Consider the following 72,089-nt stretch of genomic DNA (forward strand, 5'->3'; position numbering starts at 1 on the left):
TTGTTTAAATTTGAACCATCTTAAATTATTAATCATTTGTTTAATCATTGAATGCAATGCAATATAGGTAAAGGAATGTGGAGGATTCGTGATGAAACTATTGAAATATTTTCAAGAGACAGACATTGTAGTAGAGTGTAGAGGCAAAGCTTGAGGTCAGTTTTCTTTCGATGCGAAATCCATGTATGATTTGTTATGTAATCTATTATATTGCAAATACTCTAGATCTCCTCCCTCCTTACTTATTTTATGCTTATGGTTTTTGTTGTTTGCATAAGATGTATTTTGTAGTGAATGTGATTACTCAAGATTTTTTGTCTCCATTAAGATTTCTCATAAGATATTTTGATCTTTGTTTAATATTTCTCACAATATTTGATATGTATTTAATATTTCTCAGAATATTTTCTAATCTCTATTAATATTTGTTTATTTATTCATGTACAGGGTGCCCTCGGTTGGCCATGGACATTTTTCGCAGTTCGCAGTTATAGTGTAGAGTTTATTTCTTATTTGTCTTTTTATTTTAGTTTTTGTTATTTTGTAGTTTATTTCTTATTTACCTTTTTATTTTATTTTTTGTTATTTTATATGGTTGGTTATATATATTTTGTTTCTATTCTTGTTCTATTTTGTTTTTTTTTTTCACGCTGTGACTTTATATCTTTGTATGTGTGAGCATGGCCATGCTAATTTATGGTTTGACATTTTTATCTTGTGTGTGTTTTATATCATTCATTTTGGTTCAATAGTGTGGGTTTAGGGATGATCCAAACTCCGCAAGTGTAATGGGCAAAGGCGAAGGAGGTATCTATGGGGGAATTTGCTTGTTTATGCATAAAGGCAAGCAAGTTATGTATGGATGGGCTTACTTGTTTGTTACTACATAATTATCCACAAGTGTAATGGGAAAAGGCGAAGGAGGTATTTATGGGGGAATTTGCTTGTTAATGCACAAAGGCAAACAAGGTATGTATGGATGGGCTTACTTGTTTGTTACTACATAATTATCCACAAGTGTAATGGGCAAAGGCGAAGGAGGTATCTATAGGGGAATTTTCTTGTTTATGCATAAAGGAAAACAAGATATGTATGGATGGGCTTACTGTTATATCTTTGTATGTGTGAGCATGGGCATGCTAATTTATGGTTTGACATTTTTATCTTGTGTGTGTTTATATCATTCATTTTGGTTCACTTTTTCTTTTTGGCTCAATAGTGTGGGTTTAGGGATGATCCAGAGTCCACAAGTGTAATGGGCAAAGGCAAAGGAGGTATCTATTGGGGAATTTGTTTGTTTATGCATAAAGGAAAACAAGGTATGTATGGATGGGCTTACTTGTTTATTACTACATAATTATCCACAAGTGTAATGGGCAAAAGTGAATGAGGTATCTATGGGGGAATTTTCTTGTTTATGCATAAAGCAAACAAGGTATGTATGGATGGGCTTACTTATTTGTTACTACATAATTATCCACAAGTGTAATGGGCAAAGGTGAAGGAGGTATCTATGGGGAATTTGATTGTTTATGCATAAGGGCAAACAAGGTATGTATGGATGGGCTTACTTGTTTGTTACTAAATTATATGGTTCTATGTCCAATTTTATTTGATTCATTTGTTTCTTTATCATTATATCATGCGTGTTTTTTGAAATGTAGATGAAATGTAGGTTAAGTCGAAACAGTGGTGAAATTACTATTTTCTTTGCTTGAGAGAGATGTGAGAACCATATCAAAGGTATCCTTGCACTATATGTTTTTGCAAGACTCATGTTAAAATAGATGCATATTATATTATTTGAGATCTATTTAGATAATGTGTGGTATGCAAATGTGGGTAAAGGAAGGTGGTGGAGTATCAATAAAAGTTCCGAAATGTTTTTGTATTGGAGAGACTTGTTAATGTGTAGGAGAACAAGGGGAAAAATGTGTTCTCTTTTGGTTTCAACTTGGATATCTTCTCATTTCGATACAATGGTTCTCCTTCCCTATTCCTTGTTGAGAAATTATGTTTTTTAGTCATTACATAAGATGTACTTTGGCATAATATTTTTCAAGGCATGATATTTTTCATAAGACATTTTGTTTTGGCTTATGATTTCTCATAATATATGTAAGTGTTTGTTTGGTACATTTTGTGAGAAATTAAGGTAGTTTTTAACAACCCATGTTTATACAAGCACAGAGGGTGAAGGCGAAGATTGAGGTGATATGTCTAGTTCCATCTATGTATATTTAAATTCTACGCATCTTACATTATTTATCATTAATCCAATCACTGGCCATATTGTAATGCAGGTAATGTAACGTGGAGAATCACCAACTAAATTGTTGTAACGTGGAGAATCACCAACTAAACTGTTAAAATGTATTTGCGAGGAGGAGACTGCAGTAGAGAGCAAAGGAATAGGCAAATGCACATTTGAGTTTTCTTTTGGTGCAAATACCCATATATGATCTACTGTTTACCTATTTATCTCTATATGATCATCCCTCATCTATTTAGGATTTATGATTTTTAGTTTTTGCAAAAGATGTACTTTCTAGTGCATACGATTATTCATAATATATCACAACATTTTGTGTGTATATAATATTTTTGGTAATGTCTTACTCATTGCAATGCAATGCAATGCAGACAATGGAATTTGAAGAATCACCGATGAAACTATGGAAATATCTTTATGGGAGAGATATTGTAGTAGAGTGTAAAGGTAAAGAGGTAGAGGTGAGTTCTTTTTTGGTGCAAAATATGTGTATGATTTGTTATGAAAATTTTTCATTTCAAATATAACAATTCTCCTCCCTTTGAATGATTTAGGTTTGATTTTTAGTGCATAAGGTTACTCATAATATTCTTGTTTTCAAATTAATATTTCTCGTAAAATATTTTGATATTTTTTTCTAGGTTACTTAGAGCATTTTGTGTGTATTTAATATTACTCATATTTCTGGTGTGCAGGGTGTCTTTGGTTGGGCATCGAAACATTTTGGGGTTGTGGATAGGTGCCTTCATTTGTTGTTTCTCTTTTTTTTAGTTTTATTTTTTTTCTACTGTGATTTGTTTTACCCTTATGTTTTTTTTTGTTAAATCCTTCATGTGTCTGAGCATAGCCATGCTAATTTGTGGTTTCATATTTTTTTTGTTTGTTATATGTCCTCTCTTTTATTTTTCTTACTTTTGTCCTCTTTTTTTGGGTTTGGGGTGGGGGGGAGCAATTAAACAAGTCATTACAACCTATGTTGTGGGTTTAGATCCAAAAGTGTAGTGGAAAAAGGCAATGGAGGTATGTACTAAAGTATTTTCTTATTTACTAGTATATAATTTTATCCTTGTTTTAATTTAACTTATTTGTCGCTTCATAATTATCTCATGTGTTTAAATTTAAATGCAATGTAGGTTAAGGAAAGTGGAGGAGCATTGATGAAACGAATTAATTTCTCCGCTTCAGAGAGATGTGGGGCACTATAGCAAATGTAGAATGACATCAAGCGTGATAAAGGGTGAGTTTGTTTTTTCGTTTTTGTATTTCCACTACTATAGATCTCATGTGTTTAAATTTAAATGCAATGTAGGTTAAGTAAAGTGGAGGAGCATTGAAAAAACGACTGAATTTCTCTGTGTTAGAGAGATGTCAGGCTCTATAGCAAATGTAGAGGCAATGACATCGAGGGTGATAAAGGGTGAGTTTGTTCTTTTGTTTTAGTATTTCCACTACTATTGATCTTTGTTTTTCTTTTGTGAGCATGGATTCCTCGGTTTAATGGTAAACCACGTCAAATATCTCAAATAGTAGTAACAACTTCATCCTCAAATGTGCCCCTCTACCCCTCTAGAAGAGTTATTCAGTCAAAATAGACAAGATATGTGGAAAATTTCTCCCCACAAGAAGATGTAAAAGTCCACCCTCCTTCCCATGCATGTATATGTAAGTCACTCAAACCCCCAAATGGACAATCTTCAAGTCAATGTATGGGATCATGTGCAAATAATCCTTTTCTAGTGAACAATATACAATATATGATGGACCATATCATGTTGTAACTACATATAATGTGCCATATGAAAATGCCAAAATAGATGCCCTTAATCAACATAAAGAATGTGCATAAGCTTTGTACCATGAATCCATCTGCCCCATAATAGCTGTTGGTTTTCAAATCGCATGGGTAAGGTATGCGAACTTGTATGCTAGTTTGTCTATTAAACACCTTTATTCTCCTCAAATTTGTGCCAAAACTAGCCGCTGGTTTTCAAATCTGTGTGTAAGGTACGCCAGATGTTTGTATTTCAAACACCTTTAATCTCCTCAAATAGGTTGATATTCTTTCTATGAACAAATCTGTGTGTAAGTTAGGCTAGATTTTTGTATTTTAAACACCTTTAATCTCCTCAAATAGGTTGATCTTGTTTCTATGAAGAGGCACTGCCTAGGCTATCACTTATTATGTTGGTTGCTATTGGAAGATTAAACTAATGCTACAGGTGCTTAATGTAGATCATATTTATTGGTGTAGCATGAAGTCTATCACTTATTATGTTGGTTGCTATTGGAAGATTAAACTAATGCTATAGGTGCTTAACGCAGATCATATTTATTGGTGTAGCATGATAAGAAACATTTTTACATCCTCATGTACAAGATTTGTAACCTTCATTTCAAGTGCTAATGCATATAGGGTTGGCTTCGAACAAGCAGATTTCAAAATGGAATCATAAGCATACCAATTCAAGGGCTAACTATAGCATAAATAAAACTGTTGTAGGGTGTTACATCTATGGATTCCTCTATAGAGTGTTGCATCCTCTAGCAGCCTTAGATGTTTGATATCAAGATGAATGCCATTTTGAAATAAATCTCTTGCCCTATGTCTATAATAGCTCATGGGCACTTCCACTATCCAAAATCCCTCAACATATGTTTACCACAAATAAGCCCATCTTAACCTTTCATTTATTCTTAAAGCTCAAAATAGCTTAGGGTTGACCTTTGAAAGTTATGATTACAAGTAGGGCCAACATAAATTCATGGATGTTTTTTGCTGGGAATATCTTGCTTTTCAGTGCCTTATTGAAATTTTCTTTTGTTTTGCAATGTGTTTGTTCTTGCCTTGAATTTTTTGCATTTGAGATGATTTGGGGTAACACCTTTAGAATTTTTGAAAGTTCCTTGCAACATTGCTCTTTGACTCTCAAATGTGACATATCTCATTTACTATAAGCATCTCATGGTTTATTTTTAATGTTATTTTTGTAGATTTCAATTCCATAACGACCCAAAACTTGCACTAAGTTGATGCATGAACAAAACGTTTCTTTATTTTATCTTCCTCGAAAACAAGCTTGAATTGTAGGCTTAGAGAAATATTCAAAATCCACAATGGTAGGTCTACAACCCTAAAATAATGGGAGATTGGTGTTGAGAAGAATTCCAAATTATTGCCTTGCCTACTAAAACTAACTCCCTTGAACTTTGTGTGTTATTAGGGGCATGCTTCATCCTTTCCATTTGTTGTTAAAGGTGAGACAAGTTGCAAGTTTGTGCATAGTAAGTATGACACTCAAAACAACACAAATAACTAGGAACCATAGAAAATGACGCTATCAAGAAGAATAATAATGCCATTTGGTTGTCATGTATAAATGAACCCTACATGAATGCATTTATAAATGAACCCTTCCTCCATTTTATACTATTTTTTGCTAACATCATTTTACGGCCAACCACCTAAAATAACAATGTAAACTTTGAAATGGGAACTATAAACTCAGAATGGCAACTCTGGCAAAAAAAACCCAAAAAAACATCAAAAACAACGCTAAAAACGAAAAGTGTGTATACTGGAACGATGTTTTTATTTTTTAGGCGTTAATTTTGAACATGTTTTAAAAATGGCAGTGACTACAAAATTTACTATGAAATTTTCATGCAAAATATAGCTTCAAAATGAAAGTGATGATACTGGAATAATGATTTTTTTTTAGGGTCAATTTTCAATTTTTTTTTTAAATGTTAATAAAACCAAATTTTTATGTGTCAAACAAAGTTGTTTATGAGGGAAAAACACATTAATGTTTTTGGTAGAATATCATTTTTCTTTCCTAAGTATAAATTGAACATTTTCTCAACCATAACATGCTAGATACAAAATAAATTGAAATTTTTTCAACTATAAAATTAAAAAACCATGACATTATGAACAAATTATATCACTAAATGAATTCAAAAGTCATTATTTGTATATTGAATAAAACATACATTATATCTCTAATTTAATGTTGCATTGTATATATTTTAAAAAATAAAATTTATCATAATTAAGACATATAATCCAACAACATAAAAATGCCTCAAAACTTCTCATTTAACACCATATGGAAAAAGATATGATGCATACATCAGTGATATAAACGGTCTTAAACAATTATTCAAAATCACTCATATTTTCTTTCACACCATTAGAATTCACATCTTCAGATGACTGATTGGATGTTGACAAAGATGTTCCATGTTCTTCTCTTTCATCAAATAGTGCCCCATCTGAGTCCACATGCATGCCCAACATTTCAGGTTTCAAAATTCTTCTAGATCTACGACTGGTTTTAGCAGACTCCCATGTCAACACTGTTCCTTCTGGTAACAACCTTTTTAGAATCTCTATCGTCTTGAAGTGAAGAGTTCCTCTCTTTGTTAAATTGAAGTCATAAACAAGTATGTCAACATCCTCCAATTTTAATATGTTTGTGCGGCGACGATCTATATTTGTACCCTTTATTTTTCTTTTTCCGTCATTTTTTATGTCAACTACCATCTCTAGCTTATACACACCATTGAATGGGTGTGTATTTGTGGCATACTAATGTACTCCAACACTTGTAACATCCTCATTTTCTGTAAAGACCTTTATAACTTTAGCAACCCAAAATGGATAGCCATTGGGATCTCCATCTGCTAGCATTGCAATCATGCAACCCTCCTTAATATCCTGTACTGAACCCCTATAAAGGTCTTCCATGGCTTCATGTTGTGCACGAGATCTTCTGGAACCAATATACATCTCTCTTTCCGCTACCTGTGAAGAATTAATAATACCTTGAGATTGTTGTTGTTCAACAATGTTTACTTCTTCATGTTCATTCGACACATTTTGTGGCCAAATAAATGGATTTTTCAAAGGTATATCTTCATTTGTTGTTGCTGAAATGATATCACTTTGATTATTGAAAAATGACTCCCACCAAACTGAATCAGCAATGTCAAAGTACTCATATGTATATCTAATACATTTTTTAATTTCTCCCAGGCAATCATTATAATTTATATCTCTGTTCTGTCTGCGTGCATTCTGAACTTCACCAACTGATTGTAATAACAATATTTTTGATGCAAATATTGGATGATCTAGAATGAACTTCAAAAATTGCAAACCTGATGACGGTGCCCATTCTGCAGTAGTTGAATACTTCTTGCCCCATATTAGTGTTTTCCCATCAATTTTTTTGATACAAAATTGATGTTGGAAGCTAATGTCATTAAGTTGTTCAATGCATTTCCCCTCACCATATGATCCCAGAATAAACCTTCGCATGTCAACAATTTCTTCCAACACATCAAAAGTAGGCTCTGGTATGTATGATTTCTTAATACATTCAATTAGTGATGGCAAGCTCCCAACTTCCTTCCTGCTCAATGTGACTGGAAAACGACTGAACATCTGATCGATATGGTCATGAGTGTGCCCAACAAGAAGGAAACCAACCTTTACCTTTTGAAAAATTCTCAATTCAACAAGCATGTATAGATATCCAAAAACAACCTGATTTTTGTTTTCACGGCAAGTGTTTTTCAATTGTAGATACAAAACTTCATGAAGATTACCAGACCAATGCGAAATCACATCATGAATTATGGTTATGGTCAGATTTGCATCATTATGAATATTTGGAGCTGTGAAGTACACCCTTGGCAACATTTTCCCATTGAAGGCCATACAACCAACCAAGTGAAATTGAATAAAATTTTCTTCCTGTAAATTTTTGGGTGTGCGAACAAAATGTGGTAAAAGTGTTTTCTTCTGGTCCATACCATCAATTATCAAACCCAAATATTTATTCGGATTATCATAACACTTCTTTCGATGCTTGTACAACTTCTTCCTTTCGTTTGTTTGTTGTTCGCGATGCTCCTGGAGTTCTTGGACAATTAAATCTACACAACATAAAAGAAATTCATTAAGAAATATGTTTTCATAGTTGATGACTATACAATTTTAAAAGTTAAAGTTATGAATGCTTACCTCTTTCTGAGCCTTCACATTTGTCCCTTTTTGATTTAAGAGAAGCACATGTACTGCAAATCCCCATCCTTGTCTTCTTAGGAATACAGACATTGTTGAATTCTTTCTTCCATACCTTCACAAAATATTGATATGTAATGAACTGGCCATGTCCCTCGACATCTTCTGCATATTCTTTGTATAAGTTGTAGATTTCTCGTCTTGAAAAAATATCTGGAATATGTATTGTCTCTCTATTTGGCATATACTTTCCATGCTTTGAAAAGAAATCTTTCATCCATGACATTGCAATATTTGATAATGGCCCAAACTGTCTTTTATGACATACTTCTGAATAAAATGTGGGATCCCTTTCCAAATTTTCTTGAATTCTCGAGAGACGAAAATTCCCAATGGAATGAAACATTTTGAAACCTTTTCTACAGATAAATAAAGTCCCAATATGATAATCATAACTTGACAATGTAGATTGCATGCACCCAACTAAATATGAATTTTGCATGCTTTTATTCATTGACAAATATCTCTTCCTTCTTTCTAATGCAAATTTGAAATCCATATGTTTCAAGCAATTTTTTGGCAATATTCACTTGAAATGAGAGCATTGATAGAACTTCTTCTCATCAGATATTCTGCTCTACCCCTTGTATAACTAGAACAACTTACATTAATACGAGAAGGTCTGCTCCTACTCCTCGATACAATATTTCTTGGCAACATCTCCATCATTGGATCATCATTTGTATAAGGCTTTTCACCATCATTACGAGGAATGTTATCCACACTATGATCAGCTCTGCTTTACAAATATTGACTTTGAGGATATTCTTCATCTTTTGCTTCTTCAGTGCTACTATCATAGTCCTTAGAATTTGAACTGAATGGAAAATCTGACTCAATGTTTGATGGATATTCTTCCTCATGTGCATTATCAGTGCTACTCTCATAGTCCATAGAATTAGGACTACGTTGAAAATGTGACTGTTTACTTATTGAAGATGCTACATCCTATCCTTTCTTACTGCTACCTTTATACTCATTACAATTAGGACTAAGTGCATCATCCTGTCCTTCATCACTGTTGCTCTCATAGTCCTTAGAATTAGGACTAAGAGGACACAGTGACACTCCATTATTTTGAAATTCATCATCACGCTCTTCATAACTATCGCTCTCATAGTCCAGAGAATTAGGACTAAGTGGACACTGTGACACTCCAATCTTTTGAAATTCATCATCCCACTCTTCATCACTGCTGCTCTCATAGTCCTTAGAATTAGGACTAACTGGACACCATGACACTCCATACTTTTGAAATTCAACATCATGCTTTTCATCACTACTGCTCTCATAGTCCTTAGAATTAGGACTAAGTGGACACTTTAACACTCGATTCTTTTGAAAATCATTATCACAGCTTCATCACTACTGCTCTCATAGTCCTTAGAATTAGGACTAAGTGGACACTGTGACACTTCATTCTTTTGAAATTTTCCATCATGCTCTTCATAACTGCTGCTCTCATAGTCCTCAGAATTAGGACTAAGTGGACACCGTGACACTCCGTTCTTTTGAGCCTCACCATCATGCTCTTCAAAACTGCTGGTTTCATAGTCCTCAGAAAGTTAAAAAATAATGGAGAAATGGTTATATGGTTGTAACGTATCTCCTTAGCTTAGGATTAGTTCCTAGAGTTTAGGAGGTTGTTTAGAACTACCTATTTTTCAGTGATGTATTTAATATTGTAATATTCATTTGATGTAATGCAGAGTGAACGAGAGTGAGACTCTCCTCTTTGTTTGAGTGTAGTCTCCTAGGGTCAGTACACACCTGTGAGCTGCAACTCCTTCTTTTTAATTCAAAGTGTGATTTTTATCTTGGTATCAGAGCTTAGGGTAGAGATAGCCTCATTTTTTTTAGGGATGTATCATTAGTTACATTTCTGTAGTGGTAGGAGTACATGTAAATGTGTCTGTGTGATTACGTGGAACTGCAGTAACACCTGGAGCGAAGGGTCTCAGATGACTGATCATCTTTGAGCCAGAGAAAAGGTTGAGCAATTGGCAAGGATTTTTTGAAGACAGTTGTGCCAATCCAGAACACAACAGATTGGCGCTATTTTTTAAAGAACAGACGCGCCAATTGGCGTTGGTTTGGGGCTGATAAGTGCGCCAGCAAAATTATAACTAAATTGGCGTTGGTTTGGGGCTGATAAGCACGACAGCAAAATTATAACTAAATTGGCGCGGATCTGTGGCTGTTAAGCGCACCAATTTCTGTGGATACCGTGAATTTTTCTTTTCAGCAATTGGCGCCAGCTGATTCATGGAATTGCCTTGCCACCCGCCTGACACATTTACTGCGGCTTTCATAGTCCTTAGAAGTAGGACTAAGTGGAATCTGTGACTCTTTATTTATTTGAAATTCTTCATCCCCTCTTTCATCAGTGATGCTCTCAGTCCTTAGAATCAGGACTAAGTGGAAGAATTGACTTTCTATTCATAGTGGAAGAATTCCCGTTATATTCATCGATATGAATAGAGTTGTTACACGATGAAGATGTTGATGGTGTATAAATCGAAACTTCACTATCACAACAATCCATCCCCTTCAAATAGAAGATGTTGAATGATACAAATGGAGAGTCCCCTAAAGGTATTATATAGCTTAAAGAATGAAATTTTCCCTCCAAAAATTTTCCCTCCAAAAAGTTTCACGAAAATATTTCTCCAAAAATTTTCGCCAAAATTTTTCCCTCCAAAAAGTCTGTTATATTTATATACCTTCATTATTTTGTTCTACAATTTACTGAAAAATGTAAACTAATTTTTTTTATAAAATAAATCATTAAAATTAAAATTGTAAACTACAACTTCTACATTAATTGTTTTAATAGTTAAAGTATATAATATTTACCAAACAATTGAATTTTAATTTTTTAGATTTTTATAATATATTCTAAAACAAATTATCTCACATTCAACCCGTTGTAAAACAATTTTATAATATTCGCTTTATAATATTTTAAGACAAATTATCCCACATTAACCATACGATAAAACATCTCTGTAACTTCACTTATATATTAAAATTTCATTATCACTATTACTCAAATCACATCCAAGCTTTCTGAAAAACGTTGAAAGACTCGTGAATTTGTGGAGCAGCTACATCACTATCAACAACATATTCAACGAAGAATTCTTGCAATTGAAAGGTAAGTTAAATTTTTTGCCTCAAAGATACATATATATATTTTAAATTAATAATTTTTCTGAGCCAAAATAACAATTACGTCCGTCGTAAGCATGGTGGGCCCGATCAAACTCAATCGCCCAATACCCGTGGGTGGACAGCCGTGGTGTCATAGGGGTGGGGAGGTCGGGCGAGCGGGCGGCGTGTGAGGGCATTGGGCGGGGGGGATAGGCGGTGTGGGGGCGGCTCAGCAGCTCGCCCACCTGTCGTGGGGCTGAGAATCGCCCAATCCCCACGGTGGGCGGGTGAGCTGCTAGGGTGGGCGCGACAACCCGACTCATCCCCTCCCTCCAACCCCCCTCCCGACACCCTCACTACCTTCACCCACACCCCGCGCCCCTGCCCCTTTAATCCCTACCAACCCAACCCAATGCCCGCTCGAGCACGCTCACCCTTCCCCCTGCCCACCCCGGGTGCCCTCACAACCCCCCACGCCCCAAGCCTCCCAACCCCCTTGCCGGCCCAAGCGCCCTGCTAACCCCCCCCCCCCCCCCCCCCCCCCGCATGGGCGCCCACACAACCCCCCACACCCCAACTCTCTCAACCACCCCCCCGGCCAGGGCACCCTCACCCGCCCCTCCACTCGGCCCCGACGCCCTCACCCTGCCCCCAGACTAGGGGCCCTCACCCATCCTCACCCGCCACCCCACCCAGCCCGGGCGCCCTCACTCGCCCCCCTGCCCGAGCACCCTCACCCACCCTCAACCGCGCCCCGATCCGGCCCGGGCGCCCTTGCCCGCCGGCTCGACCGGCGCCCTCACCTGCCCGCCGGGCGCCCTCGCCCGCCCACCCGGGTGCCCTCGCCGCCCGCCCGCCTGGGTGCCCTCGCCGGCACGCTCGGGTGCCCTCGCCTGCCCGCCTATGTGCCCTCGCCAGCCCTCCTGCCCGGCGCCCTCACCCGCCCGGCACCCTCGCCCGACCGCCTGCCCAACGCCCTCACTCGCCCGCCCGCCCGACGCCCTCGCCCGCCCGCCCCCCTTCACCTGCCTCACCTGCTCGGCGCCCTCGCCCGCCCGCCCACTCGGCGCCCTCACCCACCTGCCTGCCCGCTTGGGTGCCCTCGCCGGCCCGCTCGGGTGCCCTCGCCTGCCCGCCTGTGTGCCCTCGCCAGCCCTCCTGCCCGGCGCCCTCACCCGCCCGGCACCCTCGCCCGACCGCCTGCCCAACGCCCTCGCTCGCCCGCCCGCCCGACGCCCTCGCCCGCCCGCCCGCCCTCACCTGCCTCACCTGCTCGGCGCCCTCGCCCGCCCGCCCACTCGGCGCCCTCACCCACCTGCCTGCCCGACGCCCTCGCCCGCCTCACCTGCCCGGGCGCCCTCACTCGCTCGGCGCCCTCGCCCGCCCACCTGCCCGACGCCCTCGCCCGCCTCACCTGCTCGCCCTCGCCCGCTCGTTGTCCCGGCGCCCTCGCTCGCCCACCCGCCCGCCCGGCCGCCCGGCACCTTCGCGTAGCTCGCCTGCCCGGCCTCCCGACACCTTCGCCCGCCTCAACCCCCCGTGCCCTCGCCTGCCTCACCTGCCTGGGTGCCCTCACTCGCTCGCTTGCCCGACGCCCTCGCCCGCCCGGCCGCCCAGCGCCCTCTCCCGCCTCGCCTGCCCGGTCCCTCGGCGCCATCGCCCGCCCGCCCGCTCGACGCCCTCGCCCGTTCACCTGTCAAGCGCCCTGACCCGCCTGCCTGCCAGGCGCCCTCGCCTGCCTCACCCGCCCGACGCGCTCACCCGCCCGCTTGCCCATTGCCCTCGCCCACCTCACCCGCCCACCCGCCTGGGTTCCCTCACCCGCTCGCCTGCCTGACGCCCACGCCCGCCCGGCCGCCCAGTGCCCTCGCCCGCCTCGCCTGCCCGGTCGCTCGGTGCCCTCGCCCGCCCGACCCCCTCGCCCGCTCACCCGTCAAGCCCCTTGACCTGCCCGCCCGCCAGGCGCCCTTGCCTGCCTCACCCGCCCGACGCCCTCACCCGCCCGCCTGCCCGTTGCCCTCGCCCGCCTCACCCGCCGGCGCCCTCGCCCGCCTGCCCGACGCCCTCGCCCGCCCTCGTGCCTTCACCTGCCCACCCGCCCAACACCCTCACCTGCCTCACCCGCCCGACGCCCTCACCCGCCTCACCCGCCCGAAGCCCTCACCCGCCCGCTCGCTCGATGCCGTCACCCACCTACCCCCCCGCCCGGGCACCCTGACCCGCTCGCCCTCCTTGGGCGCCCTCACCCACCCTCCCTCGGCCGTGCCACCCAGACAGCCCGCGCTCTCACCCAACAGGCGGCATGGCGATTCCGGGAATAGCCCTGCTGCCTACCGAGCGGGGGTGAGGGCCACCCGGCAGGTGGCAGGGCAATTCCGGGAATCACCCTGCCGCTTGCCGGGCGGTGGTGCGGGCCGCCCGGGTTGCGCGGCCGAGCGCAGGCGCCACCCGGGTGGCCTGCGCCCTCGCCAGGGAGGCGGGTGGGCGATTCCGGGAATCGGCCGGCGCCACACAGGCTGCCCGCGGAATCGCCCTGCCGGCGGCGGGCCCCACCCGGGCGGCCTGCGCCCGCGCCCGACAGGTGGCAGGGCGATTCCGGGAATCGGCCGGCGGGGTGGCGCCGATCGATTCCCAGAATTGCCCTGCCGCCTGATGGGCGCGGGCCCGCCGGCCGATTCCCAGAATCGCCCTACTGCCTGCGGGGCGCGGGCCGCCCGGGTGGCGCCGCCGAGTGCAGGTGCCACCCAGGCGGCAGGGAGTTTCCTGGAATGGAATCGCCCGGGCGCTGGTCGTGTCCCTGCACTCGGCGACAAGGCGATTCCGCGGGCCGCCCACGTGGCGCCGGCCAATTCCTGGAACGGAATCGCCTGGGCGCTGGTCGCGTCCCTGCACTCGGCGACAGGGCGATTCCGCGGGCCGCCCAGGTGGCGCCGGCCAATTCCTGCAATGGCCCTACCACCTGCCAGGCGGGGGCGCGGGCCGCCCGGGTGGCGCCACCCGGGCGGCAGGGCGATTCCCGGAATGGAATCGAACGGCCGCCTGCCGGGCGCAGGCTGCATCCATATGCTTGGCGGCGCCATCCGGGCGGCCCGCGCCCTCGCCCGACAGGCGCCAGGGCGATTCCCGGAATGGCCCTGCCGCCTGCCGGGAGGGGGCGAGGGCCGCCCGGGTGGGGGTGAGGGCCGCTCGGGTGGCCGAGGCCAGCGCCACTCGGGCGGCCCTCGCTGGAATCGCCCTGCCGCTTGCCGGGCGGGGGCGAGGGTTGCCTGGGTGGCTGAGGCCGGCGCCACCTGGGCGACCCTCGCCCCCGCCCAGCAGGCGGCAGGGCGATTCCCAGAATCGCCTTGTCGCTTGCCGGGCGGGCGGGAGGGTTAGGTCACCCGGGAGGGGGAGGCAGGCGAGGGCGCGGGGTGGGCAAGCGGGCGAGGGCGCCGGGCAAGTGAGGCGGACGAGTGAGGGTGCTGGGCGGGTGGGCGGGCGAGGGCGTCCGGTGGGTTAGGCGGGTGAGGGCGCCGGGTGGGCGGGCGGGTTAGGGCGCCTAGGTCGAGGGTTGGGGGCGTTGGAGGGGAGTGTTGGGTTGGGGCGGGGCGGGTGGGTGTGGTGCGCCCGGACCGCTGGGGGGGGGGGGGGGTGGGGGCGTTGGGCAGGCGGGTGGGGGTGCCCCCGCCAGCAGGGGGGTTGCGAGGGTGCCAGGGCGGGGTGGCGGGCGAGGGCACTCAGGCCGGGTAGTGCGGGGTTTGGGAGGGTTGGGGCATGTAGGGTTGCGAGGGCGCCCATACAGGGGGGTGGGTGAGGGCGGCCGAGGGTGTGGTGGGAGGGTTGGGTCGCAGGGGCATCGACGCGCGGGGGGGTGGGGAGCTGCGTGGGTGCCCGCAGGGGGGCCTGGGTGGTGGGAGGGTTGGGTCGCAGGGGCACCGGCGAGGGGGGGGCTGCGTGGGTGCCCGTAGGGGGGCCTGGGTGGGCGCGCCTGGGGCGGTGAGGGGTTGGGATGATGCGCCATTACATGTTTTTTTGTACTTATTAAAAAAAATAGACATTTCATATATATATATATATATATATATATATATATATATATATATATATATATATATAGTTAATTTTGGAATGTTTTATTCGTGATTTACTTTTTTTACACTAGAATGTTAGTGCATGCCCTTTTGGAATGTGAGGGGCGGTGGGTGGGGTGATTGTTGATCATACAAATAAAAAATTTATGATATATTTTCATTGTTAATTTAAGTTAATATGTTTTTATTATTCACTGATTTATGTGTTTCTATTTTTCAGGAAAATGGCATCAAATAGAATTTCAATGAATCTTTCTGGACCGAAGACTCTTAAAGGTGCATCTTCAAGAAACATTGGTGAACGAACTCCACCTGAGCTCATAACTACAAATCTTTCAAGTGATAAGAAGATGATTTCAAACTGGAAGAATTCGAAAGAAGTGAAATTTCCATCAAGAATCTGGTATGTGAAAGAAAAAGAAAGGACAAATGTGAATATATATCTATATATTGATATACCGAATAATAATGGAATTTTTGAGGTGATGGGAAGAGTCATAGATATGTGTTCGATATTGGACACTGAAGTTGTTTACATACTTACAAAGGCTCCTAAGTCATATAAAAGGATTAAATACCGACTATCATATTCATTGTATGACACGCGAGAGGTATCTACAAAGTTGTGTAAACAAATCGTAAATGAGATGACACAAAACATTGTAAGTATTTTTATTTATATTTGTATTTTGCGTTCTTGAAAGTGTCGCTATATTTTTTAGCTTTGTTTTTTATTGACATATGATATTTTGTTTGGCAGAATTTTGTTGAAAGTTGTTAAATTAGGTTGGGAGGCATTCATTTCATAGAGCATGATATCATGAAAGTTGTCAGCAGTTTTTACTCAGTGTCAAAAGAAGATATGGAAAATAGGTAAAATGTAGTAATTGATGATGCTACAAAACTACATCCAAAGAATCAGAAAAAAAGGCCTCTGGTGGATAAATCTAGCAAGAGTAAACAAATTACTTTTGAGAACGATGAAGTTGAAATTGACAGTGAAACATATGTTGTCATTACTGAAGATGACATTGGAACTGAGAAGAGCCATAAAAAACCAAAAGTAACAATGCCCAAGAATAAATCTGTTGGGAATGTTATGGCCAAGAAAAGTAACGCTGAAAATTTTGAAGTAGTCATTACCAACAGTCAAGAACCTAGTGAAACTTCAAAAGAAGGCAGAGAAATCATTACACTAGGAGCTGATTTAGAGGATGGCATTATCAAAACAAGACAAAATGTCATTCGAGAGAATTTTACAAAGAGAAATTTAATTGATGGTGGTTGCACATTTCAGCTTAATGTTAGGCAAACCTATAAACCAAGTGAAGGACAATGTCAATATCAAGTTACAAAGCCACATCATCTGCATGTTCACAACTTGAAGACATTGATGAGGTACAATCCATATGCTCATGTGGTTATTTATGTGCTTCTTGTTGATCCACTTCAAGTTACCAACAAATAAGCATTTGATAAGTCAAAATGTTTTGAATACAATTATTATGTGCTTGGGGGGAACTATTCTGTAGAAGCTCAAAGACAATTGATGGATGAATATCCTAATAACCCACGTTTTGAAACAATGAAATGTATCATTTATGCTGGTTTATCAGATACAGACGCAAAGTTAGTGGTATGAGATTATAATTCAGATAATGAATATAGGATGTCTATGACTTTCATCCAAAGGGTTAGATTTATTCATAGTTAATTTGAAGAAAAATGTGGTGGGGATAGGATAAATGTCACTACAGATTTCCGAAAGGAATGTTGTATGGAAATAGGATATCAAATTGAAGAGAAAACAAATTCAAAAGGTGGAAAAAGAAACAAAAATAGTGATTTATTCAGAGGTGTTGATAACATTTTCCAATTGGCATTTAGAACTGGAGATGTTTGGAAGTTGATTGATGAGATTTTTAGCATGTGGGAATACATTGCCATTAAAAACCAGAAGGTCAAAAAGTCTAAGCCATTGATATGTGGCAATAGTAAATTAGCTCCTGAAATGAAGCAGCTTCCAGACGATATGACTATCACACCTTGGAGGGTGATGCAAGGAGTGAAAGATGATAAAATTGTCAAAACAATATTATCTCGTGTGAGGTCAAGGGAATTATTATTGGAGGAAATGTATGAAGAATTTCAAAAGTAAGTTTGTTGAATTATTTTTATCTATTTCTAGATTATAATTATATTTTAAATAAAACATGTTGTTCTTGGTAGTATTTGTTATACATATCATTATATTAACTTTTTGTTACTTTATCTATGTAGTCACAAAGTTTATATGAAAATTCAAGATCAAATGGTTAGATTGTTGAATGAAGATAGTTGGGATGATGTTGTACGCAACTATCCAGATTCAAGTTCTACATCAACATTAAAAGCTTTTTATCTTGCATTTAAAAAGGTATCTTGATTTATACATTCATCTTTATTCACTTGTATACTATTTTTAATTTATAACTTACACATATATTTGTTTATTTTATAAAAGATGAGGAAGGATGATAATGGAGCGCCAGATAGTTTCAAAACATTTATTGAAAAAATAAAAATTGAAAGAATAAAAAAGCAACGTATTAAGAATGTTCAACTTGATCCAAGTCTTAATCATTTCATTTGGAATGGGCTAGACACTATTCAATGTCAAGTAATATAAGGCGACTGTGAAGACATTGCTAAACTCATACCTAAATGGGATTATGCCCTAGTCATTGCAGATATTCCCCATGGTTTCAATATTCCAAACATTGACTATGATAGTGACCCTTATATTTATCAAGCTCTTAGTAAAGTGGTTGCAGGATTTGTAGAAGTCACGTCATCACCATTATGGAGATTTGTGACATTTCATTCAAACACACAATTGGCAATGATATTGTCAAGCTTCAAGGGGAAAACAAATTCAAGGATGCAGCTTACATGGTAAGACGTTTAAAATGTATATTTGATTAATGTTGAAAAATTTATTTATGTACAAGTTAATTAAACTTTTACTATTTCATATTACAGGAAAAAGCCAAATCTTCTTAACAATGAAGATCAACAATTTATAAATGATTGTGAGTTCATTCATATTGATAGTTGGGCAAAAGATGATAGCCATATGTCTATGATTTTTAATCGGTTAGAGTCATAGCCAAATACTGACTTTGACAAAGAAGCAAAAGGAGAGATAGTTAACATTTATAAAAAACCACAATTATTGATTAACTATCTTATAGACATTTTTTCGGATGAAGGAGATTGGGTTCTCCATTTATTTTCTGGCTCAGGTAAGTTTTATGATATGGAATTGAATTTCAATATGTTATTTTTTAATTAATATGTCTTTGTACTAATTTAGTTCATTATTTCTTTTGTGCTTGATAATTAGGTACAACACTAGCATGTTGCCTTCAAAAAGGAAGAAATTGCATTGCAATTGAAAAACATCCAGTACAGTGCAATTTCATTTAGCAAAGAATTAATGCTCTTCAATTTCTTCGAGATGCAATGCAAGAAATTGGGTTGAATAAAGGGGACTTTAGTGAATCACGTGTGGCAAAAAAGGCAAAGGAACCTCAACCACCATTACATGGAATGTTTGGAAAGACATACATTGGGAGATTCGCAGACATCAAAGACCCATTAGAAGAGGAATATGAGCAAAATGAAATAGAAAATATTGTGGAAGAAGACAATGATGAAACTCTAGAGGACGAAGAGTTTGGATTATGTGACAGTGTTGATTAAATTTAAGTTATGCTTGTAAATCAAGCTTTGCAATGTTTTGACTTTGACATTTTATGAAAAGAATAAACACTCAATTAGGGTTGTTATACGTTCAATATTTGTAATATGTGATTTTCGCATTGATTTTTAAATTAATCATTATTTTTTGAAAAAAAAAGTGATTATTATTATTTTGATGTGAAATTCATAAAAAAAATGATTATTTAACCATTTTTAGTTAAAATTATCATATAAAAATTGTGATTTTGATATGTCAATTCTAGCAAAAAATTGTCAAAACGCGTAGTTTTTTAGTTATATTTATGTTAAAAATGGTTATTTTTATGTCCATTGTTAAAAAATATTGTTTTTTAGAAACAATTATTTCATGTGGATTGAAAAATTAATTAAGGATGTATAAATATGTAGAATATCGAAAATTCTAAATATCGACCTCCTAATTTAAAAATGCAAAACAATAAAAACCTCACTAAAAAAAAAGTTAAAATTAAAATAAAAAACAAGAAAATGTGAAGAAAACGACCAGTTCAAAAATGATCAAATTTACAAAATAATTATTTACATTTTATACATCAGAAAATTTAAAGCCAAAAAATAGGTCTTTTAAAAAAGGGGGTGATGTAGAATAATTACTTTTTAAAATCAGCATGAAAATCACTACCATTTTAAAACGATTCTAAAACGTAATGTACATAAAAAAATTAAAGTGCCAAAAACTATGCTCTAAAAAAACATGTTCGTTGTGCATCACCCCTTTTCAAAATCAAACCACTTTTTTGCTATCTCTACGAAACGGGTAACAGTATCAGTTCCCGTTTCAAAGTTTACATTGTTAAATTATGACTATAAATATGGTCAATCTACTCGCACAAGTATTTCTTCTACATAGGTTGGCTTTCTTGAGCTTTTTTTTCTTTCTTTAGTCTTGTTTTTAATCGGAGTTCAATTTTGAATTAACCTTTCAAATAAGTTGCCATGCTTGTTTTCCCATTCATAACTGTCATCCCATTCATAACTACTGTTGGTATCAAATTTTGCTTGGAAATGTCCTCATAATATTGTTGATCTTTAAGTAAGATTTTTCATAAAATGTTTTGATATTTGTTTCATGTTTCTTAAAACATTTTGTGTATATTTAATATTACTAATATTATTTTTTTTGGCGTGTATGGTGCCTTGGTTGGTTTAACACATTTTGGGGTTTACTTGTTTTCTTTTTGTTAGTTTTGTTGTTTTTCTGCTATTGTTGGTTCCTATTTGGCTATTTGGTGTAAACCCATGCATGCTTTGGTATGGAAACCTATGTTGCAACAATATATATGTATGGTCCCATATGTGTTCTTGTTGGGTTGAATAGTGTGGGTTTAGGGATGATCCATAGTCCACAAGTGTAATGAGAAAAGGTGAATGAGGTATGCATGTGGGGATTTGCTTCTTTATGTTTAAAGATGAACAAGGTATGTATGGGGAACTTACTTGTTTGTTACTAAATAATTATATAGTTTTATGTCCATTTTTATTTAACTCATATGTTGCTTCATCATTGTATCATGTGTGTTTGTTGAAATGTAGATGCGATACAAATTAAGAAATGTGAAGGAACACTCATGAAATTACTATAAAAACTCCACATGAGAGATGTGAGTCACCATAGCAAAGGTAGACCTTTGAAGCAAAGATAGAGGGTGAGTTATATTTTGTTACAAAACTCATTTTTAAATTAGATGCATATTATATTATTTGAGATTTATTTATATAATGAGTGTTATGCAAATGTGGGTAAAAGAAGGTGTTGGGGTATCGAGTAAACTATGGAAATTTTTTTGTATGAGAGAGACTTGCAAATGTGTAGGAGAACAAAGGAAAAAAGTGTGTTCTCTTTTGGTTAGACATGGATATCTTCTCGTTTCATTACAATGGTTCTCCTTCCCCCTTCCTTGTTGAGAAATTATGATTTTTGGTCATTACATAAGATGTACTTTTGCATAATATTACTCATAAGACATTTTGTTTTGGTTTATGATTTCTCATAATCTATGTAAAGTGTCTAACATTGTGCGAGAACTTAAAGTAGGTCCAAACAACCCATGATTACAAAAGCATAGTGGGTGAAGGCGAGGATTGAGGTGATATGTATGGTTCCATTTGTGTGTATTTAAATTCACAGTATCTTACATTATTTGTCATCTATCTAATTATTGACCACATTGTAATGCAGCTAATGTAATGTGAAAATCACTAATTAAAGTGTTGAAATCTATTTGTCAGTAAGAGACTATGATAGAATGCAAAGGCAGAGGCAAAGATACATGTGAGTTTTCTTTTGGTTCAAATGTTCATATATGATCCACTATTTACCTATTTACCTATATATGGTCATCCCTACTTATCTATTTAGGGTTTATGATCATCCCTACTTATCTATTTAGGGTTTATGTTTTTAGTCGTTACATAAGATGTAATTTCTAGTGCATAAAATATTCATAATATCTCACAACATTTTGTGTGTATTTAGTATTTTATTGATTATCTCTCATTGAGTGCAATGCAATGCAGATAATGGAATGTGAAAAAACAATTTTGAAACTACTAAAATATCCCTATGGGAGAGATTATAGTAGAGTGTAAAGGTAAAGACAAAGGTAGAGGTCAGTGTTTTTTTGGTGCAAAATTTGTGTATGATTTGTTATTAAGTCCTTCTCATTTCAAATACAATAGTTCTTTTCCCTCTTAATGATTTAGGTTTGATTTCAAGTGCATAAGGTTACTTATAATATTGTTGGTCTCTAATTAAGATTTCTCATAAGATATTTCGATATTTTTTTCATGCTACTCACAACATTTTGTGTGCATTTAATATTATTCATATTTTTCGTGTGCAGGGTGTCATTTGTTGGCCATCGATGCATTTTGGGGTTCCAGAATGGTGTCTCCATCTATTTGTTTCTCTTTTCTTGTTTTATTTTTATTAGTTTTGTTGGTTTTTTTGCTATTTTTGTGATTTTTTTTATACTCTTTACTTTCTTTCTTTCTTCTCTTTTTTTTTTTTTTTTTTACACATTTTTTAGCATGGCCATGCTAATTTGTAGTTTGAGATACTTTTTTCCTTATATGCTCTCTTCTATTGTTTTTTTACTTAATTTTTTTTTTTAGGGTGAGGATGGAACAATTAAACAAGTCCTTACAACCTATGTCGTAGGTTTAGTTCTAAAAGTGTAGTGGGAAAAGGCAATGAAGGTATGTATTAAGGAATTTACTTGTTTGCTAGTATATAATCTTATCCTTGTTTTAATTTTACTCATTTGTTGCTTCATAATTATCTCATTTGTTTAAATTTAAGTGCAATGTAGGTTAATGAAGGTGGAGAAGCATTGAGGAAACGATTGAATATCTCTGTGTGAGAGAGATGTGGGGCACTATAAGGAAGGTAGAGGCAATGACGTCGAGGGTGAGTTAACTTTTGTGATAGGGGGTCAGTTTCTTATTTTGTTTTTCCAATACTGTGGATCTTTTTTTTTGCATTTGTGAGTATGGACTCCTTTGTTTGATGGTAAACCAAGTCAAATATACCAATAGTCCCAAATAGTAGTAACAATTGCATCCTCAAATGTGCCCCTCTAGAAAAGTTATTCACTCAAATTAGACAAAGATATGTGGACAACTCCCCATGAGAAGATGTGCAAGTCAACCCTCCTTCAGATGCATGGATATATAAGTCACTCAAACCCCCAAATGGACAATCTTTAGGTGAATATGGGATCATTCGCAAATAATCCTTTTCTATTGAACAATGCATAGTAAATGGTGGGCCATATCAAGTTGTAACTAAATACATCGTGCCAAGTGCAAATGCCAAAATAAGTGCCCTTAATAATCATAAACAATGTGCATAAACTTTGCACTGCGAACCCATCTTCCCATGATGGTGTAAGAAATTGGGGTACACCAATTTCGCCTCCAGTTACCATAATTCGATCCTGGGACCTATGGGTTTGAGCCCATTTCATTATCGGAAGCATTAACTAATGTGTTTACCTTAAAAACCGGGGACTTCAGCACTATCGAAATGCACTGGAAATACATGGAAAACCCACAGTCAAAAGCATGGCCGGACTTCAAAAAGATTTCACCCGCATCTATAACCGTCGGGTTGATTCATTAAAGCCACTTCTGCGGCGTCCTCCGATCTCTGTTTGACTCATCAAAGATCAATGTATCGCCCATCAACAATTGGCATTCCCACTATCCGCTGTGCTTGCCTCTCCGATTTGCGATTAGTGATTAGATCACTACCGTTGATCCTAACTCTCGATTTGACGAACCATGATCTATCGCATCATTGCAATCGTCGTGCCTCTCCGATTTGCGATCAGCGATTATATTGCAATCGTTGATGCTGACTCTCGATCTGATGGTTGATGATTAATCGCAAGATTGCAATCGCACTATTTCAAGGGCCAGTTCCGATAACTCCAGAAGGTTTCCACTGATGCAATAAAGTGCGATCACTCATTGAGATTGGATCTGGACCGTTGATCTTCCAGATCCAACGAATCCTGTGCATTATCATCTAACCCCTCTTAACCTGATCTCGCTCGCCTTCGATGGACTTCTGTGTTAAAACACGGTTCTCTGCCATACTCTGTTTAACACACGACATAACTCCATAATGGTTAACTCATTTATCAATGGATCGCCATCGATCCTCGTAGTGATCGATGGTCGATCAGAAATCTGACAATACTGAAACATTCAATTATCTATAAAATACACACACAGGCGTACAATATCAACACTGAAACACACTTTATATTATACACAGTATGATTACAAGCTAAGGCGTTTTAGCCTTAGAAACAAGCTCTCCTTTCGGTTACATTTTCACCACTCTGGCTTATACAAATTCTGTTGTCACCCTCTATCTTCCTCTGTCTATGCAGGTTCATATATATATAAGAAATATTGGATCGGATCATTGGAAGGATCCGATCAAATCCACTCCTTGATTTCCTCTCACAAATATCTCAACAAGCGTTAAATCTCTCTACAGCTTGATATATGGATATATATGAATACATGGCAGATTACATTAATATTTAATTAAGTCCATCAAATTACTTTGTTTTAATGGATTTGTCCCTTTTGTTGCTCCGATGGTCCATTTCCTCCTCTTATGCGCTCAAAATTTGCAATTTGGATTAAGGGGGGTCAGGTGCCCCTGCATCAGACTCCCAAGGCACAAAATTTATGATCTTCTGGTCATAGGCTTCTCCTTATCCCTTAGCAATTCTACCCACTTCTTAGTGGAACTGCCTTCATGATCTTCTGTGAGCTACATCCAACCTCTACAGTAACAGTCTTCTCTGCTACACGATACCTCACCAAGCTTTCTCCTAGGAGCTTAGTCTTTCAGCATCCTATTGAGCATTCCTCGCTCTAGGTTTGTTGCAATCTTCTCACCTTTAGTTGTTGTTATCTGCATGACAGTAAGACCATAACTCTCCAAATTTATCAACTGTACCTCTTTTCCTTCTTCCTTCTCGCAGGAAAACTTTTCCTGCTCTGATACCAAATGATGGGGTGCGAAATTGGGGTACACCAATTTTGCCTCCAGTTACAATAATTCGATCCTGGGACCTATGGGTTATGGGCCCACTTCATTATCAGAAGCGTTAACTGATGCGTTTACCTTAAAAACCCGGGACTTCAACACTATCGGAATGCACTGGAAATACATGGAAAACCCATAGTCGAAAGCATGGCTGGACTTCAAAAAGATTTCACCCGCATCTATAATCGTTGGGTCCGTTCATTAAAGCCACTTCCGTTGTCCCTCCAATCTCCGATTGACTCATCGGCTATCAGTGTATCACCCATCGGCAATTGGCATTCCCACTATCCGCTGTGCTTGCCTCTATGATTTGCAATTAGTGATTAGATCGCGACCATCGATCCTGACTCTCGATCCGACGGTCCATGATCTATCGCATCATTGCAATCACCGTGCCTCTCCGATTTGTGATTAGCGATTAGATCGCGATCGTCGATCTTCACTCTCGATTCGACAGTTGACAATTAATCACAAGATCGAAATCGCACTGTTTCAAGGGCTGGTTCCGATAACTCCAGAAGGATTTCGCCGATGCGATAAAGTGCGATTGCTCATCGAGATTGGATCTGGACCGTTGATCTTCCAAATCCAACGGATCCTGTGCATTATCATCTAATTCCTCTTAACCTAATCTCGCACGCCTTCGATGGACTTCTGTGTTAAAACATGGTTCTCTGCCATACTCCGTTTAACACACGACATAGCTCCATAATGGTTAACTCATTTATCAGTGGATCGCTATCGATCCTTGTAGTGATCGATGGTCGATCAGAAATCCGAAAATACTGAAACATTCAGTTATCTATAAAATACACACACAGGCGTACAATATCAACACTGAAACACACTTTATATTATACACAGTATGATTACAATCTAAGGCGTTTCAGCCTTAGAAACAAGCTCTCCTTTCGGTTACATTTTTACCACTCAGGTTTACACAAATTCTATTGTCACCCTCTATCTTCCTCTATCTACGCAGGTTCAAATATATATAAGAAATATTGGATCGGATCACTGGAAGGATCTAATCAAATCCACTCCTTTATTTCCTCTCACAAATATCTCAACAAGCCTTAAATCTCTCTATAGCTCGCTATATGGATATATATGAATACATGGTATATTACATTAATATTTAATTAAGTCCATCAAATTACTTTATTTTAACATATTTGTCCCTTGTGTTGCTCCGATGGTCCACGTCCTCCTCTTCTTCACTCAAAATTTTCAATTTTGATTTAGGGGGTCAGATGCCCCTGCATCAGTATAGTAAATGGTGGCCCATATCAAGTTGTAACTAAATACGTCGTGCCAAGTGCAAATGCCAAAATAAGTGCCCTTCATAATCATAAACAACGTGCATAAACTTTGCACTGTGAACCCATCTTCCCCAAACTAGCTATTGGCTTTCAAATATGTGGGTAAGGTATGCTAAAATTTTATCTTTTAGGCACCTTTAATCACCTCAAATAGGTTGATCTTCTTCTTCTATGAAGAAGTATTGCCTAGGCTATCACTTATTATGCTGGTTACTATTGGAAGATTAAACTAATGCTACAGGCGCCTAATGTAGATCAAATTTATTACTGTAGCATGATAAGAAACATTTTTACGTTCTCCATACAAGATCTCTAACCTCACTAGTTCAAGGGCTAGCTATAGCATAAATAATATTGTTGTATGGTGCTACAATGGTGGATTAGTGTTGCATCCTTTAGCAGAGTTATATGTTTGATATTAAGAGGAATGTCATTTTGAAATAATCTCTTGTGCTATGACTATAATAGGCTCATGGGCACGTCCACTATCAAAGCTCTCAACATAAGCTTATGACAAATAAACCCCTCTTAGCCTTTCATTTATTCTTTAGAACTCAAAATATATTAGGGCTGACCTTTCAAAGTTATAAATTCAAGCAGGGCCAAATTAAATTCATGGACATATTTTTGCTACGAATGAATTGCTTTTTTGGCAATGCCTTATTGAATTTTGCTTTTGTTTTGCTATAGTTCTTTGTTCTTGCCTTGAATATTTTGCATTTGAGATGATGTAGGACTTGTAGGTAATACCTTTAGAACTTTTGAAAGTTCCTTACAACACGGCTCCTTGACCATCAACTCTGACATATCTCAAAATATGTACGTTTGGGGTATTGTAACCCTCTTATGGTTTCCTTTTTATGTTATTTTTGTAGATTCCAATTCCATAATGACCCAAAACTTCTCATTGAGGTGATGCATGAAAAAAATATCTCTTTTCTAATCTTTCTAGAAAACAAGGTTGAATTGCAGACCTAGAGAAATATTCTAGACCCACAATGATAGGCCTACAACCCTAAAATAGTGGCAGATTGGTGTTACCTTGGATACTAAAACCAACTACCTTGAGCTCCGTGTGTAATTAGGGACATGTTTTCATCTTTTCCATTTGTTGTTTGAAGGTGAAACAACTTGCAAGTTTGTGAATAGTATGACACCCAAAAAAACACTAAAATTTGAACTAGGAACCACTTAAAAGGCCTCTATCAAGAAGAGTAATGAGTAATGATGCTATTAGGTTGTCCTATATAAATGATTTACCAATCTAGTGCCCCTTTCAAACTCAGAGACAGGCGAACCTACATGAATGCATTTATAAATGAACCCTTCCCCCTTTTGATACTTTTTTTGCTAGCATCACTTTAGGGCCAAACCCCTGAAGTTATAAATATATAAATAGGGTTGTTCTCCTTAGACAAGGATTTCTCCTACATAAGTTAGCTTTCTTGAACTTGTTTTGTTTTTTTTCCTTTAGTCTTGTTTTTAATCAAACTTCTATTTTGAATTAACCTTTCAAATAAGCTACCATGCTTGTTGTCCCATTCATAATTGTTGATATCAAAATTCTACTTGAAAATATTCTTATGGAAAAGGATTTACTCACTTTTAATAAAAAAGAAAGAAAGGCCAAAGTTGATTCATATATATTGTGTTAAGGAAACTTCCCTTATAGAGTTTGATATGGGACTATCCCAAAATGTTGATGTGACTTCTTGTTCAAGAACAATGCCCTGGATAAAGTCAATATGAGGAAACAAAGGTGGAGCATCTTCTTCATGATTGCACCGAGACCTCTAACATAGAGTGATCTCCTCCTTGTTGATGTTTGTAGCTTGGGCAAGTATTTCTGCATAGGCCTAAGTGTTTGGGCATGCAGAAGCGACCTAATACACCCTTAGAGCTTAGCAATTACTTTAGTAATTAAAGTCATTTTTTCCATAAGATAAAAGTGATTTTAATCTAATGAAATGCAAAGGTTCTTTTCAAATAGTGGAATTAGATGAATGTCAACTGTTGATATTAGGTGAGACGAGATCAAATTTCAACTGTCAATCACTTTGGAGAATAGGGTTGTGGATTTAGTGGACAGCTCAAGCTTATAAAAGAAGAGCTAAGGAGAGGACAAGACACAACAATGGCGAACACAAGGCTTGAAAGGAGATTTCAGTAATTGAGTGGAGAAGGACTACCATTCAAGTGTGCTAGGTTCGAGGAACTTAGCAAGGGAGATCCAAATCAGCGAAGACAGGTCGGGGATAGTTCTAGGGCTTGATCAGGTGGATTAGATTTAGGTTATTGTTATATTTATAGTTTTCTCAGTGCGTCATTTTCCTAGTAAGAGAGCTTTTGTAGGTTTTGAATCATTAATGAAGAACCGATTTGATTGGGAAAAAAACTTTTGTAATGTGTGATTAAGATTGGTTGTGATTCTAGTGAATATTTTTTCGTTTACGCTAAGACCTTAGTTGTGCTTTTATTCTGTAGACCTGTGATCAATTTACTAGGAATTAATTTTCAGGTTGCTGGGTTCTGAAATTAACAAGGTATCATAGCTGAAACTCTGAGAAGTCAATCTCCAAATCAGCAGGCACTAGTTTCGTTTAGTGATTGCAGGGGTCTACGTTTGGCCAATGACTGTACAAGGAAGAATTATTAGTTTGCATGTTGAGAATTCAACGCATAAGAGAGATTAATTTCTGCAATGTGTGGGCTAGTGGTTGGACAATTGAGTGAATTATTTAAAAAAAAGTGGTTGACAAGCTAGCCACGACCTAGTTGTTGACAAATCTATCAGGGATCAAGCACCACGAGGAATGGTGTGAATCGAGATGACATGGGCCGTGGTAATCACAGAGGTCGAATTAGCAATAGAAGAGGTAGAGGTCGACCGGGACACAAGTCTAGCTTACAGTCGCTAGTCAAGATGACAACCAAAATAGTAGGTGACAGTAGTAGGGCAAGCCAACGTTGATAGGCCGTGTAAGTGAGGAAGTGGAGGGTTGTCGAAGAAGCCTATAGCCGTCTCTAAGACGGTGACAGTGATGTGTGGGGCAAGTAAAACTAGTTGTCAGAGACAATAGTCATCACGCCGAGAGGAAAAGGCCAGTTGGCAAGAGAGATATAATTGTCATTAGATCCAGTAAGGTCAGGATATAATTGTTAGCTTACAAGATAGATATGATTGTATAGTCCATATGGTGCAACAGAGTGGTCAAAACATAGTCGTTCCAACAAGGAGAGCTACGATGTAGAGGAATCTAGTAGTCAACCATAGATTGACATAATTCATAGAGGTGTCGTGAATAGTGTAAAGATTATACAAGGGCCATACAAGGGTGGGGAGTTGTATAAGCATGATTAGTTTGTTCACAGACAAAAGATGTGAATAGTGGAACTGGCAAAGACACTATTTCAAAGAATCTAGGGGGATGGGATGGGGCCTGGAATTTTTTGACAAAAAGCCTTCATAATTCAAAGTCAGTACATTCACATAATCAAGATGACTCTTGCAAGTCAGGATGTAGCAATAATTCCGCAATAAGCCCTATCGCAAGGTCAATAGGATGTGCTTTTGATGACTAGTCTCCAAGTCAAGGACTTGGAAGCTGTCATGTAAATTGTAAAAGGCAATGTAAGACAAGTATAATAGCTCTAATGCCAAAAGACATACATGATATGCCCAAAATTAAATCAAGTGGACCATCATATCTGATTGAAAGGTGGAGACTTGATGGTAGGTGTGATCGCGGTCGATGGGATATGCACTTACCTTACTTCATAGTCAGAAACAAAAAATGAATAATGACTTAATTGAGACCAATTCAAAGGTAGAGGATTGTAATTCATTATGTGTGCTTTCGTAGGTATTATATATGGGTCCTGGGAACCAACCATTTTAATTTCAATTTATGTAGAGTGTCACGGTGTTATATTATGATTCTTCAACATCCATATCCTTTTTTCCTGTGTTTTTCCCTCTGAACATGCCGGGAATTTTGTCATTCTGTAACTCTTATTTGAAATTTTTGTTCATGTCAGACTAAAGACTAAAGAAGTCTATCTATTGTTTCTCTTTACTTGTTTTCTTTTTGATAGTTTTGTTATGTTTTTACTATTGTTGGTTCCTATTTGGTGTAAAATCCAAGCATGCTTTGGTATGGAAACCTATGTTGCAACAATATATATGTATGGTCACTTATGTGTTTTTGTTTAAATTTGAGCCATCATACATTATTAATCATTTGTTTAATTGTTGATTGCGATGCAATGTAGGTAAAGGAACATGGAGAATTCATGATGAAACTATTGAAATATTTTCATGAGAGAGACATTGTAGTAGTGTGCAAATCCAAAGGTTGAAGTTAGTTTTTTTTTTATGCAAAATCCATGTATGATCTGCTATGTAATAATTCATATTGCAAATACTCTAGATCTCCTCCCTCCTTAATTGTTTAGTGTTTGAAATTTCGAATACGATTTATTTTCTGCTAAATAATATTAATTATGAGATTTTCGGTCTCCGTTAAGATTTCTCATAAGATATTTTGATCTCTGTATCATATTTCTCACGATATTTGATATATGTGTAATATTTCTTAGAATATTTTCTAGTCTCTATCTAATACTTGTTTATGTTTTGATGTGTAGGGTGCCCTTGGTTGGCCATGGATGCTTTTTGTAGCTATAGTGCAAAGTATTTTTCTTATTTGTCTTTTTTATTTTCTGTTATTTTTGTTTTGTTGGTTATATTTTTTTTTCTTTCTATTTTTGTTGTTTTATTTTGTTTTTTTTTTCATGTGGTTGTTATATTTTTGTATTTGTGAGCATGGCCATGCTAATTTGTGGATTGATATTTTTTGTGTGTTTTTTTATCTAATTTTTTTTGTTCAGATTTTATTTTGGATTGAATAGTGTGGTTTTAGAGATGAGGTAATGGGCAAAGGCGAAGGAGGTATGTATGGGGGGATTTTCTTGTTTATGTATAGAGGTGAACAAAGTGGAGGTATGTATGGGGGGATTTTCTTGTTTATGTATAGAGGTGAACAAAGGATGTAATGGGAACTTGTTTGTTACTACATAATTATATGGTTTTATTTGCATCTCTATTTAACTCATATGTTGCTTCATCATTGTATCACGTGTATTTGTTGAAATGTAGATGCAACACAAATTAAGAAAGGTGAAGGAACACTCCTGAAATTAACTATTAAAAACTCTTTGCGTGAGAGAAATGTGAGTCACCATAGCAAAGGTAGAAACAAATATAGAGGGTGAGTTTTATTTCTATTTAACTCATATGTTGCTTCATCATTGTATCATGTGTATTTGTTGAAATAGAGAGGGCGAGTTTTGTTTTGTTGCAAAACTCATGTTGAAATTAGATGCATATTATATTATTTGATATTTTTATTTATGTAATAAGTGTTATGCAAATGTGGGTAAAGGAAGATGGTGGAGTATCAAGGAAACTATAATTTTTTTTTGTATGAGAGACATTTAAAAATGTGCTTGAGAACGAAGGCAACAAGTGTGTTCTTTTTTGGTTCGACATGGATATCTTCTCGTTTCAATACAATGGTTCTCCTTCCCCCTTCCTTGTTGAAGAATTATGATTTTTGGTCATTACAGAAGATTTACTTTTGCATACTATTACTCATAAGAAATTTTTTTGTTTGTTTATGATTTCTCATAATATATATAAGTGTCTATTTGGTACATCGTGTGATAACTTAAGGTAGGTCCTAACAACCCATGATTACACAAGCATACTGGGTGAACCCATGGTTACACAAGCATAGTGGGTGAAGGTGAAGATTGAGGTGATATGTATGGTTCCATTTGTGTGTATTTAAATTCAAGGCATCTTAAATTAGATGAAATTATTGACCACATTGTAATGCAGGTAATGTAATGTGGAAAATCACAAACTAAAGTGTTGAAATCTATTTGTGAGGGAGAGACTGCAGTAGAGTGCAAAGGTAGAGGCAAAGGTATGTGTGAGTTTTCTTTTGGTGCAAATATTCATATATCATCCACTATTTACCTATATATGATCATCCCTCATTATCTATTTAGGGTTTATGATTTTATTCTTTACATAAGTTGTACTTTCTAGTGCATAAAATTATTCATAATATCTCACAACATTTTGTGTGTATTTAGTATTTTTCATGATGTCTTATTGAGTGCAATGCAATGCAGATAATAGAATGTGAAGAATCAATAATGAAATTACTGAAATACCTTTATGAGAGAGAGATTGTAGTAGTGTAAAGGTAAAGACAAAGGTAGAAGTGAGTTCTCTTTTGACGCAAAATTTGTATATGATTTGTTATGAAATCCTTCTCATTTCAAATACAATAGTTCTCTTCCCTCTTAACGATTTAGGTTTGATTTCTAGTGCATAAGATTACTCATAATATTATTGGTCTCTAATTAAGATTTTTCGTAAGATATTTTGATATTTTTATAATATTACTCGTATTTTTGTTGTGTAGATTGTCCTTTGTTGGCCATCGATGCATTTTGGGGTTGCAAATTGGTGTCTCCATCACATGTTTTTCCTTTCTTGTTTCCTTTTTATTAGTTTTATTGTTTTATGTTGTGATTCTTTTCTACTATTACATTTTTTCTTTCACATTTGTGAGCATGGCCATGCTAATTTGTGGTTTGATAATTTATGGTCTTCTTTCTATTTTTCTTACTTCTCTTTTTGTTTGTTTGTTTTTTGCTTTTGTTTTCTTTTTTTAATGTGGGTTTGGGGGTGAGGGTGGAGCAAATAAACTAGTCATTTCAACCTATGTTGTTGGTTTAGCTCCAAAAGTGTGGGCTAAGGCAATGGAGGTATGTATTAAGGAATTTACTTGTTTACTAGTATACAGATTTTCCTTATTAATTTAACTCATTTATTGCTTCATAATTATCTCATTTGTTTAAATTTAAATGTAATGAAGGTTAAGGAAGGTGGAGGAACACCGATGAAACGACTGAATATCTCTATGTGAGAGTTGTGGGGCACTATATCAAAGGTAGAGCAAAGACATGGAGGCTGAGTTATCTTTTGCGGTAGAGGGTAAGTTTCTTCCTTTGTTTTTTTTTCCACTTCTATGGATCTTTGTTTTTGCATTTGTGAGCATGGCCTCCTTGGTTTGATGGTAAACCATGTCAAATATCCCAAATAGTAGTAACAATTGCATCCTCGAATGTGCCCATCTAGAAAAGTTAGTCAATCAAATTAGACAAGAGATATGTGGACTACTCAACCCCATGAGAAGATGTGCAAGTCAACCCTCCTTCAGGTGCATAGATATGTAAGTTACTCAAGCCCCCAAATGGGAAATCTTCAGGTGAATGCATGGGATCATTTGCGAATAATCATTTTCTAGAGAATAATATACAATAAATGGTGGATCATATCAAGTTGTAACTAAATACAACATGCCAAGTGCAAATCCCAAAATAGGCGCCCTTAATCTTCATAAACAATGTGCATAAACTTTGAGCCATGAACCCATCTTCCTCAAACTAGCTGTTGGTTTTCAAATATGTGGGTAAGGTATGCTAGACGTTTATCTTTTAAACACCTTTAATAACCTCAAATAGGTTTATCTTCTTCTTCTATGAAGAAGTATTGTCTAGGCTATCACTTATTATGATGGTTGCTACTGGAAGATTAAACTAATGCTATAGGAACCTACTGTAGATCATATTTAGTACTATAGCATGATAAGAAACAATTTTTCATTTTCCATACAATATCTCTAACCTCCCTTTCAAGTAGGACTGGCTTGGAACAAACAAATTTGACACTGGAATCATTAGCAGACCAATTCAAGGGCTAGCTATAACATAAATAATATTGTTGTAGGGTGCTACAATTGTGGATTAGTGTTTCATCCTCTAGCGGCCTTAGATGTTTTTTATCAAGAGGAAGACCATTTTGAAATAATCTCTTGCGCTATGACTATAATAAGCTCATGGGCACGTCCACGGTCTAAAACCTGTCAACATAAGCTTACGACAAATAAGCCCCTGTTAACCTTTTATTTATTCGTAGTCCTCAAAATAGATTAGTGTTCACCTTTCAAAGTTTTGAATACAAGCAAGGCCAAAATAAATTCGTGGACATCTTTTCACTATGAATGGCTTGCTTTTTGGCAATGTTTTATTGAATTTTGCTTTTGTTTTGCAAGAGTTCTTTGTTCTTGCCTTGATTTTTTTGCATTTGAGATGTAGGACTTGGGGTTAACACTTTTAGAATTTTTGAAAGTTCCTTACAACAATACTCCTCGACTATCAACTATGACATATCTTAAGATCTTGATGTTTGTGGTACTGTAACGCTCTTATGGTTTCCTTTTTATGTTATTTGATTCCAATTCCATAACGACCCAAAACTTCTCACTGAGGTGATGCATGAACACGATTGAATTGCAGGCCTAGAGAAATATTCCAGACCCACAATGATAGCTCTACAACCATAAAATAGTCGCAGATTGGTGTTACCCTAGCTACAAAAACCAACTGCTTTGAGCTCTATGTGTAATTAGGGACATACTTTCATCTTTTCCATTTGCTGTTTGAAGGTGAAAGAACTTGCAAGTTTGTTAACAGTAAGTATGACACCCAAGGCAACACTAAACACCCAAAGCAACAACACTAAAATTTGAACTAGGAACCACAAAAAAGGCCTTTATCAAGAAGAATAATGATGCCATTAGGTTGTCCTATATAAATGATTTACCAATCCAATGCCCCTTTCAAACTCAAACACATTCAAACTCAGACACAGACAAATCTACTTGAATAAATGAACCCTTCATCCTTTTGATAATATTTTTGCTAGCATCACTTTAGGGTCAAACCCCTAAGGTTATTACTTTATAAATATGTTTGTTCTGCTTAGACAGGTATTTCTCCTACATAGGTTGGCTTTCTTGAACTTGTTTTGCTTTTTTTTTTCTTTAGTCTTGTTTTTAATCTAAGTTTAATTTTGAATTAGCCTTTCAAATAAGTTGTCATGCTTGTTTTCCCATTCATAATTGTCGGTTTCAAATTCTGCCAGGAAATGTTCTTATGGAAAAGGATTTCCTCCATGCTTTTAAAAAATAAAGCAAGGCCAAAGTTGATTCATATCTATTGTGTTAAGGAAACTTCTCTTACAGAGTTTGGCATGGGACTATCCCAAAATGTTGATGTAACTTCTTGTTCAAGAACAATGCCTTGGATAAAGTCAGTATGAGGAAACAAAGGCAGAGCATCTCCTTCATGAGTGCACCAAGACCTCTAACATAGAGTGATCTCAGTTATGTTGATATTTGTAGCTTGGGTAGGTACTTTTGCATAGGCCTAAGTGTTTGGGTGTACAGAAGCCACATAATACACCCTTGGACCTTAACAATTACTTTAATATTTAAAGTAATTATTTTTCATAAGATAAAAGTGATTTTAATCTAATGAAATGCAAAGGTTCTTTGCAAATAGTAGGCGAGATCAAAATCTCAATCCTCAATTTCAAGTGAGGTGAGTTCAAATTTCAACTATCAATCACTTTGGAGATTAGGGTTGCAGATTCAGTCAACAACTCAAGCTTATAAAAGAAGATCTAAGGAGAGGAGATGACACAACAATAGTGAACATAAGATTGAAAGGAGATTTCAGTAATTGAGTGGAAAATGACTTCCATTTAGGTATGCCAAGTTTGAGGAATGTGCAAAGGTGTAGCAAGGAAGATCCAAATCAGCCAAGGCAGATTGAGGACAAATCTAGGGCTTGATCAGGTGGATCAGATTTAGGTTATTGTTGTATTTGTAGTTTTCTCAGTGCGTCATTATCCTAGTAAGAAAGCCTCAGTAGGTTTTGAATTATTGATTAAGAACTAATTTGATTGGGAAAAAAACTTGTGTAATGTGTGATTGAGATTGGTTGTGCTTTTGCTGAATATTTTTTTGTCTACGCTAAGACCTTAGTTGTGCTTTTATTCAATAGATGTGTGATAAATTTGCTAGGAATTATTTTTCAGGGTGCTTGGTTCTGAAATTAACAAAGTGTCATAGTTTAAAGTCTGAGAAATCGATCTCAGAATCACCAGGGGCTAGGTTCATTTAGTGATTGGAAGGGTTAAGGTTCAACCAACGAGCATACAAGGCATAATTCTTAGTTTGCATGTTGAGAATTCAACGCATAAGAGAAATTAATTTCTACAATGTGTGAGGCTAATGGTTGGATGATTGAGTAATTTTTTGTTTAAAAGGTGCTTTCTAGGGCAGTGACGACCAATTTGTTGATAGATCTATCAGGCACCACAGAGAATGGTGTGAGTCAAGACCACGAGGGATGTGGTAATCACATAGGTCGAATTGGCAGTGGTAGAGGTAGAGGTCGAGGTCGATTGGGACACAAGTGTAGCATACAGTCGCTAGTCGAGCTAACAACCAAAATAGTAACCTAAAGTTGTAGGCAAGCCAACTTTGATGGGTTGTGTAAGTGAGGAAGCGCAAGGGTGTCAAAGAAGTCTGTAGTTGTTGCTAAATTAGTGTCAAGGGTGTATGGGGCAAGGAAAACAAATCGTTGAAGACAACAGTCATCGGGTCGAGAGGAAAAGGCCAACAATTTTCGTTAGATCCAACAAGGTCGACGATAGAACTGATAGTTGACAAGAGAGTTGCGATCGTACATTCCATATGGTGCTGTAGACTGGTCAAAAGATAGTCGTTCCAACAAGGAGAGTTGTGTTGCATGGGAATGTAGCAATCAACCATAGATTGACAGAAGTCCCAGAGGTGTCGCTGTTAAGAATGCAAAGTTTATAAAAGTGTGATACAAGGGCGGAGAGTTGCATAAGCATGGTGCCAGATTGCAATACAACGAGCAGTGATGGGTGGTCACCTCTTAGAGGGAGATCATACCAGTCGGTGGGTTGGAGCAATAGTGATAAAAATGCAGGAAGTCGATAGAGTAGTTGTACTCATACAATACATATGGGAGCCACATATCAACCTAATGTACAAAGTTTGGAGAGTGAATCTAATTTCACCCCTGGGAAGGTGAAGGTTTCATTGATTATCTTGGAGAATGGCATATGGGAGTTTGCTAACACCAAACTCACCCTGCCGACATATGTTGCAAAAGTGGCCACCTATAAACAAAAGGGTGTGAAATCTAGGAGAATTATCTTGGATGTGGTGAAAGATCATGTGATTCCTCACCCCTATTTGATAAGAAGACAAGGGAGATGTGGGAGGCTCTGATGAAGCTTTATTAGAGTTATAACACAAACGGAAAAATGGTGCTGAGAGAGAAACTCAAGAACAACAAGATGACCAGATTAGATACTGTGACCAATTATCTGACCAAGATCACATAGGTATGTGATGAATTGGCAACAATTGGCGTGGTCGTGATAGAGGATGAAATGATAAGGATGACCTTGAATGACCTCACCAATGGAATCCTTTCATGAAAGGCATCTTTGCACAAGAGCATCATCTTTGACCTCAATGTTCTTAGGACATTGTGTTCTGATTGTGTAGATTAATGCAAAGCTCGTGTTATGGTTGTAACTGTCTGTGCTTTGAATGTTTGGCTCCCCTGGTTGTCGGTTGTTGTCCTCATGCAAATTTACTCCATACTTATTAAGTCATCTGTCAAAGTATTATAGTTCACTGGTCGATAAAAATGTTGTTATGATGGCGCTACCAAGAATGGTTGAATTGTCTTTCAACTTATTCCTTACAGTTCAGTCTTTCCACTACTCGTAAACATGGATATTTTCAATTTTGAGGGTTTATATGTTGCTTCGTTGTGAATGAAAATGTGTTTTTTTAATGCTCCAGATATAATTAACAAACGGGTTTATGTTGTGTAGTTCAGGCATTGTGCTATTGAACAAAATCCATCGGGCATAGTATACCCAAAATCTATGACCATTCCTATCATATAACATGGATTGCAAAAAAGTAGAGCTATTGTTTTCCTCGTTATACTTATACAATGGAGATTAGGATCTGTTTTTAAGTGGAGATTAAGGGATGAAATGCAAGTTGCAAGTGGAGCAGACAAGAGGTAAGTGAACCGCTGAGTGCATGTGTTACCTCTTTAGTGCTCTTAGGACATTGTGTTCTCATTGTGCAGATTCATGCAAATCTCATGTCATGGTTGTAACTGTCTGTGCTCTGAATGTTTGGCTCCCTTGCTTTTCAATTGTTGTCCTCATGAAAATTTACTCCATACTTATTAAGTCATCTATCACAGTATTATAGTTCATTGGTCGATAAAAATTCTATTATGATGGCCCTTCCAAGAATGATTGGACTGTCTTTCAATTTATTCCTTACAGTTCTATCTTTCCACTACTTGTAAACATGGATATTTTCAATTTTAAGGGTTTATATGTCTTTCAACTTATTCCTTGCAGTGCAGTCTTTCCACTACTAGTAAACATGGATATTTTCAATTTTGAGGGTTGATATGTTCCTTCATTTGAAGGATATATTCAATTTTAGGGTTTGTATGTGCCTTCATTGTGAAGGAAAATGTGTTTTTTAATGCTCCATATATTATTAACAAACGGGGTTTATGTTGTGCAGGTCAAGCATTGTGTTATTGAACAAAATCCATTATGTGGGCATAGTATACCCAAAATCTATGACCATTTTGACGACTTATGATGCGACTTGTCACAACAAATAGTCCATGCCCAATGGTATCAAAATCTTTTATTTCATGATATCAAAATCTTCTATTCATGAAAAAGAAAAAGGAGGGTTTCATATATAGATGGAAGCCACTCAAATTAGTCTTCCTGAGAAAAAGGTGAAAGCTATTGTTGAGAAACTGGTAAGGGATAGGTCACTGAAAGAACCACCAGTTTGTATCTTTTTCAGGGCATAATATGGGTATCTCTCATCTCAAGCAAGGAGGGTTTCATATAAAGATGGAAGCCACTCAAATTAGTCTTCCTGAGAAAAAGGTGAAAGCTATTTTGAGAAAATGGCTAGGGATAGGTCACTAAAAGAACCACCAGTTTGTATCTTTTCAGGGCATAATCTGGGTATCTCTCATCTCAAGCGTTCTTGTGATAATATGCCAATGAAGATAATGGGTCCTAACATTTCTACCAGAAAGTGCATGGTGAAGATGTTTCGGAAGTGATAAAGGTTTCTACTCATCAATGTATGTCAAAAGAGCTTCAAGACAAAATGATATGAAGGAGCTGGAACAATGTTAAAGAGGAAAAGCCTACAAGGATATGGAAGCAACAAAATGTGAAGTGAAACGTGTAGTGCATGTCAAACTAATGGAAGCAACAAAATATGAAGTGAAACCTGTAGTGCATGTCAAACTAAACCTGCCAAAAGTGGCTGAGAATATTATGGGCGAAGAATCTTCTGAAAATTGTCAAAGTAGCACAACAACGGAGAAGGGACAAGAGTTAGAAGACACTACAGAATTAGATTCAAAGTCATATCATTCTCCTAAAGGCACAGAAACAGGAGAGAGAAGGGACAAGAGTTAGAAGACACTACAGAATTAGATTCAAAGTCATATCATTCTCCTAAAAGCACGGAAACAGGAGAGATATATCAGGAAAATGATCTGCATTTGTGAGAAGAGGGTTGGTCTAATTTGCCTATGTGGTGTAGCAGTGAAGGAGATGCAGAAGGTGATGTGACCTTTCACTCACTCTGGAAGTGAGACATCCTCATCCTTGTCAAATTTGGAATTGCCAAATTTCTCCTGTAGGAGTGAAGCTAGCTCTTTTTCTGGGAGGGAGAAAGAGCCATCATATTCCATTTAATCTTCTCTGGGTTCAATAGATGCTTCCATTTTCAGTTCCAACCATATATGCAAGTCATCTTTTCCAGCCACGCATTTACAAAAACAGGCTATATCTATAGATATCTCAAGTCATGATGACAAAGAAATATTTCCAGCACATCCTCAAATTAGGTCATATAACCAGTCAGATCTACCAAGTGCCAAGAGGGATCTGAGAGGGGTCTGATGGAGTTCACGCGTTGCGATCGCAAAGGTTTAGGTTAATCTAGCTGCAGGAGCTGCAGGAAAACGGGAGCTCGCCGGAACGGACAGCGCAGATCTGGGAACAGGGTTTTGGTTTTCGTCTTCAGACAGCGACTGCGGTATCTACGGTTGACCGGTATGGAGGGCCTCGAAGCTACGGAGCTTGTGGACTACTCCGCGGACCCACTAGAAGGGATCGCCATCTTCGGAAACCCTAACGAATCTCCCGCACCAGTTGTTGAAAACCCCGCCGCCCAGGACACCCTTCCTGTGGTTTCTCTGCCGTCTCCTCCCACATCCCCTGCTCTGGATGCCCCGCCCCTTTCACCAGGTACTGCCCTCCTCCTATCACAATTATCACCCGACGCTCTAACCTTCGATTTGCCATCTCCGCCAAGAAGCGTACTTCCCTCCGCCCCTGTTGAGATTAGGGTAGCAGCTGAAATCCCCATCGCACTTACCGAACACCAGGCAGCACCGGAAAACACCATCACCCCTGTTGAGTCTAGGGCTGCAGCGGAAAAACCCTTGAGCGATGAAGGGATTAGACCCTCGGGCAGCTTCAGCACGCCGGCCCTCAATGCACAGCCCGCAAAACCCCCCCTGGGGTCGAGGTCACCAACCCACTCATAGATCATCCGACTGCTCCACGCTCGAAGAAGCGATCGAAGTGCATCAGAGCAACTGTCAAAGACATTACAGTATCATTCGGTGATCCCACAAACTTCGAGGAGACCATGGCACTGGCTCGAACGATTTTGGTTGGACATGTGCGGGGGCGTACCTTCACGGCGGAGAGATTGAAACTATGGGTGAAAGAAATTTGGGGCGCGCTATTCACTGAATTGCCGGAAGTACAAGAACTCCCAAGGGGATGGTTCTCACTCCACTTCACAAAAGAGGAACACACGAATTCTGTACTAGCACAGTACTGGCACATAGAAATGGCACCGGTGCTATTGAAAAGGTGGAGCCCTCTATTTGATCTGGAACGCGAACAGATTGGAGCAGGCCCTCTTTGGGTGAGATTGTCAGGGTTGCCTCTACAATACTGGTCTGAGGAAGCATTCGTCAAGATTGGGAATGCCTTGGGAACGTATTTGGACCACGATCGATCCTACAAGGAGAACAACAAAAGAATACTAGCTAGAATCCTGGTCCATCTGGATACCAAGGAGGGATTACTAGAAAAGATGACACTGAGATGGGGAAATTTCAGCAGAGCGCAGATATTGGATTATGAGGGCGTTCCATTCAGATGCAACCGATGCCACCAAGTCGGTCACTTGTTCAAGGACTGCCCATTGAACAACAATCAGGAAGGATCTCCAAAACCGGCACCTGCGGTCACCAGCGGAACCCCCCCATCTATATCTCGTTCGCCACAAAGCAGCGCGGGACCCCAAGGCGAACCTGCAAAATTGGACAAGCGAAAGATAGCCCCGCCTTCGCCCCCGCTGACCAGGGCTCGGGCAGCAGCAGCGGCCGCGCAAGTGTCGGGTATCTCTCCTATCCCTCTCTCTAAATCATCTGATATCTCATTTGCACTTGAAAATTCAACTGCATGCACTATGGTTCAATGTGATATCCCCCCTCCCCCTCCGTCGTCATCCACTGCTCCGACCACTCTGCCCTTTTCATCTCCGCCCCCGTCTCCTTCATCATCCCGCCCGACTCCATCCCACCCATACTCCCTTCGCCCTCGCTCTTCACATCTGGAGGTCTCTGAAACCCTGTCTGGGCTGGGTATTGTCCCTCTAGGCCCTGGGTTCCTTACTACCCAGGGTCGCAAATCATATCTCAATAAAGCCATTAGGCACGCGAGTGCGGAAGTAGCAGCTCGGCGTCAAGCCACCATCGACGGGGTTCTTAGAGCAACAAAACCCCCAAAGATCGGTCCCCCATGAAGTGCATCTCCTTCAACTGTAGGGTCCTGGCTAGCTCCCCAAAAACGCTAGCCCTAAAACGACTTTTTGAGGTCGATCTCCCTGATATCATTCTCCTACAAGAAACCCTTGGTCCTGCAGAGTCTATTACACGAGCCCTTGCCACAGTAGGAGCCCGATGGAAATTCATAGCTTCGGATGCCATGGGCAGATCGGGTGGTCTGGCGTTCGGATACAATCCCAGTTCTATCAGACTTGACTCCTCTTGGGGAGGTCATGGATTCCTAGGAGCTGATATATTCTCTATTGAACTCGGCCTCTCCCTTCGCATTGTCAACATATATGGGCCTTGCCAACAGAGGGAAAATTATTGGAGTCAACTCCTCAGCTGTAATCTATTATCACTTGATCACATCATCATAGGAGGAGACCTGAACTTCTCCCTGGGATTCAGTGAGTCATGGGGATCATCGGCCCAGATAGATCCCCTCACAGAATTCATGAGACGGTTATTGGAGCAGCATGACCTCATTGATATCCCACTGCAGAAGCCTCATCCTACATGGAGAAATAGAAGGATAAGATCGGCTACCCTAGCCCGAAGATTGGATAGATTCCTGATGAAAGGCCCTCTGATTCAGCGTCTGCACACATACAAATAGTGGGTAAGCAATGGAGGTATCTCAGACCACTCCCCAATTGCTATGGAAATCTAGGGACCGCATCTGAAACCAAAAGCACCTTACAAGTTCAATCATCTGTGGCTACAAGACCCTAGCTTCTCTAATCTGATTACAGCATACTGGAGAGCACACCCCATTGATCGAGAATCCTCGATGGCAAGGGGATTTGTTAAAAACCTGACTGAGCTCAAGCATATAGTGATCAATTGGGCCAGGGAGAAGAAGAATCGAGAAGATGAGCAGCTCATCAAGGTAGAAGAAGACCTGAATGCTCTTCTGGATGAGAGAAACATGGGGTTCATAACTCAGGATGACAAGGCCCGCCTCGTGGAGCTGGAAAATCAGAAGAATAAAATACTAAAGGGTAGGGAGGAATCTATCAGGCTTCGTAGTAGAGCTACTTGGCTTAAAGCCGGAGATGAGAATACCAGATTCTTCCACAACTTTGCCAAAGGAAGGAAAGTGGAAAATACCATATGGAACCTCCCTCTCCCCGAGGGGGGACTGGCAGACTCCTTTAACAAGCTCTCAAATCTGGGTACCTCACACTTCAGAGACCTATACAAGAACCCTGCAGGTACAAATCTGGCAGAAATCATCAATGTGGCCACACACTTCCCCAGATTTGTAGAAGAGGAGGAATCTGAAGACCTTGAAGCCCCCGTCACTATGGCAGAACTGGAAAGTACTATCAAATGGTTTCAAAAGGAAAAGAGCCCTGGGCCGGATGGCTGGACTATAGAGTTCTACATTGCCTTCTTTGATCTGCTGGGAGGAGATATCTTAAAGGTTGTTGAGGAAAGCAGGACCTCGGGTAGTCTCTACAATGCTATTAATTCCACTTTCATTGCCCTCATCCCTAAATCAGACAACCCATCCTCATTTGATGACTTTCGCCCCATATCCCTCTGCAATGTCCTCTATAAGATCATCTCTAAGATCATTGCCAATAGGATCAAGCCCATTCTTTCCAGACACATCTCCCCTCAACAATTTGCATTTCTGGAAAACAGGCAGATCCATGAAGCCATTGGCTCGGCACAAGAGGCGATACACTCTATCTGGACTAAACATCTCAAGTGTATCCTGCTGAAGATAGATCTATCCAAGGCATTTGACCGAGTAAGCTGGCTATATATAAAAATGATCCTTATTCACATCGGTTTCCCCCCCACCTTAATCAACTGGATCATGGCGTGCATCACCTCCCCCACCTTCAGTATCTTGATCAATGGATCAGCCTCACATTTCTTTCACTCCGAAAGAGGGCTGAGACAGGGCTGCCCCCTCTCGCCACTACTCTTTCTTTTGGTCATAGAAGCTCTAAGCAGGCTTATCATCTCTGCAAAAAGGGAGGGGACTATCAGAGGCCTCAAAATCACGGAAGTATGTTTCCTCACTCACCTTCTATTTGTAGATGATGTCTTAATTCTATTGGATGGCAGCGTACAGGACTCAACATCTTTCACTCGTATCCTAGATCTCTTCTCAAAAGCTACGGGCATGGAAGTGAACAGAGCAAAGTCCACTATCACCGCGGTGGTTACCACAACAAACGAAATGCTCGTGGCCAAACAGGCGTTCCCTTATACCACCCAGCCACTGGACAGAGGCCTCAAATATCTGGGATATTGGCTAAAGCCGACATGTCAAAAGATAGCTGATTGGGTATGGCTAGTATCAAAGATAGAAAAAAGGTTAACATGCTGGAGTCAGAGATATCTCTCCAGGGCTGGGAGACTAACAGTGATATAAAAAAACTTGAAGCTACCCCAGTTTTCTGGATGGCATTATCTTGGATACCCCAGAACATATTGGCTAAACTACAGCAGCTATGCAATAGATACTTATGGGCTGGACACCAAGACAAGCGCATCTTTGCCTAGATTGGCTGGAACAAGATTGCCATTCCCAAGAAATGGGGAGGTTGGGGATTGAAGGAGCTCCCTCTCTTCGCAAAAGCACTAGCAGGAAAAATGGGTTGGGCTCTACTGACGACCCAAAGTTTATGGACCAGTATTACATTCCACAAATACATATAGCCACTCAGCATCAATGACTGGGCAAGGCTCCCTGAGTGGAACAAAACTGGCATATCTTCGATATGGAAGGCCCTCTTACATTCACTGCCTCTCATTAGAGACAACCTGGTTTGGCATATCAGAGATGGGAACAGTGCAAGGATAGGCCTTGACCCCTGGACGGGGAGTGGGGGAAGGCACTCACTACCACAAGATCTGGTTGCACACCTCACAGCACAGAACATAAAGGTAATATCACAGATAGCGGACCTTGACCATACGGATATCTTCCACCAAGCTTGGAAGTCTGCGCACCAACTAATCCTCCCTGAAAGATGGCATACAGCATGGGAAGAATACAGAGATGCCTTAACAGAATCACACATTAGAATCACAGAGGGCCCGGACGAACTTGTATGGATCCAGGCAGAACACGGGGTATACACACCCAAGGATGGTTACACACAGCTCATTGCACATAAAAAACCTGAGGTAAACGCTAGTTGGTGGCAGAGTATATGGAAACAATCTGCTTCCCCTCGATCAAAGCTCTTCAATTGGTGCATTCTGCGGAACAAAATTCCCACCGGAGACCAGCTTATGAAAAGAGCCCAGCATGGCCCCACGTGGTGCGTGCTATGTAAAGCGGACTCGGAAACTGCAGACCACTTATTCCTAAATTGTCGTTCGACATTGAACCTGTGGAAAAACCTCAAGTCTTTCATAAACTTCATGGGCGAATGGGCTGGTACTGATATCATTAGAGCATGGATTGATTGGGAAAAGAATAACAGAGGTTCAAAAGCTACCAATCTCCCCATCATTGTAAATTGGGCCGTTTGGAAAACAAGAAACAGCGTGATTTTCGAAAACAAGCAAATTCACTGGCCACTGCTAGAGGCTAGTATTGTAGCTGCCCTGAGGGAACTACCCGACCCACCCCCTCCCTCATCTCGACAACCTGCCCCGCCCCCTCCCATCGACCCAAGCACGCCTTGGGCATATTTCGATGGGGCGGCAAACCTGCAAAGATGTGGTGGAGGCATCATCCTACATATATCAGAGAATCATCACTACAGAATTAAGGCTGGACTGGGAGCTGGAACCAATAACTATGCAGAACTCATCACTCTCCGCCACTTACTTCACTTTGCCTTGAGGCACCATTGCACTAGCATCAATATATTTGGGGATTCACAGATCATCATTAACTGGATAAATGGCACAGCTACTTGTCACATGCACTCACTCAGCATTATATTACATGAAGCACTGACATTCAAATCAGCTTTTAACAATATTACTATCTCTCACATCTACAGGGAACACAACAAGGGTGCCGACAAATTATCCAAGGAGGCAGCGCTGATGGACAGAGGCATCTGGGAGATTACAGAGGTTAAAGATCAGCAGGAACAAAATTTTTTCCACCGACCGTATATAGACCCGGGATATCCAACCTTGGGTCAGCAAGTAGCACAATAGGAACCGCTTTTTTAACAACAGTATTTACATAGACCCATACTGAGTTTTTTGATATTTTGAAAATGATGAACAGGCTACTGTAATAGAACTGTCTGCATACCCTGCGTGGTAATGCTACTTAACAACTCAACTGTTAATACTTGTAAAAACAGACACTCTCATGTAAATTTTTGCTAATTAATGCAATATTTATGGATTTTTCCAGAGGAAAAAAAGGTCATACAACCAGTCTCAACTTTATCAGTACTTAAATGTTCCAGAGGGAATGATGGTAATGACAGAATGCTCAAAAATAGGCAAAATATCCCTTTTAAAATACAAAGAAATTTCACCCACAAGTCGTACAAATCCTGAATCTTGCCATTTTCAAGGGATAGGTGTTACTGTTCAGAAAGACAATTCCATACTACCTAATGAGCTAGATGTTAGTCCAACTTTTTTACGTTCTACAGAAGAATGTCCTGTAGGTCTTGCTGCAAATGAAGTGTTATTAGCTAAAAATTCCACTCTAGAGATAAATTCAGATGTTGCACAAGATGGAAATGGTGCAGCCTCCCAGCTCATATTGAAAATAGAAGATGCAATGAACATAGGATCTCGTCTAACAGAGGCTTTTGAAGAGAATGGAAACATCCAAATTGATGATGGTTGTAATGATTTTTCTGTTACAAATATGGATAGTTACTATATTAATGTGGGTGATCGTGCCTCCAGAGTCCATAGTTGAGAGTACTTCTGTTCTTGATTTGCCTATACAAAGAGAAAGTTCATATCTTTGTGTGTCAGTGGGTACCTGCCTATCACTTGTAGACATAGATCATAATAAGTGTATTCATGAAACTTCATCTGTGCCTTCCATGGATATTCAAAATACCATGTCTCCAAAGAGTCTTCAATTCAAGCTTCAGAGCATTATTTCAAATGATCAATGGCAACAGTTTTCTTCAACTGAGGAAACATTTCTTGAATGAAACTCAGCCTCATGGATTGATCCTCAATGTAGTAAAAGGCATGTTAATGTACCAGTTAAATCAGTGGCATTTATTGTCAAGCTGCAATATGAAAAATCAAACATAAAGGGAAGTTCAATGCATGCACCAGGAAATTATGTGAATAGAAAAACTAAGAGTCTCAGTTTGAATAGCTGCCCGTACCATCTATTACAAACTAGAGAATCTTCCTTTGCTTATTATGTTTGCAAAGTTTGTGGGAACATGAGAGTTAGCCTCTGTAGGGTGGTTACCCTACAGTTAAACATCCTGAAACATATCTAGCGGGAAGTTGCTACTATGGATCTTTGGAAGTGTCTGCATTTCATTCTTTAGATGAAAATACTAGTGTTTGGAGCCCAAAAAGAGCCAACATGAAATTAGCTAAAAAAATCATCATCTATGGTCATCTAGGGGGCGGGCGTGAAATTTCTTGACAAAAGCCTTCATAATTCAAAGTCAAGTCAAAGCCTTCATAATTCAAAGTCAATACATTCACGGGATCAAGATGACTCTTGCAAGTCAGAATGCAGCGATAATTCCGCTATGAGCCCTACCCCATGATCAGCAGGATGTGCTTTTGATGACCAGTCTCCAGGTCAAGGACATGGAAGCTGTCACTTAAATTTTAAAAGGCAATGTAAGACAAGGATAAGAGCTCTAGTGCCAGCAGACATACATGGTTTGCCCAAAATTAAATCAAGTGGACCTTCACCTCCGATTGAATGGTGGAGATTCGGTGGCAGGTGTGATTGTGGTGGATGGGATCTGGGTTGTGCACTCACCTTACTCCACAATCGGAAACAAAGAAGGAAAAGCGACTTAATTGAGACCAATTCAAAGGCAGAGGATTGTTATTCATTATATGTGCTTTCTAAGGTATTGTATCTGGGACCAACCATTTTTATTTTAATTTATCTAGAGTGCCACAGTGTTATGTTATGGTTCATCCATATCATTTTCTCCTCCTTTTTCCCCTCTGAAAATACCGGAAAGTTTGTCATTCTGTCACTGCTATATGAAATTTTTGTTCATGTCAGACATTATGTTATGGTTCATCCATATCATTTTCTCCTCCTTTTTTCCCTCTGAAAATACCGGAAAGTTTGTCATTCTGTCACTGCTATATGAAATTTTTGTTCATGTCAGACATTATGTGAACTGCAGGGAGAAAGGGAAGACAGACCCGCATTAACAATGGCAACAGTTGCCGACGATCTGTATTATGTTAGTTTTCAATCACAATTCTTTATAGTTTTATCCATGCTGCACAGCAGAGAAGAGATCATCATTCCTCCTGTCATGCATAATAAAAACAATAATAGAGTAACTGATTGCAGTTGGTACCAAAAGCAAAAGAAAAGAGCCCTGGGCACCTTGGTGAAGAGCAAAAATATGTAAATTATATTGTTTTTTATCAAATAATTTTTTTCAATTCCTTGCACATCCTTCTGGTCTGGATCAAGGTTCAATATCTTTACACCTAACATAACATAAGTAGAAGTAGGACACCAAGCACTTTTTGGGATTGTTTCTACTGTAGAAACTGCTTTCTATCATATTTCCCTTGTATATGCAAAGAACAATACAATTTTGTTACTGTACATTACACATTTCAGCGTCCTTGTGGCCCTTTTATTTGTACTTTGTAGCTTCCTTTTAACTTTTGTGATTGTAAACCCGGATTTGTTCATTGTGTTAAGGCAAATTGGATAAGAGCTAGAGTTCATTGTACTATTACAACAGTTTCTTAGTTATTATCTATACAACCACCAATCCTTTGTGTGTTGCTATTTGCAAACTGTTACTTCAGTTTGCTTGCTTATCTGGCGTATCGTTGATACTTGTAATTAGGAACTTACGTGCAGTTCTAATTAAATTAGCCAGAACTGCTTCATTTTTATTATATAATAGCGCAGCTATGTTACAGTTGATATTTAGAAGTTCTGTGCAAAATATTTTATATCTAGCATTAGTTATATTGAGAAAGGAGTATGCCATATTAGTTCCTTCGGATTTCTCTTCTTGGCAAAACTGTGCTTAGTCAACACAATTGTCAATTTCTGGTTTTCCTCACCCTTGTTTCTTTTCTCAAGATTCATGAGTTTTTATATAAAATATTCTTCTAGCGCATGAGGGAGGGAGTAAAGGATAATCCAAAATGTTTTTCATATTTGTAAATCTCTGGACAAGTTAATTGAGATACAAAGTTTGTTCACTTCAGGTTTTTAAATGATTTACCACGCAAATAACATCCAAAACATATCTCCATCTAAAACACCATCGAATTTCCATCAGTAATATTTATGTATGCGGTGAATGCTATATAGTCATTGTAAACCTCCTTAAAAAGTGTCTAATTTATTTCAATAAAAATATCTATGGAGATGTCATAGAAAAGATAATTATTATTTCAATAAAAATATCTATGGAGATGTCATGGAAAAGATAATTATTATTTGAATAAAAATATCTATGGAGATGTCATGAAAAAGATAATTATCATCGTCAATAAAAATATCTATGGAGATGTCATGAAAAAGATAATTATCATCGTCAATAAAAATATCTATGGAAATGTCATGAAAAAGATAATTATCATCGTCAATAAAAATATCTATGGAGATGTCATGAAAACGATAATTATCATCGTTTAACTTCTGCTACAGGACTATGGGTCATGTACCCATTTTGGACACTTTTGATCGACCACGTCCTGTACCCATTCTGAACACTTTTGATCGACCACACAGCCTGAGGGACCCAAAGAAATTGAAATTTTCATGCTGGGAGCATGTGTGGTGTGAGCGAACCGAGTGAATAGAGAGGAAAGAGAGGAAGAGCGAACCGAGTGAACAGAGAGGAAGAGCAAAGGTGCGAACGGAGTGAATATAGCAAAAAAAATTTGAATCACATGCAGGGCTGAAAGTGTGAAGTGATAGAGAACCAGCAAACCTGTGTGGCTTGTGTGGGGGTTGTGGACTACTTGATTGGTGATGCAAGTATGTTGAAGCCATTAGCCTTCTCATGCTAGATGATAATTATAATATTGAGATTTTTTTTAATATACTTACAAAAGAAGGCTAGATGATAATGATAATGATAATACTGAGAAATTTTGTTGAATACATGCACAAAAAATGGCTAGATGATAATCATAATATTGAGAAATTTTGTTGAATATATGCACAAAAGTAGTAGAGATGATGATTTTTGTGAACTAATTTCATGCTGACTTTTCCGGGCTGCATTTTCATCTAAAGTGCAATGCAATTTTGTTGAATATATGCACAAAAGTAGTAGAGATGATGATTTTTGTGAACTAATTTCATGCTGACTTTTTCCCAGCTGCATTTTCATCTAAGTGCAATGCAGGCACCTCAAAAAATAATTCATGAGAGCAGCTTCCCCCTAGATATGTTTCAGGATGTTTTACTTTAGGGTTTAACTTGTAGTAGATATCAAGTCATGGTCCCAACATAAATTACTTCAGAAATATAATTCACAATAGAATAAATATAATTCACGAGAGCAATCTTTTAGGATGTTTTACTTGAGGGTTTAACTTGTAGTAGTAGATATCAATTCATGATCCTCACATAAATTACTAACATTTATTAATGAGGTAATTAGCAAAATTCTGAAATGATATTGAAACAGAAACAAAACCAAGTAAACATACATTACTAACATTTATTAATGAGGTAATTAGCAAAATTCTGAAATGATATTGAAACGGAAACAAAACCAAGTAAACATACATTGCTAACATTTATTAATGAGGTAATTAGCAAAATTTTGAAATGATATTGAAACGGAAACAAAACCAAGCAAAACAATGAGAGTATGGGTTGGATTGCCCAATGTCACAATGTGGTCACAATGTGGACCTGTTGAATTTTCAACCAGAGGCATCAACTTCGAGATAATGGATCAATAAACAAAATAAGTCAGAAACTTATATTCAAACTCACCCTTCTCTACCTTCCAAGGTGAAAGGCCCTCTCTGTTAAACATAACTAACTGCAATTCTAATGCTAAGTGAAGCTAACAACTTCTTAACTTTACTAAGCTAACAACCTCTTAACTTTACTAGTAATTTGGGAAAAAATGAAGCTAACAACCTCTTAACTTTACTAACTTTACTAGTACTTTGGGAAAAAAATGAAAATTACTAGTAGTTTGGGAAAAAAATGAAAATGAAAATGAAAATAGAAAATTGAAAGTGGAAGTAGAACTTCACTTCTAAGGTGAAAGTAAAGTAAAGTGAAAGGCACTTTCTGTTAAACACAACCTCTTAACTTTACTAAGCTAACAACCTCTTAACTTTACTAGTACTTTGGAAAAAAATGAAAATTACTAGTACTTTGGGAAAAAAATGAAAATGAAAATGAAAGTAGAAAATTGAAAGTGGAAGTAGAAATTCACTTCTAAGGTGAAAGTAAAGTAAGTGAGACACTTTCTGTTCAACCCAACCAACTGCAATTTTAATGCTAAGTGAAGCTACCAACCTTTTAACTTTACTAAGTTAACAACGTCTTAACTTTACTTGGGAAAAAAATGAAAGCTATCAACCTATTAACTTGACTTTACTAGTACTTTGGGAAAAAAATGAAAATGAAAGTAGAAAATTGAAATTTTGGGAAAAAATGAAAGTAGAAAATTGAAAATTTGGGAAAAAAATGAAAATGAAAGTAGAAAATTGAAAGTGGAAGTAGAGCTTCACTTTTATGGTAAAAGTAAAGGGAAAGTTAGCTATAGTAAAATAACACTCATAAAAGTGTGAATAATGGTGGGTATTTTAGGGCCTCATCAATTCTATGCAAGGACACATTACTTGTAAAAGTAAAGTGAAAGTTAGCTATAGTAAAATACCATTCATAAAGGTGTGAATAATGGTGGGTATTTTAGGTCCTCATTAATTCTATGCAAGGACGTATTACCTTTAATAAAATAACATTCATAAAGGTGTGAATAATGGTGGGTCTTTTACGTCCTCATCAATTCTATGCAAGGATAGTGTCATGACACAATTTAAACTTTAATCTGCATCAAAATTGTTTCATTATATAACATGTCTACCGTTGTCATCTCTTACCTTTATCATAAAGGCTTACACTTCGATCCTGAATTGTCTACTATGTCTATTGTTGATGTCTAATGGGTTTATCATAGAGGTTTACAATTCCTAAATTGTCTACCTATAGAGTTCTTTAGGTAATATGTTTGTTGTTGATGTCTAATTGGTCTATCATAGAAGCTTACACTTCCTGAATCATCGATTCAAATAGAGTTATTTAGGTTCTTCTGCTCTTTAGGTTCTCTGAAGTTTTGGCTTGACAACATATTTTTGTATCAAGAAGCTTGTGAAGCTTGTTTGACATTTTCTATGATCAATAAATATTTTAGCTCTGGAATGCATTTATATTTTCTATGATCAATACAGATCTTAGCTCTGGAATGCATTTATATTATTTTTTAGGATCAATACAGATTTTCACTGTGGAATGCATTTATATTTTTTATGATCAATACAGATTTTAGCTTTGGAATGCATTTATAGTCTATGAGACAGAAATCGCTTCTTGTGAAAGCAATCCATTATGATTGCAACTCTTGGGCATGTAAATTATTCAACAATGAACAAAAAGAATAGCAATGAAAACCATTTAAACAATGAATAAAAAAAATAACATAATGCGTCTCAGTCAAAATTATGTATATTACATTGTAATTTACTAGTATACTTCAATAACCAAAAACAAAAATCAACGAGAAAAAATATGGTATATGATTTAACAAATAAAAATGTGTGAAAGTCATCTTCATTACCAAAAGAATGTTGACATAGATAGAGTGAAGCTTAATATACAGTAATACAATGTAATTTAATTGCATACCTCAACAAGACAAAATATAATATATATTTAACAAATAAAAATCAAAATCCAATGAAAGCAAGCGATAAAAAAATATGTGAAACTCATCTTCATTGGCACAAATGTGTAGTATTCAAACAACTCACACTGATCGAAATTGATAACCATACAAAGAAAAAGAAATCCATATGACCATTGATCAAAAAAACTACCACCATTAATCAAAATACATGGCCCCAAAGGCAAATATTAAACAACACTGCCCAGTTATACTAATGGAAAAAAAAATATATATATATATATATATTATATAAATTTTAACTATTTAATATTAAATGGATTAGTTAATAGAATCTTGCTTGTTGTAATAATCTTTCTTTGATAATAATATATTTTTTAAAAACTTGCTTAACATGAATATATTTTATTTTATAATTTTATCTTTAGTTTATCTTAGTGTATTTATATTTACCCGTTTTAACCCTCAATAGCAATTATGTTGAATATTTTTAAAATAAAATGATTTGGTAGTTTTTTTTGAAATTTTAATATAATATATTATGATTGAAACAAACCATTTATATATTTATATTTTAATTTTTGGTTTTTAGTTTATCAAGTTTCATTATAAGAGAAAGATATTTTAATTAAAAAAATATTATATGAATTTATCTAAACTCTAAATTTGATAAGTATAAGAGATTAGTTAAAAACCAATATTATTTTTAAATAAAAAAATCACTTCAATCTATTTTTAAAATAAAATATTTTTATAATTTGATAAAATTTTAATTTAGAAAAATAAATTTAAATCATATTTTGATTTTTTGCTTTATAAAATTATATTATTTCTTTAATATATACTATATAAAATTGTATTATATTGTTTTATAAAATTATATTATTACTGGTGTATTATATTGTTTTATAAAATTATATTATGACTTTAATATATATGGTGTGAAATTGTATTATATTATTTAAAATATTTTAAAATTAATATAATTATATAGATTAAATGGTTAGTAAATGTCTATAAAAATTTAAAAAAACTAATCTCATAATATATTTTATATTTTGAAAAATAAAAATAAAAAAATCATAAAAATTAACTGAATTATAACTATATTTTAGATTATGGTTATTATATTAATAGGCTTGTCTATTTTGGAATAAGACTAATAGAATTTTAATTTAATTATCAATAATTATCAAGTAGTTGGTAGGGATTTAACCTTCAGATAAATCTCAACCTTTGATTTGTGACTGCTATTAAGATATTCTATACTATTATGTGGAAGTAAATTCGTACCATCTACTTAATAATTTATTTATTTTGACAAAGTCGGCTGTTGTATTAAATCTGAAAATAAAAAACAAGAGTCTGAATCCTGAGGTACATGAAGAGCCGAGATGGCTTAGGATCAGAGGAGTTACAGAAAGAAATTGTCTCCTTAGTCCTGCTTGTTCTGACTTTGAAAAAATCTAAACTGAGATATACTCTGACAAATTGGAACAATAGAAACTGACATTTGCATAGCATTTCTAATTTATGTTAGCATGGACGAGGAGACAGTTCGCATTGCGCGCCTCTGTTTACAGAATGCCATCTACTTAATAATTATTAATAACTAAATTAAATTTCTAAAAACCCCATTTGAAAATAGACATACTTATGTTTTGACAGAAACAAATTTTAGTTACACTATTTCTTTTATTGTTGTTTACAATCCATTATTGAATTCGGTATCCATGTTATCAATGGTAAAATTCAGATGCAACCTCATGTTTTAACCAAACTCTCTGAATTTCCTGATTAGCTATAGGATACTAAAATGATTTCAGCGATTTCTAGGAATACTAAATTATGTGCATAAATATATTCCTAGATTATAAAAAAAAACTGCTCCAATTCGTAAACATTTGCATTCTAGATGGGTACTAGAAGCTACAAAGGTAGTTCAATTGTTAAAAGCTCAATGCAAACATCTTCCCGAGCTCAAACCGCCATGTTACACAGTAATTTGTCACCATTTGTCATCGTCCCTGTCACCCCTCTCCCACACTTTGGAGGACTCATTCCGGGACCTGTGAGAAGTGACATAACTTGAAAACACATGCATTATATTCCTCTAAGTATGGACTTCATATGCCCTGAAGACATTTCCTGCAGAATATCCTTAAAAAGTTCCCTTTTTCCATTAGCGCGGATCCACAATGTACTACTCGCACCAATAGGGGAAATCCTCCAAAGAGGACGCGCCAGTTGGCGCTCTGTCTTAGAGATATACTCGCGCCAACCGAGTTTGGGAAAGCTTTTTAACAAACACAGACGCGAAGGTTCTTTCCTTTTGACTCATGAAGCTTTCTAAGGATAATGCCAATCCCATGGATGTCGTGATTAATCTTATCTCCCTTTCCTCTATCCATAATAGCTTTTTGAGGATAAACCCAATCCCATAGATGGTGTGATTGATCTTATCTCCTTCTCCTCCATCTATAAAAGCTTATTCCGTTGCCTTTGACAAGCTAGTTCGAGCATAGGGAGAATTATACTTTTAGAAGTCTAAGAGATTGCTGTAAGAGTCTTCTTTGCATTCATAATCAAAGAGAGAGAGGCTTGTTCCCAATCCCGAAAAGCTTTACAAGGCATATGTAGCTGATCACCCAGCCAAAGGAGGATTTGACGTCAGAACTATGGTTGTATTCTTCTTTGTTGTTTATCAATAATAGATGACTATCATTATCGTTCCACTCTTGTTGTTCATTGTAATGATGTTTGAGTTATATCTTTTCTGACCGATATATAATTGCATATATTGGATTTTATGCTTGTATTTGTGTCGTTCTTTTCATGTGTAGGTGTCCATTCACGAAGATCGTGAGGATCGTGACTGGCCGGAGCAAAGGAACGGGAGTGTCGACTCTTCTACAACACTAGCGTTGAAATCCAAGTAGGCTCTCATCATTTACCTTTAATTTGTAATTAGGAACCTGCGTGTTAGCATTGTTTGATTGTTGCTAGACCCATTCTGGGCTAGTGGGGATTGCCTCCATCTGTAGAGGGGATTTACCTTGCCAACAATTTGGCGACTCCACTGGGGATACTATTTGTTGTTTGATTTGTAAACTTTGGACGGAACTTGAAGTATGACCAGATAGCCTTCGAAACGCTATTGCTCTGCATTAGCGAAGTAGATCAACGCCACTTCATTCAATCTCCGGTTTGGTTTACAAACCGAACAGCTTGGAGTTTGTCTTGCCTCTTTGGTTTTTCTTGTTTTGCTTGCTTGGTCAGCTTTCTGGGATGATTCTTTGGTTGCCTCTTGCTTCTTGGTCTGTCTGGGTACTGCTGACCTAGTCTTGGATTGCTTGTTTTTTATTTTAGCATAGCAAACTCAATTGGCGCTCTTTTTTGCATGACAGTCGCGCCATTGGCGCCGCTTGTCAATGTACAGCCCGCGCCAATCCTCAATTGGCGCTACTTTTAGCCTGAAAGTCGCACCAGCCCAGGGAACCTTTTAGAGTTTGCTTGTTTTGAGCCTTCCAAGCTTGGTTTTTATGTCTGGATACTTCCTCTCAATCACTTGAGTGTGTTAGAGTCTTGTTTGATTGGTTCTTGGCCTTTACCCTTTGGGTGTTTTCTTTTTTCTACCGATTTCACGTTTTAGCCCTAGGGCATCTAGTGGCTTTGTGCATCGAGCCTTCCTTAGGAGTTTTGGCCTTCTGTTGGTCCAGTCGAATTTTTGGTTACTCTCTTGCACTTGTTCAGTGATTGTTAAAGCTTTTTATTGTGTTATTCGAGCGATTTACCTCTTTTTCGCTTGGCTTCGTTTGGTCTTAGATCACATAGCTCATTGAGGTCTTTGTGATTTTTCTTGGTTTGAAAGATTGCCTTGGTGTTTTAGGGACTTGATTGTGTTTTCATTGAGTGAAATTTGTCTCTTTTACTCTTTGTTATTATCTCTCAAAATTTGTTTAGTGCACTTTTCCATTGAAAAGAAAACGAACAATCTCTTTTGCTTTGAATTAGTTAATGGAAGTTAGAGCTTTTCGTTGTTGTTAGTGATTAGTGACTTTAAAGAAAAGTTTCGTTTATTGCCATTAGCTGCATTAGAGTTATTGTTGATTGTTTTATAATCATTTTGTTTGATTGAAAGATCTCAACTCTCTCGTAGCTAGCGTTCATCGAATGAAATGATATATTTTGGCATATAGCTTGCATTTAGGAAATTGTGAGAGATTACATATGGTAAGACCTGGAAATTGAAACCTAATCAAAGATCAACCGTAAAATGAACTGAATAAACTTAACAACGCATTGGAACTTAACGCATACATCTAGAGGTCTAGTCTAGAGACGTGTTCCGGCGTCGTTAAACCTAGTCACTTTTGTTTCACATTAAGGTTGGGTGATTCCTCCTTTTGTGACTTAATAGTGGTCTAACACGGATTTGTGCTCCCACGTAGCGTCGAGTATATGGGGAGACCCCACTAGGTTATCATCCTTTAGCCACAGGAAGTCGTGTCTGCCGCCTTACAAGCCGTAACACACCAAACACAACATTCGGGAAGATTGACTGTCGTACGGAAAGTCCTTGGTTTTCATATGATTGCCAAGGTGTATATGTAGTTTTACGGATTTGTTTGGTAAACCCTTTGCCTAGTTCTCCAGAGTAGTCACTTTTGATCCTTTTCAGACTCCCTAAAAGAAAAGGCTCGGCTGAGCATTTTGTCACTTCAGGCTCATTAAACATTCGAAGGAGACGAGAGTCATCTTTTTGTCCCTTTCTCGACTCTTAAAAAGTGAAAAGGTCAAGTTCGGTTCCTTTGTCTTAAAATTTATTCGGCCACGATTCAAATTTACCCGGTTAGATCTTGTTTGCATTAGCTTAAGTAGGTTTCTTTTTCGATGGAAACTTTTCCAGGGTTCACCAACCCAAGGATCCCCTCTGACGGGAACCCTGGTCATTTTTCTCCATTTGGGAATCTTGGTGCTCCTTACATGACAACGTTGTCCCTCCCAGGGTTAACTATTGGGTTGTCTGTTTGGTTGTTCTCAACCTCTTTGGTCCCTCTCGTTTCAACTTCTAGTCAATCAGTCCCTCCACCTGAACAACATCATGTTGATTCTAAGGTGGACCTCTCCCCTTCTTCGCCTGCTTCTATGTCCTCACCTTCTACTTCGCCTAGTGAAAGTCTCAATTCGAGTAACCAGGTGGCTAAGAAGAAGAAGAAGAAGATGAAGAAGAAGAAGTTTCCTAAGGGAGAGGCTAAAAGTGCAGCTACTCCCTCGTATACACCTCCAACCGGGCCACCTTCTGCTCCTCCGCAGAAGGTCAAATTTCCTTGTAGATTATGAAAGGAGGACCATCTTCTTCGCGATTGTCTTGGCATTCCCAGGGTCTTAGAAGTATGGTCTTGTGATCCAGCCCGCCGATCATCGTCCTCTGGAGCTCACGGCGATGCTACCCTATCAGTTGGAAATGGTAAGGGAAAAGGGAAGATTCAAATCCCCTGTAGACTCTGTGAAGGCAATCATCCCCTTCACCTTTGTCCACTCATGGATAAAGCCTCCGTTGCCTTCGAAAGTCTCACAGCTCCTTCACCCCAACTACCCGTTGGCTATCAACGTCTCTCTGCAGCTGTAGATCGTTCCCCTGCAGACAAAGAGATCGACCAAGATTCCTCTCTTGTCCAGCCTCCTCTTCCTGAACCTGGCTCTGCCAAGCCTGTTCCAGACCAACCATTGACCGGAAAGAGTGCCGACTCGAGTTCACCACCCGTCGACCACTCTATTTCGGAAGAGCATCATTCCCATGTTCTTCTCGTCTCCTCAAATGCTCCTGCGTCCAAAAATGATTCTCCTATCCCAGCTGCTCCCGAGAGTCCTGCTTCGGTCCCTTTAGAGCAGGGGGTAATCATACGATTCCCCCACCAAGTAGTTCAGTCGTTTCCTTCGACTGGAGTCATTTGACTACCTCCCGCCTTCCATCCCATGTGCCTTTCTGGGTCATGATACACGCCTATAATAAGGCGATACCTGGCACTGTTTTGGATGAGGGTGCATCTGTTAGTCTTATGCCTGGCACTACTTGGCAATCTTTGGGTTCCCCACAGCTTGTGCCAGTCGCACCGAATCTGACAGCTTTTGACGGAGGAACTAGTCAACCATTAGGGATCCTTCCAAAGTTCCCTATTACTTTGGGAGGCAAAACCGTCTATATAGACGTATCAGCTACCCAAGGTTCTTTAGATTTCAGTCTTCTCCTTGGCCATGACTATGTATATGCTATGGGGGCCCTGGTCTCTTCACTTTTCCGTGTGGTTTTCTTTCCACACAATGGAAGAATCATGACTATAGATCAATTATCGTTCGTTCATCCTCGGGTCCCTCCTGCGCAGTCGTCATCGCCTCCTGGTTTTCATCCACCAGTTGCATCTGCCCTGCCACAGATCAACTACGTGGCCACTTATCCCGTGCCTGTATCTAGTGATGCCGCCGTCGTGCATAGTCTTGGGGGCATTGGGACCTGACTTCCGAGATGTTACCCTTCCACCCGGAGTGGCGCTCTTGGAAGCCCCGACTTCCTGTTCATTCTAATGAAGTTCGGGTGGAGCGTAGTTCGTTTTCCTACGTCAAGCTCCTTAAAAAAAGAAACTAGGTCTAGGTGGAGCATAGTTCGTTTTCCTATGTCAAGCTCCTTAAAAAATGAAACTAGGTATGGTTGAGCATAGTTCCTGATCTTGTGTCAAGCTCATTAAAAAATTAAATAAGGGTTATGAGGATAGTTCTTTTCCTAGGTCAACCTCATTAAAAAATGAAACATCTCCTCCTTTCCAAATCGAGTCTTTGATTAAGATCTCGTAAAATACAAGTCGAGTATTTCATAGATCTCGAGAGTGAACCTTCATTCCATCCACTTTGTTGAATGCAATGAAGATTGGGGGGCATGTACCTCATTTTGCGTTATTATGTTGGGGGAATGTGAACTTATAACAAGCATAGTTTTTCGTTTCAAGCTTTGGTAAACATGAAACCGAATCCAAGAAGAGTTCTCCATGGTTCAAGCTTGTGTAAAAATGAACCCATGCCCGAATCCAAGTAGAGTTATCCATGGTTCAATCTTGTGTAAAAATGAACCCATACCCATTTTACATCTCCTGATTGCCGTTATTTCGCTAAATTCTGTTAGATGGGCCTTGGTTGTTTCATTCCATTGCTACCATCTCTTTGGCTGATCATATGCTTTCTCTTGGTTGTTTATCCTTTCCTGAGGAACTGCAGCGATGAGTGGTTTTATTAGCCAGCCTCTTGACCATTATATGTTTTGAGCAATTCCACCGTTTCCGGAACCAGGTGCTACCCTTTATACCACTCATTCCTCCAGGATGAGTCTCCTTTTAAGCTCTTTTCTGACTCGTAAAAAATGAAAATATAGCCGAGTATTTTCCTTTTTTGACTCGTTAAAGAGAATAAAAAATGGAGGTATGCTTTCAGCTCTTTTCCGACCGTTTAAAGACGAAAAGATTGCCGAGTTATTCCTCTTGACTCGCTAAACGTAAATAAGGGGTGGTCATCTTTAAACTCTTTTCCGACCGTGTAAAACCGAAAAGATTGTTGGGTCCTTGTTGTTTTAGGCTCATTAATGGTTATGAAACGACGTGATTTCGGTCGCTTTTCTACTTTTTCAAATTAAAGTCACTAAACATGAAAAGTACTCCTCGATCGTAATGGTTGGGCGGTTCTTTCGAGCATTGTTTTATACTTTTTTCGGGCTCGAGAGACACAACTTTACGAAAAAGGACACCCTTGGAGTTTTCTTTTCTGCTGTCTTTTCAAACTCTCTAAACATGAAAAGACGTCGAGTTCTTCCTCTGTCAGACTCGTTAAAACCTGATGACATTGGATTCCGTCGAAATGACGCCTCACAAGCATATGATATCCCTGTCAAGCTTGTTAATAAAAATAAATGGTGTACTCGCCAGAAATGGTGGGGGAAAATGGAACCATAATTATTGTCATGTCGGCAGTATGTCGCTCTTGAACATGGCACTTTATTTGCATTCGTGTCTGGGTGGGGACATCTCATCTCGTTTTTCACTTGCCTCCGTGGGTTTGGGTGATCCTGTTTGACCTCTCATCTGCTCATTGCCTCATCACCATGACCTTTGATCCATTGATGTCAAATACTGCCAAATCAGTTGTCGTGCCCCCAATATGTTCAAGAGAAGTTGACCTCTGCAAAATAACAACCTCCCTCTGATAGCTCACATAATTTTGATTCACCACAACATTCTTCCTCTGTCTCATGTCGATGATGTGGGAAACACTATGGCCCACCTTCGATCAAGGTCACTTCCTGTCGACTTCAGCTCATTATCCAGGAAGCTGATCTAGAGACTCCCTTCCGGTGCCTTGGAGCCTGCATGCCTCAATGGCAGGTTCTTCGTGTTCGACGTGAGGTTTTCATCATTGGCCTCAAATCGAATGATTCTACGGTTGTTCGATGCCAGCTCACTGATTCGCACGCCGTAGATTGTACCTATAGTACCTTGAGGACCATTGTCATTATTAGTGGTACCTCTTGCGTCTGTTAACAGTTTTCATTATTGACTAGTAATCAGACGATGTTCATGCATGTTCGACTTCAACTCATGTATTCGCATGCTTGAACTTGTACTTTTGTTCAGGTCGAGATGGAGTGCAAGACCTTGGATTTTGTCTGTTGGAATCCAGGCTGCGATTTTGTGGATTATTGTGATTATTACATGACTCATTCACTGGATGGCTGCGACCATGCCTGAGTCTATTCATCGATCCTCACCGAATGGCTGCGCCCATACCTTGGATCTATATTACTATGTACTCTGTTATGGATGGCTGTGCCCATACCACATATATCATGTACTTGAGATATCAGTTGTACCTCTCTATGCAGATTCTCCGGCAGTAGCATTTTCAGTTGCGTGTGTTCTTGTAAAGCATTTCACCCCTCTCTCTCTCAGGCCTCATGCTTTAGGGGACATCTGTTACATAGTAATTTGTCACCATTTGTCACCATCCCTGTCACCCCTCTCCCGCACTTTGGAGGACTCATTCCAGGACCTGTGAGATGTGACATAACTTGAAAACACTTGCATTATATTCCTCTAAGTATGGACTTCATATGCCCTAAAGACATCTCCTGCAGAATATCCTTAAAAAGTTCCCTTTTTCAATTAGCACGGATCCACAGTGTACTACTCGCGCCAATAGGGGAAATCCTCCAAAGAGGACATGCCAGTTGGCGCTCTGTCTCAGAGATATACTCGCGCCAACCAAGTTTGGGAAAGATTTTTAACAAACGCACGCACGAAGGTTCTTTCCTTTCGACTCATGAAGCTTTTTAAGGATAATGCCAATCCCATGGATGTCATGATTAATCTTATCTCCCTTTCCTCTATCCATAATAGCTTTTTGAGGATAAACCCAATCCCATAGATGGTGTGATTGATCTTATCTCCTTCTCCTCCATCTATAAAAGCTTGTTCCGTTGCCTTTGACAAGCTAGTTCGAGCATAGGGAGAATTATACTTTCAGAAGTCTAAGAGATTGCTGTAAGAGTCTTCTTTTCATTCATAATCAAAGAGAGAGAGGCTTGTTCCCAATCGCGTCAAGCTTTGCAAGGCATATGTAGCTGATCACCCAGCCAAAGGAGGATTTGACGTCAGAACTATGGTTGTATTCTTCTTTGTTGTTTATCAATAATAGATGACTATCATTATGGTTCCACTCTTGTTGTTCATTGTAATGATGTTTGAGTTATATCTTTTCTGACCGATCTATAATTGCATCTATTGGATTTTATGCTTGTATTTGTGTCGTTCTTTTCATGTGCAGGTGTCCATTCACGAAGATCGTGAGGATCGTGACCGGCCGGAGCAAAGGAACGGGAGTGTCGACTCTCCTACAACAGTAGCGTTGGAATCCAAGTAGGCTCTCATCATTTACCTTTAATTTGTAATTAGGAACCTGCGTGTTAGCATTGTTTGATTGTTGCTAGACCCATTCTGGGCTAGTGGGGATCGCCTCTGTTCGTAGACGGGATTTACCTCGCCAACACGCCAGGTAATGGATTTCTCATTATTCAAATTGATGCATCAGATAATTTTTGGGCAGCAATACTTTTTGAAAGAAAGGCGGATACGGGAGAAGAAATTTTATGTGCATATGCATCTGGAGAATTTTTAATTCACCAGAAAAATGATTTTCCAGCAGAAAAAGAAACTCTGGCCATTTTCAATGGCATACAAAAATTTGAGTTATATTTAGCCCCTGCCAAGTTTTTGATAAGAACAGACTCAATGAATTTCAAATATTTCTTATCAGGACCAGAAATCTTTATCGTAACTTCAACTTCTTTCAGAAAAGATTTTCATTTAAAAACAAAGGACAGAGGCATTTTATAAACATCAGTAGCATGGAAAGCAGGAGGATTCCAACTCTCAAGATTTTCAACAACCTCATGAGGTTCAGTAGATTCTAAATCAGATTCAATAGCTCTAGAAGAGACTTCAGTTATGCCTTTGCGATCAATAGAAGAGAAAGAGCGTAATAGATTTTCCATGTTTACAAACTATACCAGAGATTGACTAAAGCAACGTTTATTTACTCAGTTGTTGTAAAACAAGAGCTTTTCGAAGGCTTCCTCGCTGGCTTTAGACTATGTTTGTAGTTTATAACTTAGGACCAGAACATGGCTCTGATACCAATATAGGATGATGGACTCTGTAACTTACTTGAATAACTAAAGAGTCGTTGAAATTCCTCACACCATCCACCACGGGAATGGGAAATACGAGGACACACATGACCCCTACGGTCTTCAACTCGCTTTACGATCCCGACTTAAGGTGATATTGGAGCAAACTGTCCTTAGACAGGCGGCCCAGCAGGCTTCAGTATTAATTCAAATAAAGATGTTACATACCAAATTAAGCCTCAAAGTAGAGCTTTCTGGTCATGCACAACTGAGTTCAACACCCTGAAAAACCCTTATAACTTGATTTGTACAAAGTTCACAAATCTAACACAGAAAAATTCATATCTACTTTTTTGTAATTTATCCAAAAACTATCAAAATATAAAAAAATACAACTTGAACACTTTTAATAATTAAGCATCAAAATATTTTCTTTTGCCATATGCTAATAACACATCAACTACTGCATTTCCCACAACTCCTACATTTCCCACAACTCCTACATTTCCCACTAAAATATTGTGAATAATACTATTGAAAAACTTATGTTGATTGCAGATTCTGGAAATATCTAAAAATTTGAAAATCAAAGAAAAATAAAAAAATTCACCTGGCGGTAACTATCCAATTTGAAGATATTCCCAAAATTCACAACAGACTATTTTGACTGCTGCGCATGGAACTCACGACACCATCTTCACTCCACTCTTCCTTTTTGGGTGACGCAGGAATGCAAAGGGGAATCCCAAAGTCCATAGCAAACTAATAGGGCATACAATCACGGGTTCACACATATGCACATTTGTCATCTCTGGGCATGGCCATTTCATTTCCAGGAACAATGTGCTCGATCTCAGGTACTTCTCATTTAAACATAACTCTGCCTTCTTTATCATCTTATAGCATGTGAAAGGGACCCATTCACGATCTCTCCGGCTGTATTACTGCATGCACATGCTAGGTAGAAACCATTTTCATAGTATCCCTCTACAACAGAAGCCTGATAGCTTGATGAAGAGGAACCCCCTAGAGCCCTTGTTCTTACTCGCCAGGTCAACACTGCTAAGATTTTGAACGTGGTAAAATGCTCCTTCAACTCTTTTGCGATGGGTTTCTTTATACTCTGTAAAAGAACCGAGCTAAAGAGAAACGAAGCCTCTATTTTCAGATCCTTGGTTTTCACATTGGCCATTTGATGCTGCATTGAACAATTAGGGTTGACCATTGGGCATCTTAGCCCAGAGCCTTCCCCGCACAGACAGGACGACCGCAAAATCGGTTTTAAAGTGGAAACAAGCAACCATGGTGTGCCGCTTTGGCATTGAACTCTCGGGCAATGTTTAAACCATCGGCAGGCCGACTAGTGGGAAATGTGCATACCACGCTGCCCCATCTGTGGAGATTATTGAGAATATGGCTGTATAACCGGTGGACGTTGCCATATCGATTTATGGCAGGCACCCCCAGAGCAGCCAGCTCTTGGCCAATGGATGGGAGACAAGTGGCGCAACTAGAGGGGTCAGATTTTGGCCATTGGATGGGTGACAAGTGGGGCCATTGGAGTGGCCAGCTTTGGCAATTGGATGGGCGACAAGTGGTGCCGCCAGAGCGGCCAGATCTTGGCCATTGGATGGGTGACAAGTGGTGCAACCAGAGGGGTCAGATCTTGGCCATTGGATGGTGACAAGTGGCGTAATGAGAGGGCCAGATCTCGGCCATTGGATGGGTGCCAAGTGTTGCCATGAGAGTCGCCAGACCTCTGCCATTGGATGTGTGCCAATTGGCGCCATGAGTGTTATAGACAATTTTGTGCCTTGCAGCATCAGGCATGAAATGTCAATAATCCAAGGGATCCAAAGTCCCTAAACATGATGTCCCTACCCCTAGAGGAACAAAGTCAGCAAACCAACAGCTCTCAGATCAGTTCTCCACCTGAAAACACTCAAAAACAAGCAATCCTAAAATCAAAGCAGGTGCTCCACTAGGCTTCTGCGTTGAAAGTCAACTCCTCCATGGTGTACCTGTGTTGCAAAGTAGGTAGAACAAAGGCCACCTGCGCTGAGCGAGATTTGACAAGTGGCACAGTGAGTCATTGCTGTGGAATCTTCCAAAAATGACACTTGTATCAGGGATTTCGCCTTGTGATGAGTCAGAGGCTCTGTTTCTCCAAGTGGAAGCAAGATCCTCCAAGTGGACTCAAGAACTGAAGATTAACTGAAGCGAGAGAGGACACAAGGCAGCTACACATCAGTTGCAAGTTGACTCATCCTTTCTCAATTCATCTATATATTGAGCTCTCTCCTATGAGCTCAGGAGGCTGGAATTTTGTGCAAAGTAATGATATGTTGTTGGTTTCACTATAGAACTATTGGGTGATTGCTTGAAGGAGGTGAAGAGGAGAAATTCTTTCTGTTGGGAGGTGTTGCTGGATTGGGGCCTTCAATGGTTGTAACACTCTCAGAACTTTACTTCTTCCATTAATAAAAGCTATTGAGGTTCTTCTATATGCATTTGTTTCAATGATGTGTTGTGATAATTGTATATTTGATTTATGCTAATCCTTGAACCAGTTATGAATGCATGCTTCTTGTAGTTTCCTTCTTTGTTATTTTGCAGGATCTCATTGTAGCTGGGCCAGCAAAATAGCAAGGAGCTGGGAGCAAGCAGCAAAGAGAAGAGATTGGAGCAGATATTAAGCGCAAGGCAACGGTTAGTGCATTTCTTCATTCTCTCTTGCTTTCATAAAGAAGTAAACCTTAAGTAGTTTTGTTTACAGTTGTTGCTGAGGTACTATCACCCTTAGAGTGGGATAGGGTCATCCGAGTCGGATACTTTTCCCTACAACAAACTGGCGACTCCGCTGGGGATCGTATCTGTTTGATTGTTTGTAGTATTTTGCTATTCATTTCCTGAACAAAGGGAGTACCGAATCGAAAAGCATTTGAATCTATCAAATGCGAAGTAGAGGGCAGCTACTCTAGCTCAGTTCTGAGCATGTTCATGATTTGAAGAGCTGATCTACAAGGACTCTTGTAAGCTCTTAGTGATAGCTTTTCATCCTCCTTGTCATCCCTTAGTGTGTGCTTGACTGATAGCTTCTGATTTGAGAAAAAACTGTGAATTTTTGAGAAAATTGTGACCCGGAAACTGTGAAAACGCAACTTTCGTTTTCCAAAGCAGGTAGTACACAGGCTACCTACTTTGCAACGCAGGTCCCGAAGGGGCTACCTGCGCTGAGAGCCAGACTGGCTGTGCAGCACCTGCGTTGGCCCAGTTTTGCTTAGTGCAGCTGGGGTTTCCTCCTTTTTCTTGCCCTGTTTTCACTATAGTTTTGCAGTCAGTTACCAGTCCTAGTACCTATCTGAAACCAACCTTACTTGCCATCATTCCGCCTCGGTTATATAACGAAATTGTACTTGTTCTTTTTTATTTCTTACATCAGTTACAGTTTCCCATAACGAAAAGTGAACTAGTCTTGCTGTGGCCTCTTAGATCCGAACCTGTGTTAGGCATTTTTGCTGATCTTAAGAGTTAGCTTGTTTGCTGTCCCTAGCTGATTGGTCTTTTGCTTTCGTCACATGGTTTGATTTCATACATTTCCAGTGTTTAAACAAGTAAATATTAAGGTGTCTTTTGATTTTGGACAAGCTTGTTTGTTTTCACTTGAAATTGATCTCAAAGTTATATAATAGCTTTCTTTTTGTAATACATCAACATTAAGAAAGAGAAAAGAAATACTTGCATTGTGCATTTTGCATTTAAAGAGTTTGCATGCTGATTTAGGAGAAAAGTGCATTAGTTTGTGCTGTATGATCTGTGTGAAAAGATTTGCCTTTCTTCTCCCTCAGTAGTTAAGATTTTCATCAGTCAAAAAGATTTGAAAAAGCTTGCTTCTCATCTTAGGCTGCATTTAGGAATTTGTCATATACATCTCGTGGTGAACCTTGAAAGGCAAACTGCTAAGCAAGATCAACATTAAAATAAATTCAATTTACATAACAACGCTTTGAATCATAACGCAAACACATAGAGGTCTAAGCTAGAGACGTGTTCCGGCGTCGTTAAACGTAGTGACTGTCGATCTCGAAGAAGGTGGGTGATTCCTCCTGAGAGTCGGTGGCACTAATATGGACTTGTGCTCCCACGTACCGTCGAGTATATATTGGGAGACCCCTATAGGCATATATCCTTTATCCTTAGGAAGCCGTGTCGGCCGCCCTACTGATCGCAATGCAGTGAACACAACATTCACGAAGATTGACCACACGTACCGTAAAACGTATTCCGTGGTTTTGCAAAAGGTTTGGCACACCCTCTGCCTAGATCTCCAGAGCAGTTTCTTTTGGCCTTTTTCAAACTCTATAACTGAAAAATTCCATCCGAGCATTTGTCACTTCGGGCTCGTTAAAACATCGAAGGAGACTAGAGTCATCTTTAGCTTTTTCTCGACTCTTTAAAACTGAAAAAGTAAGTTGTGTCTAAAGCGTCGTTATAAAATTTATTTTAAGCGGAATAATCATCACCCTTCCCTCGCTGATCTTCGAAGTTAGTCCACCACAAGTGGAAGTTCCTGTAGAATCGCTAAGAAATCTTTTGGATAGACTAGATATGTCTGAACAACCGTCGACATCTAGGACTGTGTCGTCCGACACAGCCGCAGCAGAGCCTCCTGCTGCTACTCCAACGATGTTCGCTGGTATACCATCTGTCCCGGCAAATTGTCAACAACAAGCCGGAGTCCAATCAGGGACAACGACATGGTTAGTTCCTATTTCTTCATCCGGATTATCATCTGGTATTTCTTATGTTGAAACTCGCAAAATTGATCCATTTGGAGGTCAATCTGGGCAATCAATCCCCTTGAGTTCCGGATTGATACCATATGGGGGGCAGTATGCCCTTTGATTACCTCCTCCGGGAGGATGCCCATACGTGAGTTCACAACAAAGTTCAGGTCAAACTGGAATTACATCCAGCGGTTGGGTACCAATACTGCCTCAACAACCAGGAGTTGTATATTCAATGCAACCAGTACACCCTGTGTCGAATATTCCCACCATACCTGCTATAGTGAATGTGTCGCAAGTACAAGCTCCACATGTTGTATGTCAACCCCAATCTCAGGTTGCAATACAACAACCACTTGTCTCAACGACTCAATCGCAATCTCAGGGTAATGCCTCCTTATCTGGAGCGACTCAGGCTCAAACAACTACTGTGACTCCTCATCCTGGTCAATCATCCAGTATTGGTCAACAACCGCCATTCCAGCAATCATATCTAGGACCTGAGCAACAAGTCTTTGTAAGTAATAGGCAACCATACTATAATGGTTATGCCCATCAACCTTGTCAAAGTTGCCAGCATTATGTTGGTCTGCAAAGACCCATTGCTTAGGCAATCCCATCTTATCCTGGATATGCTTCGCCTAACCTGAACCAACAGTTGCCCTTTGTAGCAACTCTAGAATTACCAGATCTAAACCGGCTGACGAATGATCCAATTGCTTATGCCCCTTGGTGGCCAGCGATTCCGCATAAACTTCCGTCAGATATTCCTAAATTTAATGGAAATCCGGGTGAAGATCCGTCGAATCATGTGATGACATTCCATCTATGGTGTTCGTCGAACACTCTGAATGATGATTCGATAAGACTTCGCCTCTTTCAGAGGACGTTAATGGGTCCAGCGGCAAAATGGTACATTGAATTGCCTAGAGCTTCGTTCGACAACTTCAGTACCTTAGCCACAACCTTTTTAACCCATTTTCAATTGCCGATAAGGTATGAAACGGGAACAGAACTCCTTACCAACTTCAAACAGACGACTGCCACCCACATATCTAATCATATACATGAGTGACGACGTCGTCGTAGGATGGTAAAAACATATGTTCCCGATCAGCTATTAGCTGAGTGGTTTATAAAGTCATTACTTCCGGCCATAACGGAAGATGTGGCCAAAGGGGGAGTCGTAACAGAAGAGCAAGTTATAGCTCGTGCGCAATATCTAGACTTGGTTTATACTCAGTCTGGCACGCTCTACGACAAAATACCTGATGCCCCTAGACTGGAATTTTCAATTCCTCCTCCTCCTAAATCAAACAATGACTCTCATGCCGACGAGGGCGTGATTGGCAAACACAAAATTTATAGTCAAAATGCAAATGGAGAACTTCTTACCTCAGAAGTAAATGCCGCGTCGAACGACAAGGGCAAACAACTGAAGCAACCAGGGGGCAAGAAGAAAAAATCAGGGAGAAAAAGGAAACCCCCTACGGGGTGTCATATATGCGATGAGGATCATTGGACAAAATATTGTCCACATATAGCTGAAGTTAAGAAGCTCTTTAAGAATTCAAAAACCTCAGCAGATCGATTTCCTAATCCAGGTCAAAATCTGGTTGCTAATCAAAATGCTTCCTGATCCCAAGTGCTTATGTTGTCTACCTCAAAATAGTAGAATAATGCTTTGACGAGGAATAACGATTACAGGAATCCAAAGCTGTCGAACAACAAGGTTAATGAACAACCTAGTAGTTTGACAACAACTTTGACTGAAGTTGTGCCACCCATCGTTCCTGAGCCAATGATAAAGTCGCCAAAGGGAGTAGTACACAAATCGACATTTAATCCTCGTGCCAAAGGATCACAGAATTATAATATAGTAGAGGACCTGGCCCAATCGCCGTCCACTATGTCGACACTTGAAGTACCACAAAATTTCCCCTCCCAAGAGCAAGCTTTATTATCAGCAATAGGTGGGATTGGCCCAATGGGTTCCAATCTTGTGGCCTTTGATCATAAAGGATATGACCCTCAGTTACCAGCTCAACTAGCTTTCCTTATTCAAGTGAAAGCCTTCAACAAAACTGTTCATCGAACAATTATTGATGAGGGGGCATCTACATGTCTTATGCCGATGAGTTGCTGGAAAAATTTAGGCTCACCACCCTTGTCGAAATCGTCAACGACGTTAAAAGCATTTGATGGACGATCGTACACTCCATACGGGATTTTAAATAACTTGCAAGTTGAATGGGAGGAAAAACAGTAGGAATTGATGTTGAAGTAATTGATGGAAACCTCGATTACAACATCCTGCTAGGAAGGCCCTGGATCTATGCCATGGCCGCGGTTGTGTCGACCTACTTCAGGAAGATTGCATTTCCCTTCCAAGGAGGAATTACAATCGTCGACCAACAAACTTTTCTCCACAACAGTTCACAAGTTACAGGAAACATTCCAATGATCCATGAAAGGAATCATTTGCTCCAAAATATCAGAGTAGGTCTCCTAAAAGACCCTGCCTTAATGGGTACTTTCGCCCTACCGCCTCCAAGTAATCTGGCGGGAGTGGCCACGGTGGAAACCTACAAAATGAAATCTAATCCAATCTTCTGGTTGGATTCGGAAGATTCATAAATATTTTGTCGGCATGGATCATCGCCCTAATAGAAATACTGTAAATACAGTGGGCTCCGAGGACGGTTCTTATCTTGTGTCAACCTCATTAAAAAATGAAACAAGGAGTCGAGGATAGTTCCTATCTTGTGTCAACCTCATTAAAAAATGAAACAAATCCCCGAGGTAAACCTTCATTCCAACCACCGAGTTGGATGCAATGAAGCTTGGGGGGCATGCACCTCGATTTGCATTATTATGCTGGGGGCATACAAACTTATCTCCGAGTAGTTTTAGCACATAGTTCATGCTCGTTAAAAAATAAACATAAGTTGTGAGCAAGCTTCCCCTAGAGTTCAAGCTCATCCAGAAAAAATGAACCAGTAAATAACCTTGGGAAATGTAACCTTTGACAGCCATATAAAAGCCATTGGTCGTGTTTGTGTACCATCACCTCCATCCGTTCATTTGGCCAATCGTTCATCTCCATATGATTGTTTACCCTCTTTTGAGGAACAGCTGCGAAGAGTGATTTCACTAAGCCATCCTTGTGACACTGCCGTGATTGGAATATTCCAACCTGTACCTGGAATCTGCTGCTGCCCTGTTCATCACTCGTTCCTCAAAAGACGAGTCGCCTTTAAGCTCTTTTCACTGACTCATAAAATATGAAAAGATTGCCGAGTTTTGGCCTTCCAGCTCGTTAAAGCGAC

At 39.4% G+C, this 72,089-nt stretch overlaps 1 long non-coding RNA gene across 1 annotated transcript; it reads left to right on the forward strand.

Annotated features, from left to right (window-relative positions):
- The first annotated feature begins 40,129 nt into the window (after positions 1 to 40,129).
- LOC149252865 (uncharacterized) lies at positions 40,130 to 48,724 on the forward strand. Its single transcript, XR_016266099.1, has 3 exons — positions 40,130 to 40,213; positions 46,577 to 48,228; positions 48,517 to 48,724. It is a non-coding gene; the product is annotated as an uncharacterized LOC149252865 (long non-coding RNA).
- Positions 48,725 to 72,089: the final 23,365 nt, after the last annotated feature.

Source organism: Pinus tabuliformis, chromosome 7, assembly GCF_031772625.1.
Source record: "Pinus tabuliformis cultivar Carrire ecotype Pingquan chromosome 7, CPIR1, whole genome shotgun sequence".
Classification (NCBI taxonomy): Eukaryota; Viridiplantae; Streptophyta; class Pinopsida; order Pinales; family Pinaceae; genus Pinus; species Pinus tabuliformis.